Consider the following 64,618-nt stretch of genomic DNA (forward strand, 5'->3'; position numbering starts at 1 on the left):
AAATTTTATTATGTTATCTCCAAAATTGATTGAGCTATAATAATATGCTGATATTTTGGCTTTATAATAGCCTCCAAGATCTTCAGGATGAGGCCTGTTTTCATCACCCCTGTCCCTGAAACTGGGATACACCATATTTCCAAAGATTCTCAGCCCTAGGGCAGATGTCGAGATCCTTTGGTCCTTCATCGGCCCCATCAATCATTGCCAATGGCCAGGGATTATGGGAGAACATCTGCACCAGGGGAAGGGTAGGGAACTTTTATTTCTATTCCAAAGGCCACATTTCATTGTGAGTAACCTCATCCCAGTCAGGCAAGAGCATTTGTGAAGGGGGGGCTGATGAAGAGTTTAGCCTGGAGAATGCAGAACAACAAGAATGTCTGAAGGGGCCCTAGGCAGCAAAAACAATGCAGGAGGCAGCACTCCAGAGGCGTACTCATTGTCTCTCAAGACCTAACAGCTAACAGTAGTAGTGTAATCCTAACCATTTCCTTAGAAGTCTCACTGAGTTCAATGCACTCTTTGTGTCGTTAAAAGCCTCTTCATTTTCTAACATTTTTCTCTCTATGCAGAGTGAAAATTTCACTCATCCTGCAAACACTGATTTGCACACCTGTGACAAATGAAACAACTGTGTTTTGATTGGCTGAAGTAGAAAGCATCTTATTCTGACAAATGAGAAGTCTTGCCATAAAGAGACGTGCATGACAATTTTGCTCTACACCAATGATTTATTTTTGTTATCTTGGAATGAAATTTGACTTAGAAGGATGCTGGTTAAATTTGGACAGCTGTGTAAAAAAGAGCATCTAAAAACTACAATAAAACCAAGGTATTTGGCAAGAGGACTACCAAGTCCAGGTAGACTCTAGAGCAGCCTTTCTCAACTTGTGGATCCCCAGATGTTGTTGAACTACAACTCCCATCATCCCTAGCTAGCAAGGCCAGAGCTCAGCTCAGGGATGATGGGAGTTGTAGTCCAACAACATCTGGGTTGAGATGGTTGAGAACCGCTGTTCTAGAGGGTCACACCCTTGAGCAAGTACCCAGATTTAAATATCTTGGATTACTGTACTTATCGATGGAAAGTCACCATGGAAACCCCATCTGGAAGCAATTAAGCTAATATCTGGCCGTTCTACTGGGCACCTATATAGGTTCTTCCATTCAAAGGGCAGGCAGTTCATCAACCCAGCTATTAAGATCTTTGTCTCTAAAATCATCGCCAAAACGCTCTACGGAGCTGACATATGAGGAATTGGTGTTAAATCTGAAATAGACACCCCCAAGAATAAATTTATGAGGCAGATTTTAGGGCTTCCTTGCTGTACACCGGCAACCCACCTTAGAGCTGAGTTGGGCCTCCCCTTGCTAGCAGCCAGAATTGATCTAGCCTATCTGAGATACTGACACAGCCTAAATGCCTTCAAGGATCGTACTCTTATTAAGCTCTGCTGGTTAGAGCAACTAAGGACACGGGGTTGGGCACAAAAGTGCCAAGATTAGTTTAGGGCTTATAATCTTCAAATGGAGAACTACTTAGCCCTTAGCCCACATGACCTTAGAAATTGGATTTTTGGTCAGGGTGCCAACCAAGATGGCATGCATCCATTGCCACCAGTTACTCTACTTGGTACCCCCAAATTAAGACCAATCACTCAAGGCCCTGTTACCTTGAGACTCTGACCTTCCCACAACTACGCAGGGCCTTTGTAGAACTAACATTTCAACAGATGTCCTCAGCATATTTAGAGGGGAGATATTGGGGAATTTCTCATGTGGATCACAAATGTATATACGGATGCAATCAGGTAGAGGACACCCCACACTATTTACTGATTTGCCCCCTGTATACAACACCCAGAGGAAAATTTATATCACCAATTCTTAATTGGCTTTCAGGTCAATCCGCACAGGAAGTGACAGTTCAACTCCTAGCAGATAAACATCTATATATTATACACCAGGTAGCCAAATTTGTGCTGGCAACCAAGAAGCTCCGTTCCAGCTATGTGAATGCACTCCAATCTTCAGTTTTAATGTTGTAAATTTCTTTTTCTCTTGTAAACTGCTACAGGTTACATTGTATGATTTTAAGTGAAAGTGTCCTTTTATTATCTGTCGTCCATTGTAAAAACCTTTGGCTATACAGTAAGACTGATTGATTGACTAGGGCGTGAAAGTTTTTGATGCAGCTTTTGTTCTTCAGCTTTGAAGCAAGTTATCAAACAAATGTTGCCAAAACTCTTCTATGTACTCATTGGTAGAGATTTCAAAAGTTTGAAAAGCAGGCCTATAAATGGCGAATATGAAGAGTTTAGTTGACAACAGCAATCCCTCTAAAGACTCCTTATCGATTTAAATAGCAACATGTTATAAAAGTGAAAGGTTGCCTCATTTATTACTCCTGGAATCAAGCCACCAACACCCTGGTTCCACCCATAGCTATTTTGAAGTAACTTATTGGATTCAGTGCTGCTTTTTCCAAACAGATGTGCGTGCACAGACTTGCTGGTATGCAGCACAAACCTAAACAGTGGTGGCTGGTACCCATTGACAGTGGCACACCAGAAGGCGGGGACACCAACAGTAGGTGGAATCAGAGTCACTTGATTCCTCCCTGCTGAGTTCCGCAAGGCCTAAGGAGGGGGAAGATGACCCAGTGCAATCTTCTGGACTGGATGTGAAGAGGGCAAGGCAGTGGGAGCTGGTGGCGGGCCAACTGAGGATGGTGGGGAAGTGCCCCATTTGCCCTAATGGACCAGCCTCGACGAATCCTAAGCATGTTTACTGAGGAACAAGTCCCAATGAATTCAGTGGGATGTCCTGTGAAGTAATCAAGGGTCATACATGTTTTTCGGTTTTAGTTGTTCCAAACACAGAACATTCAAATGGAGCTGTACCTTTTCTCTGCAAAGTGAGCAACCTGAAAACAGGTTAATCATACTTGCTACGGTTCAAAGGAAGGTTGTGTACTATGGAAAGGAACATTAATCTACAGTAGGAAGATTATACTAGGACTAACCCAAATCCTGCTATTAATGGGACTGCTCAAAATAGTTTTTAGAACAAACTAGTGATCTGGTGATCTGTTTTAGAGTATTCACTTTGCTGCTACACATTTTTGCATCCTATTAATAATATAAGGGACATGGGTGGCGCTGTGGGTTAAACCACAGAGCCTAGGACTTGCCGATCAGAAGGTCGGCGGTTCAAATCCCCGCAACAGGGTGAGCTCCTGTTGCTCGGTCCCAGCTCCTGCCCACCTAGCAGTTCAAAAGCACAAAGTGCAAGTAGATAAATAAGTACCGCTCTGACGGGAAGGTAAACGGCATTTCCGTGTGCTGTTCTGGTTCGTCAGAAGCGGCTTAGTCATGCTGGTCACATGACCCAGAAGCTGTACACCGGCTCCCTCGGCCAATAAAGAGAGATGAGTGCCGCAACCCCAGAGTCAGCCACGACTGGACCTAATGGTCAGGGGTCCCTTTACCTTTACTAATAATATATACATAAGTGTGAACTATGCATATTTACTTAGAAGATCTCTGTGAGTTCAAAGGGTTTTACTCCCAAGTCAGTGTGCACTTCTAGGTTGTTTTGTTTGTTTGGAGGCTGCCTGTTATGCAGATGCTGTGCAACTTCAAAGTTATATAGAAGTGTTGGTCATCTCGTCCAACCCCCTGAAAAGCAGTAATCTCAAATGCTTAAAAACTAAAGCATCCATGGCAGACCCAATCTCTATTTAAAAACATCCAAGGAGAGTCTACAATTTTCTGAGAGAATTTGTTCCACCATTGAACAGCTCTTACTGTCAGAGATTTCTTCCTGGAGAAGAGGCTCAAAGCAGACCTGTGGGGGGCAGATGGGTACGCTTGCCTGTGGGCCTTGGAGGGCTAAGCTGGTCAGGGTCCTCCGTCAAGGACCAGCTGCCTTTTTTGTTTGAATTGATAAGTTTATTCTAACAAGACTCTCACCCTGGGCCTCAGATAAGCTCTGCCCTGACCTGGCTCAAAGTCTTCCATACTCCCTTATGCATGGGATGTGGAATAAACAGAGCTTTTTCTCTCAGCCCTAGAATCACTGTTAGTATGAACTTCTGCTATTATCATTGTGCACTGTATTTTCTTAATAAACCAACTATATAGAAATGTAACATATTACACAGGAATATACCCGTAATACAGTAGTTATTAAAATTAAATTCCCATACAAATGGTAGAGCAAACATTGAAGTACTCGGAAAAAGCAGCTCCTAATCTTATATCTAGAGGTAGCCCTGTTATTCTGTTAGCAGTCTCCTGGCACCTGAAAAATCAACAAAGTGGATTGTAGCCCATGGAAGTTTATGCATTATAACTTTATTATAATTGATTCGCCACTCAACCTAATTTCCGTTTTCTATAAAACTGTTCTCTGTGTTTTCCCATAAAGACCTGGACACACTCTCTCACACAAGTGTAATTTATTACAGTTTTGCTTTTCTCACACTAATCCCATTGGCTGTTTTGCCCTCTGCTTTAACTAGAGACTTCGTAATTTGAAAACCGTATGTTAGAATTTTGGAAAGGTTACATTGGAGAATAAAGGTCTCCCTGGATAAGCAGCTTACTTCTCCAAGAACAGTTTACTGCCTATTTTTTTTTTAAAAAAATATTCGAACATCTGACCCAGTGGTATCCATTACTACGGCTGCTGCAATCTGACGCATTCCGGCAGCTTTCAGCCTGACGTTTTCTTTTACAGCTGAGGAGGCTCCTCCCTTCGCACCCTCGGTCACGTGACGGGGAGGGCCCCCCGCTCCCTCTCTGTCGTCCGCGCTGCCATCTTGGAGCGCCGACGGCCTCTGGGCGCCGCCATCTTGTCTTTCTCTCGGCGTGGAGGGCGCCATCTTGTGCCCGCCTGATGAATGAACCTTGCCGCGAGGGAGGGGAGTCTATCCGGTTCGCTCGGCTGCTCAGTCTCTCGGCGTGGCCAGCCATGGAGAGCCGCGCCGCTCGCGTCTCCCTCCTCCTCCTCCTCTGCTTGGGGGGCGCCCTGGCTGCCCCGGAGCTGGTCAACGAAGAAGTGAAGAGGACCGTGGACCTCGGCACTCACCTGGCCAAAGTGACGACCGAGCTGAGCCTGGCCAACCCCGCGGGGGGCTCCGGGTCGGCCGCCTCCTTCCTGCTGGCCCTGGACCCGGGCCTGGAAAGCCACCTGGCCTACCTGGGGGTGCAGGTGAGCGAGCTACTGGCGGGACGCGCAGCCTCCGCGGCCTTCCGCTTCCGAAGCCCTTCCCGCCGCGCCTCATGCCTCGGAGCCCCGTGAGCCTCGCTCGCCCTCTCCCTCCGGCCTCTCGCAGAGACGGCGCCCTCGGCCAGCCCTGGCGCCTCCCCGCTCGCGCTTCTCCTTTTCCTTCTGCGCGCGGGGCAAGTGTTTCTAGGAGTTATGCTTCTGCCTTTCTTTCGCCTTCCCTCGCCGCGCCCAGGCTTCGAAAAGCATCTGCCCCCTCCAACCCACTTTGCCTTCGCCTCTTGGTTTTTCCTGGGCATCTGCCTCCATTCCCTGCAGCTTTTCATTCCCTAATAAGTTCGCTTATTGGTACCGAGCTATTGGCATTTGAGCGGATATAATTTCCAAAACATCTCCTCCCCTCGCCTCAACAACGCTTTAGCATTGCATTTCAGGGGTTTGTCTTTCTTAACTGTACTGGCTGTAGTGTGTTTGGCTCCTTTCCCCGTATACTTAGCAGGGATGGAGGCTAAACTGCAGATTTGGGGTGGCTATCTCCTTTTCGTAGAGGAGGCCGTGCTGCAGAGATATATGGGCCACGAAGAAAACCCTATCAGTTTTTTGTCCACCCGAAATAAAAGCCTGGGATCTTCTGGGCAGCACACATAGTGGATTGTGATCTGGGAATGCAGTGTTAGCAGAATATGTGATCCATGTTGGCGTGGGGGTGGAAATAGAGGTCTTTTCTAAAGTTACACGTAAGCTGCCCTTTGGGGGTTTGCCAGCTTTTTGACCCAGATAATGTCATGGAAAGGGTTGTCACTTTGCAGCAGTGCTCACCACGTATTTGTTTTATTTCTCCTCTTCCTGGCTGCTGACTCCCTTCAGAGCTGCCGCTGTAGTAAATGGCCTGGCATATACTGACACGTAAGCGTAAGTGCTGCAATCCGAGAGCAACCAGTGGCAACCTAGAGGGAAGGAGGCGTGGATCTCAAGGCATGTCTATAAAACCGCATAACGCATGCGTTTGCAAGGCCTGTGGCTAGCTGAACAGCAGGCTGCTGGCATCAGAACATTTAAGTGGCTTATTATTATTCATTGCTGCCTGTGTTTCCTGCCTGCCTGCAGTAATTGGAGGTGTTCGTAAATGTGAGCTTAGGAGAAAGCCTTTCTAGAAGGTGTGTTTTAGCTGCTTCTATCTGTGTGGCAACGTGTTAATGAAAACGGTTAGTTGAAGCTCTGTCCTGAATCATGAATAGCTGCAGATATCATAGTGGAGTGCGCTCTGTTATTAGAAAGTTAGCAGTCACAGCTATTTGGGAAGGACTGTAGCTTGGTGGTAGAGCATCTGATTTGAATATAGAAAGTCCTATGTTCAATCCCTAGTATTCCTAGAGAGGACTAGGAGAAAGCCCAGTCTGAAATCCCGGATAGTGGCTTCCAGTCAGTGAGCTGGATGGACCAGTGGCCTGACTTGATAAAAGGTCGCTTCTTATGTTCCCATTTGCTGCAGAGAATTCATTCCACAAGGCAACTTGATTTTAAGGAATGTAATAGCAGCTAGAAAGCTGAACTAAGCTTATTTTGCCTTTGGAAGAAAGGGTTGTAAGTAAGTACAATAAAGGTAGGTGAAGGCAGTAAGGGTAGTGGACTGAGTCTTTGGCACTGTATCTAATGGCCAAAAGTGAGCTCATTGGAACCTAGGCCCTGCTCCCTATGCAATCACAGTTTCTATAGGGGTCTTCCCCAACCTGGTGCCCTTCAGCTGGTTCCCAGTCAACCTGGGTAGTGGTGTCAAAAACAATGGGAGGACACCAGGTTAGGCAAAGCTACCCCCAAGTATGATTTCTCATGTTATTTACAGTCCCATTCTAAATAATGGAACTTGCTTCCTTGTAACTATATGCATAGGATAACTGCCGTTGTCTTCTATTTCATCATTTTGCAAAATGGGAATACTTGCTGGCCTATGGGATAGTGGATAATGCTGAATATGGATAGGCATTGCACTCTCATACTTTAATTTTTTGATAGTCCTTGGACAATCAAGATAGTCCTTGGACAATCAGATACTGGTTGCAGTATCTGGTAGTTTTGATCCATCTTAGAGTTACAGTGAGAGGCCTGTGAAGCCCTTTGTAGATTAAAAATGGAAGTAATTATTATTTTTGACCTGGGGGTAGGTGTACATATATATTTGGGTCTGAAGATATGAATTATCAGTAAAATAATTCTACATCCTAGCCATGCCTTTACTTTCTAGTGAACCCTTTCCCAAGGACCTGAAAGCATCACATGTATCTTTTTTAATTTTGGCCAGTTTACTCTCAAATTAAGAAGAAAAGTGCTGTCAGGTGCATCATCTGTCCTTGTAACATTGGGGAGGCTGTTGGGGAAAGTAAAATCAGGACTGTTTTCAACAAATCATGTCATCCAACACTTGTCTGTCTAGTTGTGGCTATTCAGTGAGTTCTCACAAAAGACTTCTGGTAGAAGTACAGTAAGTCTTTGATCAGAACTTGCATCCCATAAATCACTATTGTATGTCTCTTGTTCTGAAGCTAACACAGTAACAGGGTTCCAGAACTTGCCTACCTGCTTGCCAGCAGTGTGTGTACTCCCTGTCCAGTAAGCAGAAGAAAAATGTGCTTTGTCTCTGTTGTTTTGGCTTTTGCAGAAAGCACCAGTAGTGCCTCACTGTTGCTTTAGAATCACAGAAGCCAAATTCAGAGGGGAAGGATTTGCCTCTTCAAACTCACCACAGAGAAAAGGGAGGAATGCTTTCTCATAGTTTGAAATTTGCAGGAGACAGCAGCACATTGTTGCTTGCTCCTTCTGCAGGATCCCTTCAGAAGGGCAAACACCCCTCCATTCTCCAGGTTCTTCAAAATGCCGCAGGACTCCAGGAAGGAAGGGGTGAATGACAGCTACAGACAATGGGCTTGGCTAGTAATCTAAGCCAGCATTTACGTGTTCTTGTATAAGAGTCTCAAGGGTTTAACAGACCTCTGTGTACGTTGCTTTTTGATAATGCTTCAGGGTTTGTGGAGTTAGCCAACAACTTGTTCATGATTGGATGGCTAATTATTGGTGTGTGTGTGTGTGTGTGTGTGTGTGTGTGTGTGTGTCAAATTGAAATGTGTCTTTGCTGACTTGCAGACCCCTGGGAGTAGGAATTAGCACTTGTGATGAATTCAGCTGTCTCAGATGGAAACTGTAAATGGTAACAATGACCAATCTTGAATTTAATCTTTTGTTATAGGTGAAAGGCGAGGAAGAAGAAGAGAGTACTCTTGAGTTGAAGGAGACAAAGGTAAAAGGTAAAAGGTGAGTTTTGCCAAGGGAAACTATATCATATCCAGGTTTGCCACAAAATATACCCTGAAGAATTTGCGCCCAGTCTGTATGACGCATATACTTAGCACATTCAGACTTTATATTTTTGTAATTTCCAAAGTGTTTCTTAAAAAATAAATATTGTACTAGGTCAGAGACGTTTGCTTGTAGCCCTGCAGAATCATAGAAAATCTAAGACTTCAGATACTATTTTAATAGTGGCTTTCTTTTTGGTTATTGGATTAAAAAATTAAGAAAAATAACTCTAATCTGACAATTCTGATGACATGCAGTTATCACTTGAAATTGAGAGGCATAGTAATTCACAGAGTTGCATTATAATCTGCTTGCTTCTTAGAAGCCTAAACCTGTCTATTGGAAACAAAAATTATCATTATCATTATTTACCTGCCCGCAGAATGGGTTACAACATTACAACACCATACTAGTAAAACAACTTACAATTACAGAAATAAGGTGGGTTCTATCAATGTAAACCTCAAGTGTCAAAGGCCAGGGCAAAGAGGTGTGTCTTCAGCGTTCACCATAATGAAAGTACCAGATGCACCTCTGTGGGGAGGGAGTTCAGAACTTAGGGGCTGCCACAGAAAATACCCTCTCCTAGGCCACCGCCACGTAAGCTTTTGAATGCAGAAGAACTACCAAGTGTGCCTGCTCTGGCAATCTTAGCACCTAAGAGAGTGGGGTGGGAAATATAGCCTGCATGTATTGAGGAGCTAGGAAGAGCTGTTACAGAGTTGTGAAAAGAATGCTGTTGAAAGAAAGAAAGGATGTATTTGAATATGCTGAAAAGGAATGTGCTGGCCCTGATAGATGAGCTTTTTAGCTTTGTACTGTCTCTCCTGATAAGACTCCAGTTGCTTAGTTACCTGATAAGACCCATGCTATGTATGGTACTTGGGTATTGTGCATGTGTTAGGAGCTTAGAAACCTTATAAAAAACTCAGGTATTCCTAGGGATGCTGGAATTCACCCTGTTGACTCCCCCCAAATATTACATTTGACCAAATAAAGCTGTCTTAAACTTTCCTTGGTGTACTTCTTGAAGAAATCCACAACAAGGGTCTGTAAGGAAGGAGGTGGTCTTTTAGGTATTTGGGGCCTGAGTCGTTTAGGGCTTTGAACATTAATGTGAGTGGCTTGAACTGTGCCCAGAAATGAACTGGCAACCAGTGCAGCTGTTTTAGCACAGGAGGTTATGCGAGATCTGAACTAAACTGCAACCAGTAATCTAGCTGCTGCATTTTGGACCAATCAAAGTTTCCAAGTCATTTTCAAGGGCAGCCTTGTACAGAGTGCATTGCTGTAATCCAGTCTGGAAGTTACCAGATCATGGAGTGGCCAAGTGATCTGTATCCAAAATGGGCTGTAGTTGGCGAACCGGCTGGAACTGAAAAAAGGCATTCCTAGCCACCTGGTCCTCCAGTGACACTTTAAATCCAGGAAAATGCCTTCCCCAGCTACAAACCTGCTCCTCTCACTGGAGTGCAAGGCAGACTGCCTCCCCACCTCCAAGGTGTGAAAATGGGGCACACAACTCCTCTGTCTTCTCAGGATTCAGCTTCAGTTTTATTAGCTCGCATCCAGCCTATCTGTTGTCAGTCGTTACTGACCAGTCTTTAAAAGCTAATGCAATATATCTTTTGACATTTAAATCAAACTGTTAGCTGTTATAACATTAGTCAGTTGAGATCAGGGTTCTCTGAAATAGCAAACGTTCCCAAGAGTCCATGTTCTGATTGCTGACAGCAGTGGGCCACGTTACTGCCACTCTGATTAAACCCAGGCTAGTATAACTGAGCTAGGAATGCAAAGATGGTTTTAGTATCCACAGCATTGAATTTATTATTACATTTATATTTCATTTTTTATGCTCACAACAACCTTGTGAAATAGATTAGGCTGAGAAACTCAGACTAGTCCAAGTGGGGATTTGAACTTTAGTCTACACTCAAACCACTATGTGGCCCAAAACTGCAGCAGACAAATGAAGGTGGAGATGATATATTCTTCAGTGAGAATCTTTGTTGAGCTTCTTTCCATGCTTATGGGTGTCTGTAAAGCCAGCAGAGCCAGATTGATTTTTCTATCTGTTTTTCTCCTTTCCAGTGGCAAATTCTTCACTGTAAAACTGCCATCTCCTTTGGCTCCAGGTGGAAAGATTCGCTTATCTCTTGAAACGGTTTTTACACATGTCCTTCAGCCGTACCCAACTCATATCACCCAAGCAGAGAAACAGTTTGTGGTTTTTGAGGGCAATCATTATTTTTACTCTCCGTATCCAACCAAGACCCAAACTACTCGGATTAAACTGGCCTCAAGGAATGTGGAAAGCTACACCAAACTAGGCAATCCTAGTCGATCAGAGGACATGATTGAATATGGACCCTTCAGGGATGTTCCACCATACAGTGAGGTAAACTCTTAATCCCAGCTAACGTTCCTAGGAGAGAAACTGTTTAAAAGGAATTTGTCACTCATGTAGAATTAAAATACATTCATGCCATTCTGCTGTGTCAAATGATTAATATAAATCCAAAAGCCAGGAATGTAAGGGGCTTAAAAGGAACTAAAGTAAACTAAAGCTGCCTTGTATGTAACAACTCCACCTGTTCATTGTGGGTGGACAAAGAATACCACACAGGTGAGTACATGAGGTTATATGCACGTCAGTGAGTGGACTAGAGAAGGAGAGAGAGATTGCTGTGTTCCTCTGCCTGCCAGCCTTTGGCACAAGACAGTATTTTTGCAGGTCTGCCAAGAGGCTTCTTCTCCTCCCTGGCCAGCACAGAAACATGCTAGTATTTACAAGATTCAGCCAAAGGGCACCAAGCCTTTAATCTTTCAAAACAGACAGGGCACTTTTTGTGTGCGCGCTATTGCAGATTTCTAATGGGCTCAGAAAAAGTAATGCAGCCACTGTCTATGGACATTGCTCACATCATCCCACATGTGGTTTCTCAGCATAGACACCTTCCGACTGGGATAGCTCAGTCAGTAAAGCATGAGACTCTTCATCTCAGGGTCATGAGTTCAAGCCCCACGATAGGCAAAATATTCTGGCATTGCAGAGGGTTGGATGAGATGACCCTCATGGTCCCTTCCATCACTACAGTTCCATGATTCTAAGTGGATATTGGGGGTAGGCAAGAAAATACTGTTTCCTTAATGCCCTGCTTATGAGCTTCTCAGAAGCTTACTTGTGTCGGAGGCTGAATGCTGGACAAGATGGATCCTTGCTAGATCTAGCCAACATTTCTTAATGAGTATTGTGCAATATTTCAGTCAATACACAGATTGTGTAATACCTCAACAAAAATGACCGAGAGTCTGATTTGCAAGTAGGTCTTCTTAATAGGCATTGCTGTGAATGAAATGGCTTTTTCTACAACACACTTGAGGACAGAAAGTCTTCAGTCTCTATTTTGATTTTTCTCCTTAGGATAACCTTAAGGTGCACTATGAAAACAACAGTCCATTCCTGACTATCACTACCATGACACGTGTCATTGAAGTTTCTCACTGGGGCAATATTGCTGTAGAAGAGACTGTTGACTTGAAGCACACAGGAGCTGTGCTCAAAGGGCCTTTCTCCAGATATGACTACCAAAGACAGCCGGACAGTGGAATATCCTCTGTGAAGTCTTTCAAGGTCTGCCCTTGCATATTTCTCTTTGTCTTAAAAGGAGCCTCAGGGGTGTGGGTGTAAGTAAAGAGTTCCTCTCTCCCTTGCCAGAAAGGACCAGGCTTTGTAGGTAGGGAAGGGGACAGCAAGGAAGCATTACTACTGATCTCCTTTTGAGGAGATGGTGCCTTACTGGAAACTTTCTGTCCCTTTTTTATGTTGCTTCTTGTTTCTGATATGGAAGTACAGGCTTAGGGCGCAATCCTAACCCTACTTGTCTGGGAACAAGCCCCATTGAAATCAGTAAGACTTAGGTCTGTTTAAATATGGTTAGGATTGCAGCCTTAGGTTGCTTGCCTTCCCCACCATTCTTCTGTTTTGGAACAAAGCTAAAGGAGGCAGTGGGTGAGAAGATTCCCTTTCTAACTTTTGGAAGAATTGCTCAGACAGCATTTTAAAACTAAAAGGTATTAAATATTAAAATAATTACAGTGATTGACTTAGGAAGCACAGTACAGTGGTACCTCGGGTTACATACGCTTCAGGCTACAGACTCCGCTAACCCAGAAATAATACCTCGGGTTAATAACTTTGCTTCAGGTTGAGAACAGAAATCGTGCGGCGGCAGCAGGAGGCTCCATTAGCTAAAGTGGTGCTTCAGGTTAAGAACAGTTTCAGGTTAAGAACGGACCTCCGGAACGAATTAAGTACTTAACCCGAGGTACCACTGTAATTAAAATAATAATAATAATAATTTATTATTTATACCCCGCCCATCTGGCTGGGCCTCCCCAGCTACTCTGGGCGGCTTCCATAAAAACCAAAAATACAGTAAAATATCACACGTTAAAAACTTCCCTGAACAGGGCTGCCTTAAGATGTCTTCTGAATGTCAGGTAGTTGTTTATCGCTTTGACATCTGCTGGAAGGGCATTCCACAGGGCGGGCGCCACCACCGAGAAGGCCCTCTGCCTGGTTCCCTGTAGCTTTGCTTCTCGCAATGAGGGAACCGCCAGAAGGCCCTCGGCGTTGGACCTCAGCGTCTGGGCAGAATGATGGGGGTGGAGACGCTCCTTCAGGTATACTGGACCGAGGCCGTTTAGGGCTTTAAAGGTCAGCACCAACACTTTGAATTGTGCTCGGAAACGTACTGGGAGCCAATGTAGGTCTTTCAAGACCGGTGTTATATGGTCTCGGGGGCCGCCCCCAGTCACCAGTCTAGCTGCCGCATTCTGGATTAGTTGTAGTTTCAGAGTCACCTTCAAAGGTAGCCCCACGTAGAGCGCATTGCAGTAGTCCAAGCAGGAGATAACCAGAGCATGCACCACTCTGGCGAGACAGTCCGCAGGCAGATAGGGTCTCAGCCTACGTACCAGATGGAGCTGGTAAACAGCTGCCCTGGACACAGATTTGACCTGTGCCTCCATGGACAGCTGTGAGTCCAAAATGACTCCCAGGCTGCACACCTGGTCCTTCAGGGGCACAGTTACCCCATTCAGGACCAGGGAATCCTCCACACCTGCCCGCCTCCTGTCCCCCAAAAACAGTACTTCTGTCTTGTCAGGATTCAACCTCAATCTGTTAGCCGCCATCCATCCTCCAACCGCCTCCAGACACTCACACAGGACCTTCACCGCCCTCACTGGTTCTGATTTAAAAGAGAGGTAGAGCTGGGTATCATCCGCATACTGATGAACACCCAGCCCAAACCTCCTGATGATCTCTCCCAGCGGCTACATGTAAATGTTGAAAAGCATGGGGGAGAGGACAGAACCCTGAGGCACCCCACAAGTGAGAGCCCAGGGGTCTGAACACTCATCCCCCACCACCACTTTCTGAACACGGCCCAGGAGGAAGGAGCGGAACCACTGTATGACAGTGCCTCCAGCTCCCAGCCCCTGAAGACGGTCCAGAAGGATGGTATGGTCGATGGTATCAAACGCCGCTGAGAGATTCAGCAGAACTAGGAAACAGCTCTCACCTTTGTCCCTAGACCGCCGGAGATCATCAACCAGTGCGACCAAGGCAGTTTCAGTCCCAAAAGGTACATACAGTGGTACCTTGGGTTACAAACTTAATCCGTTCTGGAGGTCTGTTCTTTGACCAAAGTGTTCTTAACCTGAGCTGTGTGCTTTCCCTGATGAGGCCTCCCACCGCCGGTGTTCGTCTTCCATTCATCTTCCGGGGCAAAGTGTGCTAACCGGAACACCTACGTCCTGTTTTGCGGAGTCCGTTGTTCAAAGTGTTCGTTAACAGGACTGTTCATTGACCAAGGTAGCATTGTATTGTACTCTTTAGAAATGTAGGCACTATATTTAGAACCTGATGACTTTGAAGGAAAGATCAGGCAAGCATTGGTTTATGATACTTTAGGGCAGAGGGTTGGACTGTATGACCAGAATCTCTTCCAATGTGATTTTTAAAATTCAGTCTGCTGTATATGATTTGCTTATACTGTGGTTGCAACTGCTGTGAGAATGGAGATAACTGCTTGCTTTTAGTGAAAATGCAGTCTTAAAAACAGTGACTAGCAAGTGCCCCAATTATCGGTAGTGGTGAATTTGACATTAAGTGCTTATCTTGCTTTTGCAGACTATCCTTCCTGCTGCTGCTCAAGATGTGTATTACAGAGATGAAATTGGCAACATATCCACCAGTCATCTCCTCATCCTGGATGACTCTGTGGAAATGGAGATCCGCCCTCGCTTCCCCCTATTTGGTGGTTGGAAGACACATTACATCATTGGTTATAACCTGCCTAGCTATGAATACCTCTTTAATCTTGGTAGGTTTCCTTGTTACGGTAGTGGCATCTGGAATATAATGTGAACAACTGGAGTACAAAGCTATTCACTGTCTGCAGTTCTATGCAGAATGGCATATTTGGAATTCCAAAGTTTCTTAGTTTTATTAATTGTGCATGTGTGCTCAGAAACCAGGTGCTGTACTGTCAAAGTGCATCTCAGTACTTCATTATATGAATTTAAATGATGCAGGCATCTCCTGAAAAATGCCATGCATGGTTAGAAGCTCCTTCAGGTTTGCTCTCAGGCACACCTCCCCCCACTTCCTACTCTCCTGACACCTTTCTGTTCCTTTCCCAAAACATACAAAATGATATACAGTGCGGTCAATGGGGGATATCCAGCTAAGCTGTACTAAGCTTTGTGCTCTGCGCAGCTTATGCTTGGTGCATAGTTCAGCGTGTTGTCACAGTAATAGTGTGGATATTGCCTAACTTTACTGCGAGTAAGCAACATGCAGCTAAAACAAGTTGTAGTGGCACTTAATGGGGTTTTTTTAAGCTCACCTTTAAACTTGTTTTACCCAACAGGGCTTTCATAGCTGGTATCCTGATACATTGAAAAAATCATAGTATCCTCTTGGTTTTTGTTTCCCAGGTGATCAGTATGCCCTGAAGATGAGATTTGTTGACCACGTGTTTGATGAGCAAGTTACAGACTCACTAACTGTAAAGATAATCCTTCCAGAAGGTGCCAAGTAAGTAATAATATGGTTGAGATCAAGGCACTTCGTGTCAGCCAAAAAACACAAGGCCTGCTTATGCATTATTCTGCTTATGGTGAAGCAAGAGGGAGCAGCATTTATGTCCCTGTTGCAATTCCACATGCCCCTGCCCTGTATAATGACAGTGTGTGGAGCATGGTTGTCTGCAGAGGAACTCGTATGTTTGAGCAGCTGCTTGTGCATGGGGACACCACTCAATCAGGATACCAACACAGCCAGGCATCCCACTTTCATGCAGCCCCTGTGTGTGAGTGGCAGCTCATGTGTACAGCTTTACTTGCAAATGACCATGCCCAAGCCATGGACATCAGAGGGCAGGGGCTAATCCAGGGCTAATTTCTCCCCCCCCCCCCAAAAAAAACCCCCCAACAACAACCAGGTTAAGTTTTTCCTGGGACAGCTAACAGTATTGTATACACCTCTGCTTGCAGGAATATCCATGTGGATAGTCCATATGACATCAGCCGGGCACCTGATGAACTTCACTACACCTATTTGGACACCTTTGGCCGTCCAGTCATAGTTGCGCACAAGAACAACCTAGTTGAGCAGCACATCCAGGATATTGTGGTAAGCATAAGCCCTTTGCTTAGATAGCATAAATAATGAGAAATACCGCGCTCATCTTTGCAGCCCAGATTGCTCTCTAGCAAGTGACACGGCTTCAGTAGCAACAGACCATGTTCATAGATCAGTGAAAAGATTGAGCTTCACTGTTGAGTTCTGAGCTGCGTCTTAAATGTGCAAGTATCTCATTGTTCTTACGTATAGGAATGTAAGGTGGGTAGCATGTCATCTTGACTAATGGAAGTTTATGCTCTTCTCACTGCTTGCCCTGCTCTTCCTAGGTGCACTATAATTTTAACAAGATCCTGATGCTGCAAGAACCTCTCCTGGTAGTTGGAGCCTTCTACATCCTGTTCTTTACAGTGATCCTCTACGTGAGGCTGGACTTCTCTATCACTAAGGTACTGCAATAGAGGCACGATGAAACAGGGAGGATGCGGCAGGAGGGTTGGTCTCACTGTTTCCTTTGGGAGAGCCCTTTCCTTGGTATTAAATGCCCTTGCACTGACTGCTGGAGTACTGGATTCGCTGCTGTTTTCATGTGAGGTAGCGCTTACTCTTTTTGTAAAATATGGATATTTTGCGAGAGCAAGCTATTACCTTATCTTTATATCAGTGGTGCTCTGAGATTTAGTAGTTTCTTAGCATAGGCAAAGTATACTTGAAATACATTAATTCTTTGAGTCAATAAATGAGCATGTTGTGTTAGGGCTTACCTTTTTCAAAGCACTGCTAAGATCCAAACTGGCCAAAATTCTTCATCTATTAATTTTCACGGAATGAAGGAGTTTTTTAAAATGGCGTTTTGGTCCATGTTTTAATTAATTTTGATTCAGTCAAGATGGCTTGCACAATGGATATCCTTGTTTTGTTATTCCATACAAGTCGAATTGAAGCAAATGGAACTCCTCAGTGTTTCTTGTTTTTGCCACTTTGCTTCAAACAACTATTTTGGTAAAGTCTGTCTGATGAATTTAGCCAGTGTAGTGAATAAGCGACAGAATTGTGAACTAGGAACTCCTTTGGTTTAGATCTTGCCTTCTCCCTTTCGACTCTCTAGATAGATTTTAGGTATGCCAATCTCTCTGCCTCGGTCTTTTATTTCCAAGGTGGAGGTTATGCTGACAGATCTTATAGGGTTGTTGTAAGGACTACCGAGAGAGCACACAAAACACTTTCTGGACACTCAGAATGCACTATATACTGTAACAAGTATTTAAGCCATTGTGCTTTTGCAGGACCCAGCAGCAGAAGCTAGGATGAAAGTTGCCTGCATCACAGAGCAAGTTCTCACCCTGGTGAATAAGAGGCTACGTCTGTACCGCCATTTTGATGAAGCTGTGAATAAGTATAAGCAGTCACGGGATATTTCAAACCTAAACAGTGGCAAAAAATCACTGGAGACTGAACATAAGGCCTTAACCAACGAAATAGCTTCATTGCAGTCCAAGCTGAAGACAGAAGGCTCTGACTTGTGTGACAAAGTAAGAATCCGTTGGCCTCCTTAGTGTGTATTGTTACTGTACTGCCCTTATTCTAAACTGCCTTTTCTCTTGTCATTCCCAAGGCAGATATTTTCCTCACACTTTAAAGAAATTCTTTTTTGTTGCCTTTGTTCTGTGTTGACAGTGTATCATGATGATTCCAGAATAATACTGCTAAAGTTGAGATTTCTAGGTTCCTTGATAGTTTTATTTCCAGGCATTCCTCCATAAGGCTGGAGAGCTTTGGGGGAATTTCCCCCAGTTTTCATTCTGCCATGGCTTTAAATATTGCGCTACCTGTATAGAATATCTAAACCAGGGCTGTCGACTATTCCAGCTTGCTGAGATGCATTGGCCAGGGTCCTCCACCACATTCAGCCAAGCCCTTCTCTCAGTGAGTAGGCCCTGAAGGTAGCAAGATTGCTCCAAATGTTTTAATGCTGTGTGGGGAATACATCAAGCCCCTCTGGCTGCATTAAGTCTTCTGGCTACCACTTACCTAACATGCCTACTGCTTTGAAATGGAATGTTTTTTTGTAAGCTGCTGCTCAACATTGGTGAGCGAAGCTTAAGGCATCCTGACTTCCCGATTTTAAGTTGTATTAATCCTTAGGCACAATTGTGGTCCGCAGGTCATTCTCTTAGCAGACCGCTTCTACTCTGCTTTGAGTGAAACTTTCACCCACAATAGGAGATCCATTCAGTGGATCACCCTGGAACTGTTGGTGAATTATAGCTATCTTGAAGATGGTCACTTTTGCCAGGATGTCAATGCATAACTTGCAACTGAAGGGCTGTTAATGCATTCTGCTCATTAATACTCAGCTGCAGTTAGCTGAAAGCTCCCTTGGTAACTGGGAGGAGGGCTGAATGGAGGGGCTGTGCACACACACGGAAGCTGTTATCTCTACATATTCCTCTGCTGATGTTTTGCTATAAAAGTATGAATGAAATGTAGCATAATCAAGTGCTCTTACGACCATGGAACCAGCCCAGACATGTTTGTTGCAGTGAGTGTCCATATTCAGAACCATTAAATGTAAAGTTTAAATGGGTGTAGCTTCTAACATAACATTGTATAGTTTGTCATATACAGTGGTGCCCCGCAAGACGAATGCCTCGCAAGACGGAAAACCCGCTAGATGAAAGGGTTTTCCGTTTTTGAGTTGCTTCGCAAGACAATTTTCCCTATGGGCTTGCTTCGCAAGATGAAAACGTCTTGCGTGTCTTGTGATTTTTTCCCTGCTTTCCCCCCCTTTTTCTAAGCCGCTAATAGCCTTTTAGCAGCTTAGCCGCTAAGCCTTTAATAGCCGCTAATAGCGCTAATCCGCTTAGCCGCTAATAGGGTTGCTTCGCAAGACGAAAAAACCGCTAGACGAAGAGAATCGCGGAACGGATTCTTTTCGTCTTGCGAGGCACCACTGTACAGTCGTACCTTGGTTTTCGAACAGCTTAGTTCTCGAGCCCTGCAAAAACCCGGAAGTGACCATTCCTGTTTGCAAACTATTTCTGGAAGCCAAACGTCCGACGGGGTTTCTGCGGCTTCCATGCATTGGTTTTCAAACGTTTTGAAAGTTGAATGGACTTCCGGAATGGATTCTGTTCGACTTCAAAAATATGACTGTAATTGTTTGCTTAGACCCTGCAAATCTACTACTTTTAGGGTGACCATAAAAATAAAATGAATGCACCCTGTTACTGTTGCTTTGTATGGCTATGGTGTTGTCCAGTCACCTAATGTTTTGTCCCAAATTTCTTCCAAGGTTAGCGAAATTCAGAAACTTGACAGCCAAGTAAAGGAGCTGGTCCTGAAATCTTCTGTGGAGGCTGAGCGGCTGGTTGTTGGCAAGCTCAAGAAGGATACATACATAGAGAATGAGAAGATGCATTCTAACAAGCGTCAGGAGCTGATCACCAAAATCGACAACATCCTTGATGCGCTATAAGTTAGAAGTAAAAAGTTTGGGAAAGAGCTAAAAGGGGTGGAAGAAGGTTCAATGAGCATACTGAGCCACACCAAGTTGGGGAATTGGGGGGGGGGGGGGAGGTGTGTCTAGGCTACAAAACTGCGGCAAGGAAAAAGTTTTTGGAAATCGCCTCCAAAATGTGGTATTAGTCACTTTTAGGACCTGTTTGCTCTGTGATACACCTACTATACAGAAGAGGTGTATTTATACCATGCCTTGGACTTAACTGAAACCATAGTCCTCAAAGTGTTAGTAGCACGACTTCAAAGTCTGCTGAGAGGCCCCCTAATTTTCAGTAGGGAAGCATGCACACAGGTCCTGTACTGGCACTGAATGTCTCAGTCAGAGAATAAATACAACTGTTTTATTCAAAGGTTTGGTAGCAAATCTTTCCTTCTGTCCTCCACCTTTGAATTTATACTTTTTTATATTTTGGAGATGGGGATACGGATAAGTAACTTGAACAAAAGATTTTTTTAAAACTATTTGTCGCACTAAATGAGATTCTTGTCCCTGAACTTTCTGAGCCTCTTTTGAAATTCAGTGTTGGGATAGAGTCCAGGGAAAGAGAAGGGAGTGGGTGAGGTTCATTTGCTTAGAAGCCTGTGCTTTTCCTCAGACGGTTGGTTTCTTTTAAAAAAAATTGTAGGGAAGATCAAACTGAAATAAAGATGTATGGATCTTCTGCCTCTATTTTCTTCTTCTTATTAGAGTGTCCTGTGCCTTTTGGATTCCTGTAATGAGCACCACATTATGTTTGATCGGCTATCTTTATCTCATGCTCCATCTTGTGTAAGAATTATGAACCTCTAAGCTGTTAAGAGCTTTTAGAATTATTACTGCGGTCAGTAACAAACTGACTTGCATTAATGCTGGTTGTAGCAATAGTTGGATCTTCCTATGAATGTGTGTGATTTTTAGGTGTTGTTTGACCTGGTCAAAACTCTGTAGAATATACTTCAAGATGTAATGCTGAATCACCTAATAATCAACCAGTGCAAAATAGCAGGTCACTAGCGGTTTCTGATGTAGGATTCTATCACTTGGAAGTTTTGTAGGCAGAACCATTTTTGTCAAACTATATGACTCCTTTTCCAGAGAGTTTAACACACATTCCCCTGCTCCTTCTTGCTTTTTAGATGGGGAGGAGAGTGCATTTCCCAGGTAAATTATTTCTGAGGTTCCCCCCCCTTCATTGTGCCTTGAACAGCTTCAGTTTTTATTTCATTTTTTAATATAGCATGTAAGTTGCTGCGGGTGGACAAAAATTTCTAAGATTTCTCTTGCCACTGCACACAACATAGATAAAATCACAGGACAAAACTGGGGGATCTTCTTGTCATTGTAATGCATTGGTTCACAAAAAGTGTGTTATGAGAGGAATGAGCCTTGTGTGAAGAGCCAGTTCCCCCTTGAGGGAGTATCCATTGTTACACTATAAATAGCTTGTGATTTGGTTTGACCTAGTTTACGCACCAGATGGCGCCAAGCTCACTGGAAAGCAAGAAGTCAATATTATGTTAACTTCTTAAGATGAGAAGGTAACTTCCACGACTGATATTTTTAAAATACATGTAGGTAAACACATGTTTATCTTGTAACGTTGATTCCCCTCCCCACATATCTTCATACCATGCAATTAAGCAATCACTTTTAAGTGTCAGCCTCATTCATGTACACTGACTCTTCACACAGTATCTACATTTGCCCTACAATGAGAATTACAGCAGTAGCCACTGAGTTAACATGATAATAGCTACAAGACTCTGCATAGTGAAGTTCTCTCGGGGTTAAAACTGTGGCTGGCAATGTGAAAGGGCTCACAAATAATCTGACTGCCAAATACCTAAACCAGGGGTGAGGATCCTGTGGCAGCACTCCCAAAAGTTGAATTCTAACTCCATGATTGGGGATTGTAGGAGTTGTAGTCCAGCAATATTTGTAGGACTGCAGGTTTCTCATCCCTGACCTAAAGCTTAACATTTAAAAGTGACTTCTGCCTTAAGAACCTTGTTTAGGGAGATACCCTTCTTGCCATCTCTGTGTGACCTTGTAAGTGAATGTGTCCATCATTTGAACTGTAAGGATAAATTGAAATATTTGTCCAGTTTATAGAGGATCTTAAGATCTTAAGTTTCCATTCATGTACCACTTCCATCGAATGACATTTATGAGATAAGGAGCTTGAAAGCAAGGCACTATTTAGCTTTTAAGGTAAGGAAAGGGTACCCTGGGCTGCATTACAAGATAGGCAACTCTTAAGTGCACAGCTGTCCATCTCTGCTTCCTTACTGTTTGCTTTGCCATAAGGGTACCTTAGTTTTTGTAGCTTCTTTACTCTTTCGGTGCCTGAGGTACAGTGCTCTTGTAGTTCTGAATTATCACAGTGCTAATTAGACCCTGCAAACCTACTACCAGAACTGCTCCTGCTACTAGTTAACCCCCCCCCCGACTTTGTACCTCTCTGGATTTTAGGCTTGGGATTACTTACAAATGCAAATATTTTTAATAAAGGCACTTGGTGGGCTATCACTAACACTATTTCAGAAGCATGTCTAAAGCAGTGATTCCCAAATTGGCTTGGAGCACACTAGTGTGTGCCACCGAAGAACCACAATGTGTCTTGAAGACATTCTGTTGGAGGCAAACACTCCTGCATTTCTTTTAGAATGGGGAGGCCTTGGACATCACTCATTCCCTAGCCTGCTCTATATATGGGTCAGGATACCACCCCAAAGGAGTAAGGATGCATTCCCTGTTGCTGCAGCCCAAACTACAGGTCAGGCGTTTCTTTTTGCACAAAGGTTATCTGAGTACTTGCTTGGCCTGGATCTGACAACCTTTGGCAGAAAATACAAGAGCAACTTTTAACCGCTTGCCAGTGCTCAGGAAAAGCATATTAATCTTCTGGAAGTCACTATATAATTCAGAATGCTGCTTCTTATTTCCTGCAATTTAGCGCATCCCCATTAACTTCTGGCTAAGTAGCCCTGGCTACCTCTTTAGAAATAGAGCATCGGAAAGGTCCAGATAATTCAACAAGGCTTTCAGTCCTTTCTGTAGAAATCTGAATGAGGGGTTGAGCTGAAGTAGAATACTTTGGATACATTATTAAGACCCGTTCCCTTTATATGATTCCTTTCCAGATAACTTGCTCACGTGCCCACCGTAAGCCTAAAGAGCAAGCCATGAAACAGGGTGAGGCAAATGTGATGTGTGTCCAAGCTACAAAAGGAAGTTTGTAGCCACTTGCAAAACAAGTTCCCTTGCGGGTGTGTTCTGACCCAAACATGAATTTCACTGTGGAGTATGGAAGAATGGCAGATATAACTCAACACTGCCCACGATCATGAGATGGGAAAGGAAGGGCAGTGACTGAAGAATGTATTGAATGTAGAATCGGGCATTTGTGATTGTTACAAGAGCTGTGGGCAACTTGGTGACTCTGCTCCTATTTATCCTTTGTTTTCAGTGTATTAAGATTCTCCACCACAAAGTAGGACTTTGTCCTGTTTTGAACTTGTTTTTCCCAAGTCAAATCTCAGTAGCAGGTTATTTTCTTTTAACTTATCTCTGTAAAGTCTCCCTGCCGCAAGTCCACATGCACCAGGCATTCTGCTTGTAGGATCGTCTTAAAAGCCGACGGGCCTTGTTTTCATCTCTGCTTTCTTGAAGGAGTACTTCTGATTGGTCCTTTTGTCAACCAGAATGTACCATGTTCCCCAGTAGATGCCGCTGGTCACCCCCGTGTAGCGTCCGTGGTGGTACTTCCCATTGAGGTTGGCTGCCAGGCAGGAGTCGAACCACCAGCCGGCCCCATAGTACGCACCGCAGTTGCCCATGGGGTAGTTGTCGTTGTCGCTGTCCCAAGTTGTGAAGCACTTGTGATCGTGGTTGTAGTTGCGGCTGTAGCTCAGGGCGTTGCCTGCACTGCCTTGATACTCCCGGGCTGTCAGGCGATACTTGTGGGCCTCGCTGGCCACTTTGAATTTGCGGTAAACAGCATGGCGCTTGACGCCATGCCAGTCCTCCAACTCTATGCGCACGACATGCTGGCCCAGGCGAGTTAAACTGTGGAGGTGCTCATTGCCCAGCCAGTGCTCCCCTTGCAGGCTCCCAAATCCCTGCCTGTACTCCTGCCAAGTGCGGTTGAAATCCACAGAGCCATCCTGCCGGCGCTGGAACACGGTCCACCCGCCACCATCCGTGACCATGTCACAGTAAGCCTGGCAATACACAAGACTTAAGGTTAATCGGCAGAAGCACTGGAGCACCTGAAAAAGAGCCCTTGCTCCAGCCCACGGAATCAGGCTGTGACATCATGCTCTCTTAGGAAATTTTCCACTCTGCAGGCAACATCAAGTGCTTAAAGAGGTTTAATGGTCTTTGGCTGCTCTCAGGAACTATTTTCATCAGTGGGGAACAGGGCTAAGGAGCTCCAGAAGTGAATCCTCATTACTCTCACTAAATAACCTTTGAAAACCATGGAGATATGATTAATGGTAAGTGGCAGAAACTCACCGCCTGCCTGTTCATGTGCCATTTTGGAAATTTTATTTTCAGCGGTTTAGATTTACCGTATTTTTCGCTCTATAACATGCACGTAGTTTTTAGAGGAGGAAAATCCATAGGCATGCCACCCGTAGGCATTTCCTCCATAACACGCACAGACATTTCCCCTTACTTTCTAGGAGGAAAAAAGTGAGTGTTATGGTGCAAAAAATACGGTAATTCTTTTTGATTCTGTGGTATCTGTTCTGTGCAGCATTAGTGCAGGAGTGTCCCATCTGGGCATGCATTTATTTTACTAATTACTCAATTGGATAGTAGTTGTTTTTAAGAACCACACACTTAGCGTTATGTTTTCAGTGGCTGCACTTAATCTTTCTTGCCATGGGGAACATATCTAACCAGGTTTTTTTCTTGATAGGGGACTTTGCAAAGTCCAAGTCTAAAAGGAACTTGGGGACACACTTTGCTCATGGGGAGAGAGGCCATAAGTGCAATGTTAAAAAGGATAATTCTTACCTGCTACAGTGGTACATTGGTTCTCGAATGTCTCCATTGACAAATGCCGAAAACCCGGAAGTAAATGCTTCCGTTTTCAAACGTGCCTCGGAAGTCAAACGGCTTCCGCTGTGTGTTTTTCAATTTTCTCAATTGAATTGAGGCTTCTGTATTGAGTTTTCAGTTCTTGAACATTTTTGAATGTGAACGGTCTTCCAGAATGGATTAAGTTTGAGAACCGAGGCACCACTGTACCGCCCTTTCAATATATTTTGATGGGCAGGTGTATGAAGGTTCTAATCTGCATCAATGATGGCAAGGGGGGATATTTACTCCAGATTCATTAATGCAAAGTAAAAGCTGTATGATCTTAATAAGGGAAGCAATCTACACTGAGTGAGTGGGACTTCTGAGTAAGAATACACAGGATTGCATAGCAGATTATCCTTTGCAATAGCAATGCAGAAGAGGATGAATAGAGAATGCCCACTTTAGGAGCAAACCAATGCAAATTTTATGTATGGCTACAACTTTTACATGCAGTAACACATGCCAGTGGAGCAAGGAGCTGAATGCATATTGCAATTGTGCTACCTTTGGCCAAACGGAGACCCAGTTGGCTGCATGCATATCTTATTTACTCCATTAGATAAGACACCTCAAACCTACCTACCTTACCTCAAAGTGTTGACGGAGGGGGATGGGTTGGATGGTGTATATCCCATTGTCTCGGATGCCCTGTTTATGGATCTCTGCACAATCCCGAGGATACATGTGCTCAGATTTTTCAGAGGGTTCCACTGAAAGTACATAGGAACATAGAAAGCTGCCTTAGACTGAATTGGACCATAGTTCCATCTGGAAGGCATTGAAAGGTGTAATAAACCACAGGGGCGTGGCAATGAAAACAACAGGTCCTGGACATATGACCTGTCTTGCAGGGATCTTTCACCTAGAAACTGTTACATGTATGCTAAAAAGGGGACAAAGAGTATCCTGCAATATGAAGGCAGGGGCAAGACGTACATACTTCTATGAGAGTAAACTTAGATGCTTGGTTGGTGAGCAGGATTGCACCTCCAGAGAAATCTTGGGGCACTGCTGCCTGCTTCAACATGCTATTGGATATAGAAATCAAGGGAGGTCTCCCCAAAGAATTAAGAAATTATCATGTTGTTCCGGCCAATGTGTATTGGGCTTCACACACTCAGACTGCCTTCAAACATAATGTACAACAGGTGGGTTCTAGGCAGAGGTGAGGAGTTGCATTTGCACACCTGGAGATCCATGTGTGTAAGGCATCGTTTTCCTCCTGTGACTTGACCAATTTGAAGTGCGAAGCCATCTCCTGGCTTCCCCCAAAGCCCATATTTTCTCCTCCTTGTTTTGGCTTCATTTTAAATTGTAACCTTCTGCACTAAAGCACCATGTATATTGATGGTGTTATATAAAAAACGCATCATCTTAAGGAATGAGAGACATTGTATATTTAATTAATCTTCAGCTGTTGTGGTCTAGCGTAATTTAATTTGGGTTGCAAGTTGTTTATGTTTATGCTGCCTCTGTTGCAAAGAATATATATATATATATATATATATATATATGTGTGTGTGTGTGTGTGTGTGTGTGTGTGTGTGTGTGTATATATATATATATATATATATATATATATATATATATAAAATATCTGTCTTTGATGTTAAATATTAAAAATTAATTATTATATATTATATTTAGAATAGAATAGAATAGAATAGATTCTTTATTGTCATTACACAAGTGCAACATTGCACAAGTGCAACGAAATTGGATGCCATCCCTTAAAAACAACAAAAGCAAAACAACAACAACAACCAAACAAACCACATTCCAGCCACACCCACACCAACACCCATCAAACTCCCAGGTCACACTATCGAGTTACAGCATTCAAAAAGGCCACAGCTCTTGGATAGAAACTGTTTTTCAGTCTATTTGTCCTTGACTTGATGTTTCTATATCTCCTGCCAGAAGGCAGTAGTGCAAACAGACTGTGTCCCGGGTGAGATGAATCCTGCAGGATGTTGTTTGCTTTCCTAAGACAACGGGAACCGTACAGTTCTTCCAAAGATGGGAGAGGATGACCAATAATCCTTTGGGCTGTGGTTATGACCTTCTGGAGCACCTTCCTCTCCCTAGCTGTACAACTGGAGAACCAAGCACAAATACAGTATGTAAGAATGCTCTCTATGGAGCCTCGGTAGAAGGACACCAGCAGTCTCTCACTCAGATTGTTCTTCTTCAAAAGTCTGAGGAAATAAATTCTCTGCTGGGCCTTCTTCACCAGAGCAGTGGTATTTGCGCTCCAAGTCATGCCCTGATCGATAGTTACTCCCAAAAACCTGAATTCCGCCACCCTCTCCACCCGTTCCCCGTTGATATACAAGGGCTGAATGTCCGCCTTTTTTTTCCTGTAATCCACCACCAATTCCTTGGTCTTAGCCGTATTAAGAGCCAGATGGTTCTCTCCACACCAAACACAGAGCCGCTCCACCTCGTCCCGATAGGCGGACTCATCCCCTCCTGAAATGAGCCCTACCACCGTAGTGTCATCAGCAAACTTGATGATTTTGTTGCTGGAATAGATGGCTGTACAGTCATACGTATAGAGAGCATAGAGCAGGGGACTCAACACACAACCCTGTGGTGAGCCGGTGTTAAGGCTAAGGGCTGTGGACATATGTGACCCTACTCTAACCCTCTGAGAACGTTCTGACAAAAAATCCAAAACCCAGAGACAGGTGGAGTTGGAGAGTCCAATCGCCTCTAGCTTGGACACCAGTCAAGTATATTTTGTTTGTAAGCCTCTCAGGGAATGTTTGTTTAGTGGCCATATAAATACTAAAGGCACCGGAGGCGGTGAGGAATATCTAAAGGCTATTTTGCCATATCCCAGCAGGGTGCAAGTGAGGGCATCCCTTTGTCTTTTTTCTTAAAAAAGGTCAGTTGTTTTTTTTTTATTGTATTTCTTTCTCAATAAATGGGATCAATTTACACCAGTTCTTGGGCTGGAGTAAATTTATTCAAAGTTTTGGCAGTTTCTAGGGTACCAGGAAGGATTCAAATCTTTCAGACCTAAGCCTTGCTGTCACACTCCTTTGGGGCAGACACTGCTCTGACACACTCCCTTTGTGGCCCTACTGATGATGGAGTCCCAACATCATCAGGGTCACAAGATTATGGACCATGACTGAGAGAGGGGACGATTGTAGTCTAAGTTACATAATAGATTTATACTAACCTGTAAGTGCTGGTGTCTCCTCAATCTTGTGCTCTTTCCCTATATCTGGGAGATAATTTGGAGTCTGTGAGTGAGATTACTGCAAATCTCTTGAGAAAAGCCACTGCCCACTCTATTCTCAATAGTCTGTGACTGAGCTAGTTCAATGCAGTGTTGTTATACAGATTTGCTAAGTGTTTGGATAACTTCCCCCCAGGCATCAAGGGGGTTCTACATCCCAAGTGGAACATTCAGATTCATTTTTCTCTGTGAGTGCCATTGGCGCATGGCCCCCTGCAACATATGCCATTCTTGTTTTTGTTTCTCTTAGGGTGCCTTGGGACTCCCATTATTTTGTGGGATGGATTCAAGCACATACCAGAACCTGAGGTTTGCACAGTTAAGGTGAACTAAAGGGCTCTGTCACCCTTAGGGCAACAAATCTGAAAGAAAGAAAGAAAGAAAGAAAGAAAGAAAGAAAGAAAGAAAGAAAGAAAGAAAGAAAGAAAGAAAGAAAGAAAGAAAGAAAGAAAGAACCAGACTTCTAGCAGTTTGAAAAGTGGCAGGGAAGTGCACTGAAAAATATGGGACGAACAAACGCCTAACAGGAAACATCCCACAAACAAATCAAGATGAATGCAGGCCCAGTGCTCACAAATGTCATAGATAATCACCCCACAAACCATGCTCAATAAAGACCTGGATATAAGACAGGGATGGGGAACCTGTGGCTTTCTTGGACTCCAACTTCCATCAGTCCCAGCCACCTTGGCCAATGCCCAGGAATGGTGAGAGTTCAAGTCCAATAACACCTGGAGGCCTACAGTAGTTTAAAGTGGGAAACATTGAAAAACACGTTTGTGCATTTCACATCTGAGGACCCGAATGTAAGCCCTAGGCATCTAAGGCTGGGAAGTGGATATTTTCTGTCATCAGCAGCCTTCCCTAAGATTTCATCAGGCCTCCTCCCCTGCCACTAGATAGATCCAGGATCCACAGAGCTTCCTGTGTGCAGGCGACGAGATGCCCTGATTTCACAGCATCTGGTGCTACCACTAGCTCTGCCTTTTTGGCTTCTGGCAGCAAAATAACTTGGGCAGGCATTGTGCCGCCTGCTCCCATAACAGCGTCTTTGCATCGCTGTCCCTCTTGTTCTTCTCTTGCTCTGGTATAATCAGGGAGGATGTGGAGTGGGAGAGGGCACTATCTGAAGGAAATGATGAACAGTGGGGGGATTGTGTCCAACAGAAAGGATTGCATCATCGGTCATCCTGATAGCCATAAATGTCAGCCGCAAACTCTTCAAACATATTGCTCATCAATACAGCATCCATCTGTCCGGAAATTCCTGGCGGGACACGGACTGTTGAGATGTCAGACATCAAAAGAGAAAATGAGTGGAACATCTCAAGCAGAAGAAGGGAGGGGGAAGGAAATAATGAAAAATGGTGGAGGAAAAAGCCAGGCAGAGGCGGAATGAGGACTCTGAGGTTTTGAAGGCTTTGCCTGTCCTCGTTGAACTGAAGTGGGAGACAAGACACATTCACAAGACCACTTGAGTTTATGGTGGCTTTGATTCAGCAGTGTGGAGCTGGTTAGGTGACTGCTTTGGTGCAAAGCAAGCACTGGAACTTTCTCCATGGTTCATTCTGGCCAGCATGTAGGTTCATGACAATGCCAAGCTCAGCTCACTTGGTATGTGTGCTAAGTTGGCCTTGTGAGACTTCAGCATGGGCTTAAATAGGAATATGGCCAAGGGTGGAACAAAGGAGCCACAGGAAAACACCCTGGAAGCAAAATAAATTAAAACAATTCTTTTAGAAGATAGTTAAAAAGACTCTTCTTAAAAACCTAAAAGAATCAAGTCTTCAAAAGAGTTATATGATCTAAGATAGTCTTTAAAAGAATCCTTCCAAAAGAATTTAAAAATTATAATGTAGCACCTTAGAGACCAACTGAGTAGTTTTAGGTATAAGCTTTCGTGTGTGTGCATGGTTTTTAAGAAGAGCCTTTTTAACTATCTTCTAAAAGAATTGTTTTAATTTATTTTGACTATGGCAGACCAGCATGGCTACCTACTTGAACCCTGGAAGCAAATCAAGATGAAGGAAGAATAAATGTTCATTGTCATAATAACCGCCTCATAAACAGAATGAGCATTCAGAATGAATGCTCAGTAAAGACCCGACATGGTCCAGCCACATTGTAAGATTTGCGCAAGGAACCCTGTCTCATTTTGCCTACCTCAACTCCAGGTGCAGCATGACCAAAGCAAGTCAAGAGGGCTGCCTTGACGGGGCCTGGCCTCCTTCCCTCCCTGCTCAGCACTCCAAGCTCTGTGTAGGGGGCTGTATCCCAGCAGACTGCTGTGAACTATTTACAAGGCTTTATTTAGAAATTCATAGAATTGTAGAGTTGGAAGGGACCACGGGGATCATCTGGTCCAACCCCCTGAAATGCAGGAATATTTTCTCCAATGGTGGTGTTCGAACCCACAACCTTGAGATTAAGAGTCTCATGCTCTACCGACTGAGCTATCCCTCCTTTCTCCCAACAAAAAATAGTAAAAACTCAATACAACATCACACACTAAAAACTTCCCTGAACAGGGCTGCCTTCATAGAATCATAGAATCATAGAGTTGGAATAGACCACAAGGGCCATCGAGTCCAACCCCCTGCCAAGCAGGAAACACCATCAGAGCACTCCTGACATATGGTTGTCAAGCCTCTGCTTAAAGACCTCCAAAGAAGGAGACTCCACCACACTCCTTGGCAGCAAATTCCACTGTCGAACAGCTCTTACTGTCAGGAAGTTCTTCCTCATGTTTAGGTGGAATCTTCTTTCTTGTAGTTTGGATCCATTGCTCCGTGTCCGCTTCTCTGGAGCAGCAGAAAACAACCTTTCTCCCTCCTCTATGTGACATCCTTTTATATATTTGAACATGGCTATCATATCACCCCTTAACCTCCTCTTCTCCAGGCTAAACATGCCCAGCTCCCTTAGCCGTTCCTCATAAGGCATCATTTCCAGGCCTTTGACCATTTTGGTTGCCCTCCTCTGGACACGTTCCAGTTTGTCAGTGTCCTTCTTGAACTGTGGTGCCCAGAACTGGACACAGTACTCCAGAGCAGAATACAGTGGCAGATGTCTTAAAAATCACACAGCTGTTTATATGTTTCACATCTGCTGGGAGGGCGTTCCACAGGGTGGGCACCACTACCAAAAAGGCCCTCTGCCTGGTTCCCTGTAACCTCACCTCTCACAATGAGGGAACTACCAGAAGGGCCTCAGAGCTGGATCTTAGTGTCAGGGTGGGACGACGGGCATACATAGGATTCCCAGGAGATCTCCCCTCCAGGCACTTGCCAGACAGATCTGCTTAGCTTCAGCAAGGCTGCTGCACCATGAGCCTTCAGATCATACCCCACCTCAACCCGTTGTTTGTGAAGAGAGAGAAGAGTCTCTCTCTTCGCAGACAGGCTAATGGGAAGTGGATAACGCCCCCCCCCCCCCCCCGCTGTACTCACCAAGAATGGATGCCTTCAGGACTGATTCGCTGCAAGGCAGCTTGCAGCCAGAGAGGATCCCCAGCAGCAGGGCCACCAAAGAGCTGAGCTGCTCCTCTAAGCGGTGCAGATTAAGCCGGCTCTCCTCCTGCAACTTCTGTAGGCCCGATGCCATGGAAACCACTCTGGTTTCCACCAAGCTGAGTCGGTCCATCAGGGTCCTGGTCCTGGAAGAGCTTTGTTTGTTGAGCTCTCCAGCGTGCTTCAGGATCTGCTTGAACTCCATCTGCTGCTCGCCAGCAGGGACATCCTGCACCTCCTCAGGTACTGCCGGCTCCTCAGGCCCCAGGACATGGAGCCTGCAGCTCCCCAACCCATCACAGCCGCCTTCCGGAGAAGGGAGAGGCATGGCCACCAGGGACCCTGCGCATGCTGGGTTGTCATCTCTTTGGCTGCACTCGGGGCTGTCTGAGTTCAGGCTTCCTGACTCTTGCAGAACCATAAAGAGGAAGCCCAGGCAACAAAAGCACTCGCTGAAGCGGGGGAAGAGTTTCATTTCTCTCCTTAATGCCTCGCGAGGGGGTGGGAAAGGCACACGCAACATGCAAGAAGGCACAGGCTGGAAGCTACTGCAACAGAGCTTCTTCTGTCTCCGCAGGCGAGCTGCCTCTCTAGGCCGGGAAGGCCACTCCCAGGCCGGGTCGGGGCAAACTGCCTCGCCGAAGAAAAAGTGTGGAGATTGGGGAGCTGCGAGGGAAAGGAGGAGGGAAAGGAGAGCGGCACACAGATAAAGGAGCATTTGAGACTGTCCAGCAGATTAGCATGTCATGGGCAATTAAAGCTAGGCCCCTTGTGGGAGGCAGCGATTAGCGTCTGGCTTGAGTGAGCTTTGCTCTCCAGCAAGAGGGCTTTGACTTGAAAGGCCTGTAATTTGCCTTGACATTAAAGGCACGAGGAAATCACCCAAATGCTAGCAAGGGAGCTGAGGGAAAGGAGCGGTAATCTCTTGCAGTGCTTGCTGGCCTTTGGCACAGCGTGGCCACCCACCCACCACCCATTAAGCAAGGCATGTGCTCACAGGCCTCTTCACGCTCCAAGGCCAGAAGGCGTCATGTGCACAGCCCTCCCATGCCAGACTTGACAGGCTCACTTCATCACTCCCCAGCTTTCCGCAGTTGCATCGACCAACTCTCCCTCCTTTGGGAGCAGCCTGGACCTCAGATCTCTAAGGCCTCAGATCTTTAGAGCGCTTTGATACCACTTTAAACAGTCATGGCTTTTCTCCAAAGAACTTTGGGTGCTGTGGTTTGTTAAAGTGTAAAGACCCCACTGGGTCTCCACCCTCATCGTTCAGCCCCGTCACTGAGGTCCAACTCCGAGGGCCTTCTGGCAGTTTGCTCATTGCGAGAAGCAAAGTTTCAGGGAAGCAGGCAGAGGGCCTTCTCGGTAGTGGCACCCTCTCTGTGGAACACCCTTCAGATGTCAAGGAGATAAACAATCATACGAATTTTTGCAGACATCTGAAGGCAGCCCTGTTCTGGGAAGCTTTCACTGTTTGGTGTTTTGTTGTGTTCCTTTATACTTTGTTGGATAAACCCAGTCAGATGTGTGGGGTACAAAAAAATAAAAACCACCATCATCCTCACCATTGTGCAGGGGTTCTGGGAAGCAGTTCCAAGCAACCCATCTCCAAAGAAAGTAAGCTACCGCTTTCTGATACCCTCTCATACAATTATCAGTGATATAGTCCATTCTTGGAAGCTACAAAACAATGAGCGGCCCTTCTTCTTGGTTGATGTCTCTTATCGCCTCCCCTTAAGTGGATGACTATGAATCTGAGGACACTAAACAAAAGTAGGATACTGTTTCTCATTTTAATTAGGTTTTAGTGAAATCCTTTACATCTCTACTTAGAAGAAATCCCCTTCAATGGAGCTTATCCCCAGGTAAGAGTTTATATAGGATAACAGCTTTAAAACTCTGATGGTGTCTAAAAGAATTAAGCAAATGACTGGTCCACCCCACTCTTTAAAAACAGAGCAGGAAGAACATACCAGCTGTTGGGATGTAGTCTTAGCATCTTCTTAGTTGTGTACCTTAAGAGCTCTGTACAGTTGCCATATTTCATACAGTGAAAATCTGGACAGAAAAGTTGTTGAGTTTTTTGGGCAAAGTTGTGGAGCTTTCATTGACAAAATCACCATTTTTTGGAGCTATTTTTATGGAAAATCGGCAAAAACGGCACTTCTGGCATGGGCTGCCATATGTCCAGATTTTCCAGTTTCCACCCGGGCTGCAGTATTTAGACTGCAGTATTCTGTATATCCCCTGCAACTCTGCTTTTAGGCTTGTGAATCACATAATCCATCCTCTGAGCTAATGTACAGTCTATGTCCTGACTTCTTGAATAAAGCTTTCGGGTTTCCTCAAGCTGAGAGTCCAAGTACTGTGTCTGAGAGTGGGAGCTAGGACACCTACAAGGAAATGGCTGCAAACAGCATCACTTTTGGGGGTTCGCTTTCTAGCTGCCAAACTAGTGAAGAGAAGTAGTTCTGTGCCATCTAGTGGCCAGAATGCTGCACTGTTCACCCAGTTTATCTTCAACAAGCTGTTTAATGTACAGAGATTGGAACATGGTCCTCATGGACCATTTGGCCCACTTAGCTCTGTGTTGTCTAAACACTCTGGCAGTGGCTGTCCAGGGTTTTGAGACAGGGAAATTCCCAGGTCTACCTGGAGATTGAGCCTGGGACCTTCTGCAGACAAAGCACGTCCTCTATCACTGAGCCACGACCCTTCCCCTGTTTCAAAAAGGAATGGATTGAATTATAATGATTGATTATCATGCTTGATTCTTCCATCCAGCTCTCATGTACAGTCTGGCTTTTACGACAACGCCAGTTTCTTTATCACGCTCCCAACACCAAAGACCATTTCACGTGTCCATTTCCCCCAACCATGTGCAGTTGGGGAAAGTGTGCATTTTCCTGGGAACCATTAAAATGATGAAGTACCTGGTCTTCCCATTGCAGTAAGACACAGGCCTCAGAAAGGAAGGAAATGAGCAGAGACGGCAGCAAGAGGTGCTGCTGTGTGCACAAACTCCCATTTATTCCACATCCAGTGTGCTCCCACCTCTGGGTGTATACACCACATTTACCGTGATCCGTTTCTATTCTGTACCTATCCTGTTGTTTCTTATGAAGTTTGGTGCATTGATATGTTCCCCCCCCAAACCAGCTTTGATCTGAATTGAGTAGAAAAGCAACCCAGCTGTGTTTTAAGCTAGCAACTTGTACACAGCCTACAGCTCCCTGTCAGCCCTGACCCTTGGCTGTGCAGGCTGGGGCTGATTGTTGTCAGAGTGCAATGGCATTGGGAAGTGCCCCTTGCCAGCCACCTCTGACTTAATCCAAACAGGTATGGCAGTGAGAAAGCAGGGACATATTGGTAATAGTCCATCATCTAGTTAGGAAGAAGAGCCTAAGGAAAGGGCATAGGAGGTGCTATGCAACTCATGCAAACATATGCCAAAGACATATATGCCAACTTATAAGCAAACAATCCTTTTTTTTTATTTAGACAAGAATACATTCACCCAGAAAGGTTCGATTCTAGGCTAGACGAAAAGTCCACAGAACAGATCCAAGAAGGGGAGAGGGAAGACCCAAGCTGCAGCTTCTTATTCATTGCTTAAGGAAAAGGATCTAATCCAGTCATTATGCTGGGGGGCTTAAAAATTGCTCTCTTTTTGGGGGGTCTCATTACAGAGGTTTTAGCTTGTTCTTCAAAAATGTTGAGATTCACAAGGTGTAGTGGCTTCAGTTTTACCACTAGGGGGACGCACAAATGTTCCAATATGGTCATACCAAGTTGGGAAAACATCTAGCCCCCTCTTAGCCAACTTGATCAGATTTCTCCCAAATTTCAGCCCTTGACATAAAGCCGCCTGGGGGACTCGTTGCTTCTTTCCTGCACGTACAATAGAAAAACAAGAGTGAATAATGGGCAGTGACAAGGCAGGACATCTTTTTTTTCTCTCTCTCTCCCCACCCCGCCGTCCAATTTGTCTTCGAGGCTGACATAGGAAAAAACCCCAAATTGCCGCTCTCGCCTTGCACAGTTTTACCACAGTATCCTGAGAAGCATCTGGTGTGGAGCTGATAGCACAGGGGGGTTTCAGGCAGGAGCCCCAGCCGGAAGCCGAAGAGTTAGCAGCGGTTGGGGACCCACTGCTTCTGTCAGGACGTCAGACAGGAAACCTTACAATGGCTCTGAAGTGAAGGCTCTCTGGATCCCTGCCACTGTCTGTTCAGAGAGAGGCAGACACGCCAGCCTCCCTGCCAGGGGCAGCAGAAACCACTCAGAACCATTCCCCGAGGGCCATTTTGTGTGGCTCAAGCAGCAAACCATTGGGGCCATAGGAAGGCACTTTGGGTAGGTGGAATAGTAAGAATTACCCACATTATCCCAGCCCATAATCCTTATCCTTATGTGCATAGTGACAGCCATGTGCAAAGAAGCCAGGAGCATCATGTAGCCTCTTCTCCACATGCCTAGGATATGCTCCTAAGCAGCTGCATGCATGCGTAGCTTCCCGGGAGGCCTTCATCCCATTATGAAAGTCTGTTCAAGTGAAACTTTTAGGAAACAGATCATCGAAGCAAGATTGCATTCCCTTGAGTTCACCCACCTGCCTCCACTTATTTCTGAAGACCAAGCTCCAATGTGCATCAGAGCCTTGAACGAGAGCACCAAATATGTGCCAGCAGAGCTCAGTGGGATACCCCTGTGTTGCCCACATATCTGTGTGGAGGAGGAACATTTATAGATAGATAGATAGATAGATAGACAGAAAGAAAGGATCTCTGAATGGTTTCCACTTTTTTAAAAAAATGTTAAGGTGGTGCAGAATCCAAAATATGATGATGATGATGGCAGAGCACCATTGTGATGGATGGAGCCATTGCAATAGTTATTTCAACCTTCAGATCAAAGCACTGCAATGAACATTGTATTCACTTCTATGGAGTGGGGAGAGTGTCTAAAACACTGAGAAGGACTGTTCCTTAAAAAGGCTGAAGGCAGGCATCTTGCTGTAGTGTTGCTTTAAGGCACTTACCTTGAATAAACCATTTCGTCAGAATGTCACCCAGGATTCCTACATGGCAAGCTTGCTGTAGCAGCAGCAGCAGCAGCAGCAAAGCAGACCATATTATGTTGTGAAGTCTAATACTGGAAAATGTATGAATGATCACCATCTCCTAAGTGTCTGCATGCATTTTCATCCATTTCCACCTCTATTTGTCCTCTAGTCTGTAAGCCTGAAGCTCTGTGTCAGGGGGTGTCAATATGGTCCCCTCCAGATGTTGTTGGACTACAGGTGCCATGAGCATACATGACCAACAATCCGGGATAATGGGAGTTGTAACTGAACAACTTCTGGACGGTATCATATTGTCAATCACTGCTCTATATGACAGGGTAGATAGATACAAATCACTAAGAAAACACGGGAAGTCAGTTTTTTAAGAGATACTTTTAACTGGTGCTAATCATGTCAAAAACGTTTCCATTAAAACATGTACAATTAAAAAGAACACATACCCCATTTCAGGATTGTTACTTTTATATCATTTTTAAAGATAACTTTCTTTAAAGTCATTTTAGAAAATGGTTGCATAATTCACAACTTCTTTAATGGCTAATTTTGCTTATTTCCTGTGCATTAGGAATGTTAACTAGAAGTACAACACACAAAAAATGGCACATATATTGTTTGCTTTCTTTTTAAAGACGACTAAGGGTCCAGAACTGCCCAGAAGAAAGAGCTTGGAGTGTCTGGGTAAAATAATGTATTCCAATAAAATTATAAAGAAATGCCCACATCTAGGTTGAAGGTGAATATTCATAATATGACAAAAGCAAATTCATTCTGAATTTTCACAGAAAAGTAGCCTAGTAGTTCTACAGTTAAAGTTCGGCAAGCCCCACTTTCACTGCAAGCAACTGGCTTTAAATTAACCATAGTGGGGCTGCCTCCTAGATTTCAGTGCAACCTATTCCACAACTAACATTAGCTGGGCTGTAGGCAATGTATACAGAGCCATGGTCTCAGTTTGAGAATGTGAATGATAGAATAAACATGCTTTAATTTTAACTAAATTACTTTTCTAAAGAGCCCTGCATTTAAATGCAGAGAGAGAGGGGGGTGGGATCGGTCATGTATCCTGTTCATGTAAAAAATTCAGGAGGCAATCAGAAGTCAGAATCATCATCATTTGAACAGAATAAGTAACATTCATGTAAACAAAGAGTTGCTAGACTAGGCCAACCGTTGTCAACCTTTCTGGGCCTGTGGGCACATTCACAAACTGGAGAAACTGTTGTGAGCACACACATCACAACAACCAAGCACACCGCACAACCTATTCTGTTGACTACAATAAAACGCTTCTTTCAAGCCGAATTTCAGAGGAGGAGACCCTCCTGAAAGGTATCAGGGAAGGCATCTGTGCCACACTGGCAACCCCAGCAGACAGCCCCAAGGGTCCCTCTTCTCCAGGGACAGTCCCGGATTTACAGAATCCATCCTGGTATCTGATTTGATCCTGGAATTTCCCGCTTTTCCTAGGACATCCCTATTTTCATTGGAGAAATGTAGGAGGGTATGGAGTTATGCAACGCCTGAGCCAAGGACATAAGTAACTATACAACCTTTAGAAGACATTTGAAGGCAGCCCTGTTTTTTAAATGTTTAATTATGCTTTTTGGGCAGGGTATTATTAATAATAAGGCATATGATGTCCTAATTTTCATCAGAGATGAACATGTTAGTGTATGCCCCAGGCCTAGGAAGTCCACAACAGTAAAGAAATTCAAAGCTTAGCATCTGAACCCTGCTTCTAGTCCTGCTCTGATTTCAGAGAGCCCTAAAACTACAAGTGCCCACTTGTACCTTCTCACCACAGTCAGGCATCTGTGGTGAAAGAAGCCGAAGGGTCTCTCTCCATTTTCTCAGCCAGTGAACCAACTCTGCAGTTCTATGCACATGTACCTTGGCAGCAAGCCCCATTGGACATGTGGACTTTCAAGGTGAAACCTGGATCCAGGAGGGTTTATTTCAGTTATGGATGCACAGGGCACCTGTCTCTTATCCACATATTCCTCAACTGTCACAAGAAAGCCAAAGTGGGATGGTTACAATGAGAAGCAACCTAAATGTTCTACGAATCTCCATTTCACACATTCTTCCCTTCCCAGCTAATGGGAAGCTGCATTATAGCAGGTCAAACATTTTGTCCACCCACCACAGTATTGTCTGAATGGTCTGGCTTTCCATGGTCTCAGGCATCACCTACTATCTGAGATCCTTTTAGCTGGAGATGCCAGGGATTGAACCCAGGACATTCTGCATGCAAAGCAGGTGTCCTACACTGAGCTATGGCCCACCCTGTGTTTCCTTGTTCCTCTATTCCTCTTGCTCAAGGGATTCCCACTTTTGCTTCTTGTCAACCAACCCTCAACTCTTTAATTCATCTAAACTCACTTTGAGCTTTCTCCCCTTTTTAAAAGACCTTCAGTCTTGACCTGCCATATATATACTACTAATTCAAGGCTGGGAAACTTTTTTTCAGCGCAAAGATTGCATTTCCTTGGGCAACCTTGCGGGCGCCACATGCCAGTGGTTAGCGGGGCCAGAGGCAAAAGTGGGGGAGCACAGAATGTAAATTTTACTTTTGTACGGTAGGCTAATCTCTACACTCTCTCTTTCACCCTTCCATCTCCTCCATCCAGGCAAGCAAGAGGCATTATCAGAATCGAAGGCCACAATCCACTTAGTCAGTGAGAGTGCATAGCAGGGCTGATGAGGGGCGTGGCCTAGGGATAGAGGGTGTGGCTTGGGAAAAGTGTGGCCTGAGGGCCAGACAGAGGCCTGGAGGACTGTATGTCTCCTAAATTATTTTATCCTCCTTGGGCTCTTCTCTTTCTTGGACTTTTGTCTTTCTTTCTTTCCTTTCTTTCTTTCTTTCTTTCTTTCTTTCTTTCTTTCTTTCTTTCTTTCTTTCTTTCTTTCTTTCTCTATCTCCCACTGACATTAAGCAGGCTTCAGCTTTTGTTTTTTTCCAAAGGTGAGTCCCAAAACTAAATTCAGTGTCCTGACTAGTAATGGATCTGTCAGTTTCAATTCTCTCTTAGTTGCTCTTTTTCCCAATCTTAAATTCAGTTCTCCACATTTTGCAGCAATTTGGCATTAAAAAAAATCCCCATGAAAAAGTCAGCAGCATTTTAGTGCAAATTTCTCCCAATAAGCACATTTTTATATGCAATTTTGACTAAAGTACTTTTTTTTTGCAAGGAATTTCCACTAACACAATGCAATTTCAAAATTAATGGCAAGAACTAATGGCAACACAAAATTCAGAAGGATAGCTGTATTTTGGTTTGCATATTATTTTAAAAAGTGTGGATTTGATAGATTCAGCTTTAAATGCATACTGAATGAAAATTCTCTTCCATCCCTAGTCCTGACGTCTCACCTTCTTTGCAAAACACCATCTCAAACTCTCTTTTCTCATGTTTGTTTCCTCTTGGGTGCCCCACAAATATCTCACTCTGAAAATAGTGAAGGCAGAGCTTTTAATTGCCCAAACCTGCCGACTCCACATTCCTGTCACCTTCAGAAACAGAAATTGTTATTTCTCCACAACAAGGAACCTTTGTCAATCTTTCAAGGCTGGAGACATATCTAGAAAACTGATACATTTTATACTTTCAATAATGGGAAAGCAACCATTGTACATTACTTCATTCCAGCATCCTTTGCTGTAACCTGAAACTTCCAGGGTACATAGAACTAGGAGAGGCTTCATAGTTTAATACCAACAAGCCAGCTCCCCCCCCCTCTGTCTCTTCTCACCCTGCTTTGCTTACCATCTAACTTTGGATCCACAAACTTTAGTCTGGGAGCAGAGAGAGGAATGACTGGGTTCTAATGCTGCCCTCATAGCTACAGCATCAAACCGAATTTTTGTACTTCGTTTCTCCCTCGCCTGCTTTGTCCTCAGATCCTTGATGGAGAGTTCTGGAAAACCTGCAAACTAGCAGAAACATCTCACTGAGTGAGGCAGTGGGGAGGCCAGCCTAGTTTGCCACATTTCAGCTTGCATTAAAAAAGGAAGGAAGGAATGTTATCAGCATTTTAGTGTGAATTTTCCATAATATACACATTTTTTTAATGCAGTTTTGCCCAACCAATAGTTGGTTGCAAAGCAATTTTCCTGACTGTAATGCATTTTTGTATGCTACTTTCACTAAAGCATTTTTTTACCCTAGCCTGTGCATTTCTGTACACATAACATGGCTGGAGGACTGCATCGCAAACTTTGGAGAAGTGGGGATCATTTCAGAAAGTGTGGATTTAGTGAAATTGGCTTTAAATGTAAACTGACTCAAATTTATCCCCCACCCCTAAGAGATTTCCTTTCCTTTCCTTTATTGTATTTCTATGCCATTTTTCATTCACGTGAGTCACAAAGCAGCTTACATAAAATAAATAACAACACAGTAGATCATCAATTACAACATAAATCACATAAAATAATTAACAAATCATCAGTAAAACAATGACAAATCTTTAATAAAACAACCACCTTCTAAAAATACACTGTTTTTTTTAAAAAAAACTTTAAAAAGAGTTTAAACAGCACAGCCACAAGAAAAGTCATGTTATAAAATTCACAAAGCACTCATAATCCACAAAAAATATTAACAACATTAATAAGCTAACAACTAAAAACAAACTAACTACAAACTACAAATATGTCTTAAAATATCTGCATTTTTAGTCTGCATGCTAATTTTTATGGAAGTGCGGTTTATCAGTATTTAAATAAACAAAAACATATTCTCTAGGAACTATCTTCATGGAAGGAAAAGAAACCAACCCAATAACAGGAGAAACAAAGCACTAGAACAGTGTTTCCCAACCTTGGGCCTCCAGCTGTTTTTGGACTACAACTCCCATCATCCCTAGCTAGCAAGACCAGTGGTCAGGGATAATGGGAACTGTAGTTCAAAAACAGCTGGAGGCCCAAGGTTGGGAAACACTGCACTAGAAGACATTAATTATCCTGGGTGTCTTGCTGGGACTTCTGGCTTACATGCAGCCCTGGCCGATGGAGCCAAAATGAAATTTACAATGTTTCATGTTAAAAGACACATATTCCGACACCCCCAATTCCCAAATACAGTAAATGTTTCAATACAGTGTGTTCTTACAGAGCCTCATTGTGAAGGAAAGAAGAATCATAGCCAGGATGTGTTAAATACACTTTCAAAAGCACCACCATCCTCTTGCAGAGAGCCTTCACCTGCCCCCATTGCCATTACACCTTCAGTTAAATCTTTCCTTTAGCTCGGCAGCTCTGACTTGTGTTTCCAGCCTACAGTCTAAACCCTTCAGGGTTCTGTAGAACGCTTACTACATCACTGTCACTGCATTTCACCACCTCTATAGTGATAACTAGGGATGGGGAGAAATTGGGTTCAGATTGCATCGAGAAGTGAACCTACCTAATTCATGCATTCCAAAACAATACAAGAGCCAAAAGGCAACACCACCCTTAGACATTCGCACTGCTCTGAATGTTGCAATGTGGCCTTCCAGCCATGTATTGCGTAGATTGGACAAAGCATGCATAAAGATGCATATATTAGTGGAATGATAACTTACACAGATGCACTATTCAGTGAAAATTGCTTTTCAAAAGTGCATCTGTGAATCAAAACTGTATATAAATGTGAAGAGGATTACGAATTCGCACTAAGATGTTGCTGAATTTCTGGGAAGACTTTTTTTATATTAAAAAAATAATAATCACAAACTGATATGGAGCTGTGGAGAACTGAACTGGAGAAAGAGACACTGACAGATCCACCCATCCCTTGTAATGACTTCACAAGGGGGAGCTGCAACAAAATGTTATGGCATGGAGGGCTTCAGGAACATAGGGAGTTGCCATTGGTCAGTACTGTCTACACTGGAAGTGGCTCTTCAGGGTTTCGGACAGAGGACATTCCTAGCCCTGCCTGAAAATGAAAGGGGTTGCATCTGACCTTCTACATGCTAGGCAGATGTTCTGCCACTGAGTTTCCTTTTGGCCAGCCATGCTCTTTTTGTGGATACTCCACCCCCCTCTTTCCCACCCCATGTCAGTTAACATTCCATGCCCCGTGTCCTTATTGGGCTGTTTTGGGTTGTCCTCCTGCCCCAAATGCCTCTTAATCCATTTTCTGGGACTCACAAGCAGGGAAAGGGTTGTTGCTCTAAGGCCCCTCTTGCAGGCTTCCTATAGGTAGCTGGTTTGTCACTCTGAGAAATGGATGTTGAAATAGACATGCCTCTGGCCTGCTCTAGCAGGGCTTTTCTTATGTTCTTATGCCCCCCACAGCCTTAGGGATTATTCTTTCTCCTAAAGTTGGTGTGTGCATGCGCATCTATGCTCCCACACCAAGCCTGCTGATACCTCCCTCTGATGTGTGGATGTTTCTGTTTAGACTCAGGGGACGGGTTTGTTATATCTCCCTTGGATTGTGGTTTGAACTTGGGTATCACACAGATCCTCGCATCTGGATAATTATCAGAATAGTTGCTGATGCTTCGTTTGTTGCATCTGGCGAACCTGGCTCCAGCCTACGAAATCTCATGTTGCAATAAACTCTCTATTCTTTAAGGATAACACCTTGCCCCAAAGCGTGCCTGCCATTTCCCACCAGGTTGGTGTGTCTGCCCTACTCCCAATGTGTCTTACTGCCCACGTGGGGCTGTGGCATTACAATACAGCTTATATGTGTAAAAGGTGGTTGTGAGCATCGCAGTTGCTTGTGGGGTCAACACAAGGCCTGCAGCTCGATGGTAGAGCATCTGCTTTGCACACAGAAGCCCCCAAGTTCACCCCCTGGCATCTCCATCTAGGGCTGGGAAAGAATTCTGCCCTGAAGCCCTGGAGAGCTGGTGCCAGTCAGGGTAGGCAATACTGAAGAAGGTAGATCAATGGTCTGCTTTGGTATCATGGGCGTAGTCAAGGGGGGCAGGAAGGGGCAGCTGTCCCCCTATCAATAAAAATCAATAACAAATACATAGCTAACTGAGGTTGTGCTCCCCCCCAACAAAAGGCCTGCTCCCCCCCAAAAATACTGGTTATGCCCATGCTTGGTATGTCAGCTTCCTATTAAATCCAGTAATTGGCTCTGCAGTTTGGTCCTGTTTCAGTTGGATTTTATGCATGTAGGCTGCATTCCAAGGATACGTCCCTTGCATGGACTTGGAAGCGGCACAAGCATATCAGGTGGGAATGGGAGACAGGTGTTCTCTTGGCCACCTCACATGTACGGGCTGAATCTGGGGAGAGGAATCACCTGATCTGCCTTTAAAAAATGTATGGAATCGATCCTAATGAATACCCTGCTTCCTCCTTCCTCCCCGCCCCCCTGAAAATGCCTTATGGGCAGATGCTTTGTATTAAGTAAATTCTGCCTCACTGTCCTGTTTCTGCGATTTCACTCTCATAAGAAGGCTAGCTTTTGCCGTGAGGCCTGGCAGCCACTAGATGGCCGTCTAAGACAGTCGGTGGGGAAGGCAGAGCTGCACAGAGTTGTCTGTTTCACGCGAACCAGTTGTCTGGTTCACTGGAGTAAAAGTGTGAACGTGCAAGTGATTCAAACTACTGCAAGAAACGTGGGCGGCTCACTAAAATGGATTGGCTGAGAATGGAAAGTGTTTGTTCACCCGCCCCATTCTTAACTTGCAGAACTCCTTGCCGTGGTGGTGATGGCCAATGGCTTAGGCGGCTTCGAAAGGGAATTGGACAATTCAGTGGGGCCTCCATGGTCAGAAGCAGTGTTTCTCTGAATATCAGACGTTGGAAATAACAGAGCCCTGTTTGTAAATGTCGCACCAACTTCAGCTCTGGAAAAGGCAGTTTCTAGATCACAGCTGGCCAAGGAAATTTGATGACACCTAGCATGGCAGCCAGTTGTAAATCTGGTCTCTCCTTGATGCTCCACTGGATCATCAGACTAAGCTGGTACTAGGACTGTACTTATATGCCCTGAACTAGGAGGAGAGAGAGTTTAGAGACAAAATAATCTTCCAGGCAAGTACATGCAGATGGGGAAAAGTGCAGGAGTGCTCCTACTTTTTTTAAAAAAGGGAGGAGGATGAAACCTAACTGTTATCCAAGGACTGCTGCTTATTCTAGAATCGCTCAGCAAGTGTGGATATAGGATGCAGATTTGGAACATGGAACAACAACAACAACAACAAAAAGGCTATATGTAACCGATGTATTAGACACAAATGCTGTTCAGTGTGAAAGCCCACTGGCAATTGATGCTTCCACTGGTTGTGTGAACACTTGAATGATGCAATTGCTGAAGATTTCGCCAACCTAGCACCCTCCAGGCCCCATGGCTGATGGGAGTTGTAGTCTCAAAACATCTGGAGGGTAGCAAGTTAGTGAAGGCTGAGCTATGCCAAGTTAGTGAAGGCTGCCATGACTTTAGGCCTTTCCTTACGAGTTGAAACAGCTCTCCTCTTCTTATTTCATACTCATTTCTGTGAAGATTGAAACGCACCTCACTTTTGTTCTAATTTCCTGCAGGCTTTGAACACATGCTTTATTTTTATGCTGCTGTAACACTGCGTAGTGCCCTTTGTTTGCCTGGAGGCCTCCCACTTCTGCGATTTGTGTTTCCCCGTCTCCTTTGCCCTTACTGTCCTTGGCCTCTCTCACCTACATTGTTTTCCTTTCTTTGTTTGCTTGCTTGCTTGCTTGTGCGTGCCTATGCTGCTGCTGTTTTATCTGATTTGATATTTATTGTATTATTTGATCTCTGCTGTATGGGACTAGGCTAATCGGTGACGAATACATGTAAATAATAGACCATGACATCATGGGAGCAGCATTCTTATTCAATCTTTTCTTAATTAGAAGAGAGGCTGCTGAGCTCTGCATGGTCTTATGTGGGTGGAAAACTTCTCAGCCAGTATCATGGAAGAGGTACAATCAGAAAATTGGCGAGAGAGGCTATCACAAAGCTCAGAACGAGAGCAGTGGGGGGTGGCGGCGGCAGTTGCTGAGATGTATCACTGAAACACCAGCGTTTGGTGGGATTACAGATGAGAAAACCCGTGGAGAGACTTGAGTGAGATTGATCTGGTAGCCAGGGGATCAAAAACGCGCAGAAGCAGATATTTAGCAGGCAAGGAGGGCGGGTGAAGCAAATCTCCCTGAGGAGATTCCAGATTGTTCCACTCTCTTCCTTCAGGCAACTGACGGAGCCCAGGGATACTGTGGAGTTAGATCTGTGGTCTCCGTTGGACGGTTCACATCCTTCTCCAAGTGTCTGTTTGAGTTCCACCACTCCTTTGTTTCCTTCATTTTGTGACACTCCACACACCCCCACACCCCACCACCACTCTCTCCTTTGTTGACAATTTGGACATTAATCTTTCTGGTTCCAGTGTCACGTTCATTTTTATCACAGTTCCGTTAGGGTCAGGTCGCTCCTTCCGGAGCTTCGGAGGCCCTCAGAGCAAAAGCCTCCCCTCGGGTTCCTTGGCAGAGGCCTTTCTCAGCCTCTTTGCTGCCTCTCACAGCCTTGGTTATTCCCCCACCTCAGCCTCCTGCATATGGGCCTGAGCTTTCTTACCACATCAGGATACAGAGCAGTGCATGAATTCCGGCCTCAGACTCTGGTCAACCGCAAGCTCAGTGTATTTCACAAACTGTACCTCCTCGTCGTGGGGGGAGGGCTGGGCCCTCAGCACCGGCACATAACAGACTCTCAGAGGCACTAACTACCAACTGGATTTCCAACCAAAGGAAACAAAACACAGATAGCCAGCCTCCTCCTTCTGCACCAACCCAAACCCACCTGATTTCACCATGGGAAGGGTCTTCCTGATTCTCCTAGCCCAGGGACTCCTGAGGGCTTCTAACAAAAAATGGAGGTGGGTGGGATATAAAATCTCCAGAATCTAACCACATGTTCCTCACCCTGAAGACTTCCTGTGCTCCCAGGTATAGTGTTTGGTACAGCTAGTGAAGCACAGAGGACTGCTTGCCAAATGACAACCAGTGCTTTCCCCCCTAAAAAAATGTTTAGGGGTACTCTCATTTTCCTACTCATATTGAAATACTTCCCCTCAATGAGGCCAAACTTAGACTCACAAAATGTTTAGGGGTGTGTGTACCCCTGCGTCCCCCCCCCAGAAAAAAAGCACTGATGACAACACCTGGCTTTGCCAAGCTATGCTCTTTGTGCAGTGGATTTAATCAAATAAGCACCTGAAAGGAGTTGTGCCTTAGTCCTTCCTGATCTCTTCTGCGGCTCCAGACTCCAGACCACCAGCAGCAGATTGGCTTTGGTGTTTTGCTTTCCTTTTGAAACAAATGCTGGACCACACTGTGCTCCGTCACATCATTTGATATGCCCATAAGCAACAGCCTATACAGTACTTGTAGGCCTGACACAGGAAGCAGTCTGGCCCATCTAACTCAGTATCGACTACACGGGCTGGCAGCAGTTCCCTGGGGCTTCAGAACAGGGTCATTCAGATTCCGGGGTTGGAACCTTGGAACTTCTGGGAGCAAACCAGATGTTCTGCTACTGCTGAGCTATGGCCTTCACATAACCCAGATTAGTTCTGCCTTAACTGTTAAGAGAACCCTTGCATTTAGAATACATTGGTGGGCAACGAGGAGTCTAGTTTTCATTTTTAAAGTGGACCAGGCAAAACTAGAGTCAGCCTGACCCTGTTGTGCAGGAGCCACATAGCACTATTTGGGCTTTAGCTCATCGCAACCTCACTTGTGTATAGATTTTGCTAGGAGACAGAATCAGAACTCTTTTTGGCTTTAAATTGGGTGCTCCCAAGGCAGAATCACATACATATGGCATGTAAATAGTGCCTCTGGATGACCAAGGGAGCAAACAGCCATTTCACCATTTTGCAGGGGATGCTCTAGTCATAACACAAAAGAATGGACAGTGTGATTAACCATAAAGTTGGTGGAATTACCCTTTCTTTTATACCAAATATCTGCATTGTGGATAGATTAAGTCAGTGGTGGGCAGAAGTTAGATCAGGACTGACTGCATAATTTGCAGTAGATCAGCAAAGATATTTTTTATCTCTCGGCTGTTTTACAATAGCAGTAACAATGATAGGTTCTCCGTGCCCTAAATTACACTGATGAAATGAAGGAAGCTTATGGTAGTGGGGTTTTGTAAGGAAGGGCATTGAGCTCCATTCTGTTCTGGTACCAAAACCAATTTCCTGGGCTGAGAATTACTACTACTACTACTACTACTACTACTACTACTACTACTACTACTAATTTATTATTTGTACCCCGCCCATCTGGCTGGGTTTCCCCAGCCACTCTGGGCGGCTCCCATAGAAACCAAAAAACACTAAAATATCATACATTAAAAACTTCCCTGAACAGGGCTGCCTTAAGATGTCTTCTGAATGTCAGATAGTTGTTTATCGTTTTGACATCTGATGGGAGGGCGTTCCACAGGGCGGGCGCCACTACCGAGAAGGCCCTCTGCCAGGTTCCCTGTAGCTTTGCTTCTCGCAATGAGGGAACCGCCAGAAGGCCCTCGGCGCTGGACCTCAGCGTCCGGGCAGAACGATGGGGGTGGAGACGCTCCTTCAGGTATACTGGGCCGATGCCGTTTAGGGCTTTAAAGGTCAACACCAACACTTTGAATTGTGCTCGGAAACGTACTGGGAGCCAATGTAGGTCTTTCAAGATCGGTGTTATGTGGTCTCGGCGGCCACCCCCAGTCACCAGTCTAGCTGCTGCATTCTGGATTAGCTGTAGTTTCCGAGTCACCTTCAAAGGTAGCCCCACGTAGAGCGCATTGCAGTAGTCCAAGCGGGAGATAACTAGAGCATGCACCACTCTGGCGAGACAGTCCGCGGGCAGGTAGGGCTACTTAACTCTAAATGTATTTCTTTCACACCAGGCATTCGTTGCCGTATCTCAGGGTTCTAGCAAAAAATGAAGTAGACCCCCCCCCCCAACAAGCCTGAGGTTTGCCCAGTCCTGGACAGATTGGGCTGCGACTCCAAACAAATGGCTAGGATTGAACACGCCTAGGATCACACTATTAGGATCCTACTGGCAGGCAAGAACTAAAGCACTCAGATTTCATGGAGACCACTTTGCTGCCATTACCGCAAGGCTGTATTCTTCCTCTTCTTCAGTGAGATGCAGATTTTGCAAGTTGAGTAAGAAGAGGCCATGTTTGCACAACTGCTCTCAATGTTATAGCAGCCTGCCATCACAGCGAGTGAACTCTTAACCACTTTGGTGCCCTCAATGACTGTAGCCGCGCCCCAGATGTGCAGCTAAGGATGCACTGCATTTTTTCCATATGGAGGCATGCGCAACTTGGAGCCTGCAAACTTAAGGGAGAAAGGGGGCAAAGAGGTTGATGAAGGAGGCCTCCTCTTCTGGGACACGTCCTGTCTGTCATCGCTGCAGCTTCTCCTCTTTGAGGTTCTACTGTCTCTGTCAGGAGAGCACAATGAAAGGGGCAGGGGAGAGAGACTCCACCTGCCTAATCCGGCCAAGTATTCATCTTCCTAGGATCTTGCAAATGACAATAAAAGCCATTAATCACTTAATCTCCAAAGCTGTGGAGGGGAGACCCTTGCTTTGATATCATTTCCATCTCAGTTCATCAGAGAATCTCTCTGGGAGCCAAGCTAAGAGCCTTCATCTTCCTGTTGTCATGTTCATCCCCTGGGAACCTTTGTCTCTACCCATCTCTCATCTGCAGAGAGTTGTACTGGAGGTTAAATTGCATTTATTTATTTCCACCCCATTTTTAGTGGTCTTTTTGCCTGGTTCCCTAGGATAAGACTTGGACCATGCCCGAGAGTCAGGAAAGATGGTCAGAGAGGCCTGTTCCCAAATCAAAAAATGACTAATGATATAGGTAAGGCTCAGGTCTCATGATGTGTCGCTGCATAATAACTGTGATTCTCTGGAAAGAAGAAAGTGGCTTCAACATGGAAAACAGACCCAGTGCACACACTTCAGGAGTTATGGGTCGTTCATTTCCCCCCTGTGTGTTTGTTTATTACCACATAGATTTATATCCCGCTTTTCAGTTCACAACATTTATAATATGTATGGCTACATGAAAAACCATATCCTTACATCAAACAAAGCCATCTGGGCCATGGGTCCAATGTTAGCTTCACCTGATTCCTTCTTTCTCTCAATTTTCTTCCATAAGGCAGTCAGTGTTAGATGGCAAATTTTCAATATGCTGATTTCCTGATGGACTGAGCCAACGTGTGTTCTCAACATGCCAATAGGATCATTCACCAGTTCTCCCCTGCAACTCTGCACTCCCAGGCCACTCCAATAACCTTGCTGCCCTAGAGGACTTATGCCTGGTCTCTGAATAGTGGAAAGCCATCAGGAAAGAGAGAGGGAGAGAATCAACAGGGAGGAAGAGGGTTAAGCAACCCTTTCTTGCCCACTGATTTTCCTCTGCAAATTCCAACCTGGTTTAGAATTAGCGTTATGAGGTAAACATGGATATGGGAAGCCCACAATTACTTAGCAACACATAGTTCCACCCTCGGAAGGAAACCTTTGAGGCTGGTTATAACAGTAATACTGTATATGATGTTGTAACCTATGTCAGCTCCCCACCCAAAAGTTGGTTAAGGACCCATACATTGCATTGCTAAGAATTTTACACGTAATCTATAGAACCTCAGCTGGATCCTTCTTGGCAATTGTAAGCATGACCCTTCTTCCAACTGCAGTAAGCAGGGAGTCTTCCAGATATCACCCATAGCTTTCGGTATTCCTGGGCAGGTCATCCTCACTGGAGAGAGACTTTTCACTTTGGAATTTGTTTCTCCTTTGGTTTGATGGAGCTCAAATTTGCAGAGTTCAAAGGAATGGAACAACAAGGCTTTTGATGTTTGCACGGAACAAAGCTTTGGGGTGTGGAGGGGAATGATTGTTAGCCTTGGATCATCTTGGTGAATTGACTCCATGTTCAGGAGAACAGGGCATTCTTCTGGGATTGACTTAAACCAGGCTTCATTGTTGCCATTGTCCCCTGGGGGAACAATATCACCCAAAGGACGCCATCCATCTAGAATGCATTTTGGCAAAGTCAAGCAATGAGCCTGACGGCACACGTCTCTCATGTGCAGGCGTTGCATTATTGCACGTCTGACCTGGATCTGTGTGACCTAATAGCAAGGCCATTGTGGAGACAATATTCAGGAGCAAGGAGAGAGAAGCAGGTGGAACAGAACCAACGTTCAACGCCCCTTGATGCTTCCAAGAGAGAAAGCCTGGCAACAGAAGGAACTTCCTCTTCATACACTGCTCTTTTGGTATATAGATTGAGGATGGTGAGAACAATTAAGACAAGGAAACCTCAGTGTCCTAGAAATAGCACCCTTGCATATTATGATGGCATCAAAAGCCTATTTTCCCAGTTCAGTCTATCTGATAACACATTCCTTTCGCACATTAAGCCAGAGGAGAATGCCACTGTGTGCTCTGAAAATATGCGCCTTTATAGCATTTTGAGATTCCTCCTGTCGCTCCATATGTAGTGGTCATGTTATAGGGGAAGGGGGGCAGCTTAGTGAAGCTCCCAAGCCCTGTCCTGTTCTTTCCTCCCAACTTAGCCAAATCATGCCCACCATAAAAAAGGTAAAGGTACCCCTGCCCATACGGGCCAGTCTTGACAGACTCTAGGGTTGTGCGCCCATCTCACTCAAGAGGCCGGGGGCCAGCGCTGTCCGGAGACACTTCCGGGTCACATGGCCAGTGTGACGAAGCTGCTCTGGCGAGCCAGAGCCGCACACGGAAACGCCGTTTACCTTCCCACTAGTAAGCGGTCCCTATTTATCTACTTGCACTCGGAGGTGCTTTCGAACTGCTAGGTTGGCAGGCGCTGGGACCGAGCAACGGGAGCGCACCCCACCGCGGGGATTCGAACCGCCAACCTTTCGATCGGCAAGCCCTAGGCGCTGAGGTTTTACCCACAGCGCCACCCGCGTCCCTATGCCCACCATAGGCATCTTAAAATAACAGCTAGGGGACATTTCAGAAGGTAAGAGGGATGGGTCTCCTTTGCCCCTTGACCCCTAATTTGAGAAGTGCAAAATTGCTCCCACACAAAGTAGAGGGGCATCCAGCAGAGTGAAGAATGAAGAGGTGATGACAACGACAGCAATGATACCAAGATGCCAGAGATCGCCAGATCTGCCCAGAACAGTTTCACAGTTTCATAGCTAAACCACTCAGATTCTCATTAAGCAGGTCTTCAAGGTCACTGAAAAAAGAAGCATTGCTATGGCTATGGGAGCATGTGGGTATTAGCAGTTAGATAAAACAGCTTTTATTATGTGGCAGAGAGAAAGCTAGTTTCACTGGCTCTTAGCGCTTGACACGGTGCATAGCGTGTACTTTTCAGCATAATAGCATGCTAGGAGTCTATTGTAGTGGGTCACACGGCCAGCTTCTAAAGCCTGGAGTCCTCCTTTATTATGGTTCTTGTGCATTTAATTCATGTTTATAGCACTAGTCATGAGAAATGCAAGGTGAAATCTTTTCAAGAAAGCCCAAAATACCTATCCGTTTCCTTAATAAGTTTGCAGTCTCAGAGAAGGATCCGGAAACAACTGGGATTCCAGAAGTAAATAAACAAGATTGACTGAGAACGGGCTTGCACAGTTGAAGTGGAAAGCACTTTTTGAGAACGGTCTTGTCTTTTGCTGGTGCAGACACTGTGATTTACCAGGTGGGGGTGCAATTGCCTAAATTATTTTGGCTTTCTTAGCCGACCAGGCTCATGGACAGATGTTCTTGAATGTTTGTCCTGTTGAAGGGGAGGCAGTGTCGCAAGCAGCTTCCCTCCATCATCTTCACTTCAAAGGCCTTTTAATGAGCACGAAAAAATAAGTGTATTAGGTGATCTCATAAACAGCATGTCTGGGGGATGATCCACAAAGCAGCTCTAAAGTATTTAGATGAAGATAAAGTGGTTTCTGGGACTTTGCTTGGAAGAGATTCCTAGCATCCTTACAACAAAAGTGATCCTCAAAGGGTGGCAGGGAAACATGAAGGGCACTGGTGCAACATGAAGATTCCTTTTAAGCCGTTCCAGGGATGTGTTGATGTGCTCAGCACCAACTGAGCACCACACATGGTTGCATCTCCCACTTAGTGCAACTCAGGAGATGATGGGACCCTGCAGACACCCTTTTTTGAATTATGTGACTCACAAGAATTTGTGCTCATGATATTGGGGTGGTTACGTGTGATTCTGCTTTCAAAACGATTCACACCTTGAGATGCTTCAGGACGAACATACTGTTTCAGTGCCAATCAGCGCATGTCCTGTAACTTCCTGCTGAAATCCTGTAGCTTTTCATAACACAAATGTTCTGTGTTACTTTCTGCTCTGCTTTCGTTGCACTCAGGGCCGGATTTAGGTTTGATGAGGCCCTAAGCTACTGAAGGTAATGGGGCCCTTTATATGTCCAGCTGTCCTCTGTCAACAACAAATTGTTGCTGTTTTTTGCGTTGAATATATGCTATATGGTAATTTATGGAGCTAATAGGTATCTAAAGCCATTTGCACATAACAAAATATGTATTTTATCAAAGTAATTGTTGAACTGAAATACAATTAAGAAGAAGTATATTTATAGTGAAATACAATTAAGAAGTATATTAATAGTGAAATAGTTATTACCGTAAGCTCTAAATTAAAATGATTTTTATTCATAACAGACTTAATAATGCAAACACATTGGCATTTGGCAATAACAAAAGTTCCTTTAGAAACACAATTTATAAAGACTCATAATCTAGTCTCTAGAAACTTGCTATAACATGAAATAATAATAGCAAACCAGTGATATTTTAGGGAGCAGGCTAGGAGGCATGGCCCATTACTTACATCATAGGAGCCTACACAAAACAAAACACTGTTGCTGTATGTAGGCTTTATTTGTTTTTTATCTTATATTTTGGAAATGTACATCCAGTTGTTTTTTTCATTTATTTATTTTTTTGGGGGCCCCAAGAGAGTGGGGCCCTAAGCTATAGCTTGTTTAGCTTATACATAAATCTGGCACTGGTTGCACTGTAGTACAAGCTTTTGCCTGCACATGGCAGTAATGCAGCGACACTGGGGAAACATTGCAGAACAGCTAATAATTTGGAATGAGGTGTGGATAGTCCAGTATAAATCCACCACTAATGTCTGACACATGTGGCAGAATACACACACGCACCAGTCTCAAGGGGGCCCTCTATATGCCTTCTTCTGTGTTGACCACCAGTGCTGAGGTTAGTGAGGCAGCCATCTATTTTGTTTGCTTCCATAGACCCCACCAGAAGAAGTGGCTTCACTTTCTTTTTGCTGTGTCACCCGGTGGCCTACGATCACAAGTGAATGTTGTAAGGCCGGTGGTACAGAGAAATAGGGTAGAATGGTACTGGTCTGTACTGATTTCATTCTATATCACTGTGAGGAGAAGGGGACATAGATTTTTTCAAAGAAAACTGAATTATCAGCAAATTAGTCTGGATTATTCCTGTCTGGGCCAGGAGTTGAATGGCTTTAAATGCATCAGCTTTCTTTTTTAAACAAATAAAAAATAAACACTACACTTCACAGCACCATAGCAGGGATTACTGGCGACTCTCCTGGCATTTTAGTGGTTTTTAAAAAGAAATTGTTTGAAATCTAGAGACAAGCATCAGAATGACAGCACTGCAAACTGAACCCAGCTCGCCCTTGTCACCACTTCCAAACAGGAAATCCTGAGAAAAGTTCTTATGTTCCCAAGACCACTACCTAAAAAAACCAAAACACTCTGGGATAAGAAATTTTGCTAGGTGTTAGTTCAGATTTCATGGAGAATTTTCAGCCTGGGTTCCTTGAGAGATCCATTACAAAACAACAAAAAACTGTGTATATGTATGACGATGGTATCTATGTGGTCACAGTGTGCATAATCTACCATAAGACGTAGACAAGCCTTGTCCAACCAGTGCAGTCTTTGGGAAAGCATCCAGGACAGATACTTGTGGTTTATGACAGCTTGCAGGGTCTTGCCCTCTGGATTAGGCTCCCTTGTGATGTCAGGCTTCACCAGCATAAGAACAGTACTGTCTTCCCTCTGTGCTCACTCTGCACTTTCGCCCATGACGGTCCACCCACCCCAGGGTGAAGAACTTTTCCAGTGCCAAAAATGAGGACACCCCCCAGAGGTCTCTGAGGATGCAAAAGCCTCGAGGGCATCCTTGCATTTAATTTCACATTTGCCATCACTAATGTGGGTTCACCATGCCGAACAGAAACATGTGATATTGTGTGAGTTGGGGAAATGCTCACTTTTCTCCCCACCCCCTTTCATACTCATTTACACTGAGGGCTACTTTGGGGAAGGACTGCAGCTTAGATGTAGAGCATTGCATGAAGAAGATCAAACCCTGGCATACCCAGGTAGGGTTGGAAATGCCCCCTGTCATTTTCAGTTTCGCTCAGTTCCTTCCCCCCACCCCAGTCTTAAGTTGCGTTCTCTACGTTTCCACATCGATTTACAATTTTACAAAAAAAAGCTCTCATGGAAATTTGTCATCCTTTTAGTGCAATATTCTCCTAATATACATGCATTTTTGCCTGATATACACATTTTTATAAGCAACTCTCCCTAAGACAATGCATTTTTATATTATTTTCACTAATACATACAGTACAGCTTGATTCAATTTCTTCAGCAATGAAACAATTTTTGTCGGAGAACTACACTGTAAAATTTGCAGAAGTGTGAATTTTGAAGGGTGACTGGATTGACATGCTTATTTATTTATGGTACAGTCAAACCTTGGCTGTCGAACGTAATCTGTTCCAGAAGACTGTTCGACTTCCAAAACGTTCAACAACCGAAAACTGAAAGCGGAAGTCTCATTGCAATAGGGAAACAGAAGCCACATAGCAATTACTTCCGGGTTTTCGACATTCAGGAGCTGAAACATTCCAAAATGGAGGCATTTGGGAACCGAGGTTTGACTGTATGATATACTGCTTAATCATTAGCATTTCCAAGTGGCATACAAAGGACAAAACAAGAAAAAATAACCCCAAAATCAATCAGAAACCTGAACACCACCTTAAAACACCTGCTGGAATAAGAAAGCCTATGCCATCTGTATGAAACTCAGCAAAGGGGCTGCCTGTCTAATCTCAGCTGGGTGGGAGTTATGCCTGGATAGCTCAGTTAGTTAGAGCATGGTGCTGATAATGCCAAGGTTGCAGGTTAGAGCCTCATATGGGACAGCTGCATATTCCTGCATTGGAGGGGGTTGGACTACATGATCCTCAGGGTCCCTTCCAACTCTACAGTTTTATGATTCCATGACTCCACAGGCTTGGGCCCACAGCGCTGAATATTCCTTTGGAGAATACGTACTGAGGATCCAAACATGTATGGAAGTGGCTTCCTTAACTCTAATGGGATTTATTCGTGGAAATAGTCCTTGGGCATGTGATTCCTAAACCCATTCCATTAGCTGGATCTGCACATACGTAGCCCCGGTTAGAAGGTCCTTCAGCTGTTGTGGAATAAGAAAGCCCATCATTCCCAACAATTGGCCATCCTGGTTTGGCTGGATTTAGTCCCTGCCATTCTCCCTTCCTTGCCAAATAGCCGATAGGCACATTCAGCCGCATAAATCCCCAGCTGCATCCAAGCATCATGGAGAGGAGCCTGAACTGGGAATCTCCAAGTTTATAAACAAGGGCTGCAATGTACAGGCCTTTCCTCAATGCAATTTGAAGGGGTGTGTGTGTGTGTGTGTGAGAGAGAGAGAGAGAGAGAGAGAGAGAAGAATGGGATGTGCTTGTGTGTGGATAGACTGAAGGAGGGGCGGTGTGGGGGAAAGGGAAGGGATGGGGGTAGAGAGGGTGGTCTCACCCACTTTTGGTTCTGGCCCAGCCCACAACTGGCATGTGACCCCCTGAGGGAATGTGGCTATTTTGGATGGAGAAAGCTTTCCCACTTCCGGTGTGCGCACACCTACTGCATGTAAATCTCATCAGATATAACAGAACTCACTTCCAAGTATAGGTTTGTGCTGCAGTCGATATGATGACTTGGCCACTGATGAATCTCTAAAAAGCAGGGATGGGGGTTGTAAGGGAAGGAGAAGAGTTAAATATACCATTAACCTTGTAGGAGCGGGGAGTGAATCCTTTCCTTCCCCACATTCATCTTTACAGGCATGGTCCCCCTGGTAGGACCCCATAACTTATCTTCAAAGGGTGGTGATGGAGAATTCAGCTCCCCGTCCTATCCACTCTGCTGTACTTTAAAAGTACACACCCACACCCACACCCACCCACCCACCCAAAAAAACCTTGGTCTTGCCCTGCTGAGTTGCACTGCATGTGCTGAGTGTGGTGTTGTGCTTGGAGTCCTGGACCTGGGGGGACCCATTTTCGAATCCCCACCCCACTGGGTGACTTTGGGTCACTCGCTATCTCCCTCGGCCTACTTCACAGGGTCGTTGTGAGGAGAAAAACAAAAGGCGGCAAAACTTTTGGGTTTGTTGGACTTGTGCTTGAAAGGCTGGACCAATGGAACTTAACGTAGCACTGGCCTCACGCCTCCTGATGCCCTGGCCTGCCTCCATGAGAAGGAAGCATGCCCAGCTCCCGGCCTGCTTGTTTTTGCCCAGTGTTGGGAAAGCGGAGAGCAAAGTGACTGGGCCAATCAAAGAACAAAGCGTCCCGAGCCGGCTTTCAGGCCGGCTATCGTTGCACAAGGGCTTTCAACTGCGTGTCACTGGGAGTCGCCTTTGATGCGACTCAAATAGCCTTCTCTCTCTCTCTCTCTCTGCTCTCCATCCCCCTGTATGCCGTCGCCCCCCGGCCCCTCCCCGATGTCTCTCTGGCACTCACAGCCCTGCAGCACATTTGAGGCAAAGAATGTATCCTGTCACCACGGCTGCTTCCCTTTATTTGAAGTGTCTCACGGAGCTATCTCCCAATGACATGCTTCTTTCAGTGAGAATTATTTCCCCCCTGCTTCTATCTGTCAGTGTGTGTGCGTGTCCCCCCCTCCCCACAACTGTACGCCTTGGGCCTCCATGCTCCCTGGATGTCCGAGCAGGTGTGAAGACAGGCTGGCCCTTTGTGCAGAAGACTCTTCCTCAAATCTCCCCCCCCCCTTCCACTTGACTCCTTCCAAGGCTGTCACTTTTCTCTCTCTCTCGCCTCCGTCTTGTTTTTCAACAGAGCGCGGGGCTCGCTTCTCCTGTCAGCTGGGCCGAGGCTGTGCAGCCGTGTGCTGCCTCTAATCTTGCCTTCCACAAAGGGCATTCCTGTCACTCCAGGGAACTGGAGGCATACCTGAGCCCAGGCCTCGGCAGATAGCGCAGTGCCCTCGGCCGCAGCTAGGGGGACCCTGCCAATAGCCGGGGGAAGAGGCTGGAATTCGGAACCATGTCAAACCCAAGAGGAGTCTCCGGTCTGGGTGGTGGTGGGACATCTTCAGTGAGCGGAGAACTGATACTTTTCTTCCCCCCCCCTTTTTAATCTTTTGCTTCTGATTGCTTTATGAGCCTGTGGGAGGTTTGCAGTTTCTTTTTACAAACACTCTAGGGCTTCAGGAGACGGAATCAGGAAAATAGGCAGTGTATGTACGAACTTGAAGATGGGCCTACAAAATTCAGTCATCTGAATCTATTGGCTTCTGTGCATCTACATACTTTACATGCAGAAGATCGCTGGCTCCACCCTCGGCATCTCCAAGAAGGGCTGTCAAAGGCCCCTATCTGAAACCCTGGAGAGCCGCAGTCAATCGGGGTGCAGACTAGGGGTGGGTGACTCAGTAGAGCTGGTGATAATGCCCGTTTCCCCTTCTCTCACTCTGCTGCATCCTGATAGACCGACTGCTGTGAGGCTGCACTTGAGGGAAAGGAAAATGTACATTGCATAGAGCAGAGTTTCTCAAACTTGGGTCACCAGCTGTTGTTAGACTACAACTCCCATCATCCCTGACCACTGGTCCTGCTAGCTAAGGATGATGGGAGTCAGGGGTGCCAACTTGAATAAAATATTGGGAGATCCCAAGTAAGCCCTACCTGGCATTATCGATCACAAGACACAGCACATGCACACTATTTGAACGGCAATGCCCATCAACTGGGCCCCCCCTCAAATGTTTTATTGAGGGGGCTGAAGGACCTCGGCCCCCCGGGGTTGGTTCCTGTGATGGGAGTTGTAGTCCTAAAACAGCTGGAGACAGTTGTTTGAGAAACAGTGACACAGAGAATATGCAAGCCTTTGAACTACACAGTGTGGTATTCAACTAAGTTTTAATCAGAGTAGACCCCTTGAACATAATGAACATGACTAAGTTAGGGCCATGAATTCCAATAACTTTGTTGACCACCACCCAGAATCCCCTGTGTTCCTCAATGAACAATCCAATATAACTCAGAACTTGCTGTACCATTACCACAACAGAAGTTGGTCCAGTACATCACTTCATATTTATGTTTTATGGATTTATACTCTGCCGCTAAAAAAACAAACAACAACAACAAATCATATATTTTGTATTTCCTCCTGTCTTGGACCAGTGCAGCAAAACAAAGGGTTTTCTTTGCCCATTTCATGTTAAGGCAGAAGAGCTGAAAGGACTAGCTCACCCACACAAACTCTGTTTGTGCCTCCTCTTGAGAACAGGGGATCTATTTGCCAGGTAGAAGACTGGTACCAGACAGCTCTCCCCACTGAGAGCCCTGTCGATGTCAATGAGCTCAGGAAGGAGATTCTCTCAGTTAAAAGGCTGGGATATTGTCAATGGATCCTCTCATTACCTTCAAGTCAGGACCCAGGATGTCCCCTCTAGCAATCTGCTTTTAACAGCCTGCATACTTGGCACAGAAAAAATAACAGGCCAGGAGATGCCAACTGCGAGCGCTAGTGGCATTTTGAGGACAGCTCCTTTATCAGAATTCCCTTTGTGGCTTGTCTTTTCGTCTGCCCAGGATGGGATTATTTGAAAGTGTTGATCTTGCTTGATGAGTTCTTCTGATGTCTCTTCTCCGCTAGTGGTGGTTTCATCCCTCCTTGGCGAAGGCTTCTCACCCGCAACCCTGGCACTGGAGAAGGTTCTCAGTCTGGCAACTTCACTTGCAGGGGCCTAGCCGCTTATATCCTGAAAGGTTAGCTATCTGAGAATGTCACGGATGCAACACAGAAACACGACTCTCAGCTTAAGACTAAGCAACAAAGTGCACACCTGTTGAGAGTAAGGCGGCAACACTTGCAGTAAGTTACCTGAACCAATGAGGGGAGGCAACAGACAGAAAGCATACCCTCCAAGTGCCCCAATTTTACAGGGACAGTCTCAGAATTATGAAAGGCATCCAGGCTTCTGATTTGATCTCAGAATGTCCCAATTTCTCCCCTCCCCTGAGCTCAGGGAGGAGGGTGAGCCGGCACTTGTCCCAAGGAGTGGTGGCAGCAGCGAGGGAGCATCCCATGGCCTCTCCATGGCCACTGCTGCCAGCCTCCTCCCTTGGGCAGCTCATAACAGCTGCTGGAGAAAGGGTGAATAGGAGGAGACTGCTGCCACCAAGGCCCAGCTCTGAGGGGCAGGCAGAGGACCACCCTGGGCAGGAAGAAAGGGGGAGCAGAGCAGAGCACAAGGAGTCTTGATTTTTCTAAAAATGCTTTTTGAGCCCACATCTAACCTTGCCTCTTTGCGCTTTTCTTTTTGCAAATCTACCAAAGAATAAAATAAAATAAAAGGAGTTTTCTCAGGGTGGTGTAAAAGAGGCATAGGCAAACTCGGCACTCCAGATGTTTTGGGACTACAACTCCCATCATCCCTGACCACTGGTCCTGTTAGCTAGGGATTTTTATTACAATTTATTGTTGTCTTTTGTTATTGTAAAAAGAGGCCTATCTCCCTGCTCCTGAGCTATTGCTCATGCAAACGCCACCATTCATCCCTAGCCACTTCTGCTCTGAAGAAGAGCTAACCATACTAGGCCAGCCTTTCTAGGAGGGATGGTCAACCACAACCTCAGTTTCCTGTATGACTTCCAAACACCCATCAGGACGACAGGGACTTGACTCCTCAGCAGCCTGAGAGCTTCCCCTCCTTGACCACTGAATCTTCTTTGCTTCTTTGTCTGTCCCCAATGGCCATTCACCCCCCTCCCCACTTCCACTTTTTGGCCTTTCTGAGTCACTGCAGACCTGCTTCTGGCCAGCAACCTTGCCTCCAGACCCATCAGAGAATTAGAGAGCATCCTTTCCCTTTTTAAAAATGCTGGAAGTGGCTTCCTATTTGCATAGATGGGACTCCTCAGCTGCCAGTGCCTGATTCCCTACACAGGCCCACTTCCTGCCTTCCCGCAGTGCCTCTGAACCCCACCAAGAGATGCTCGCTTGAGGTCCATGCTAGCTTATTAGAGTGCATGTGCGGACACAGTGCGAGAACACTTTGCCAGGTCACAGAGGCTTGGTTCCAGGCTCTTAATGAAACTTCTCACCACAAATGTACAGAACAGTAAGTGCCCCAAAGATGACAAAAAGCCAGATGTTTCCTCTTAAGGGCTTTGGCTTCAGTTTCTCAAAAGGATCATGTACCACTTGGGAGTCTGTCCCCTTGAACCAAAATGGTGGGTTGAAGGAAGAGGTGAAGGAGTGGGTGAAGAGACTGACAGCTTCCGAGCACAATTCAAAGTGTTGGTGCTGACCTTTAAAGCCCTAAATGGCCTTGGCCCTGTATACCTGAAGGAGCATCTCCACCCCCATCGTTAGCCTGGACACTGTGGTCCAGCACTGAGGGCCTTCTGACGGTTCCCTCATTACAAGAAGCGAGGTTACAGGGAACCAGGCAGAGGGCCTTCTTGGTAGTGGCGCCAGCCCTGTGGAACGCTCTTCCGTCAGATGTCAAGGAAATAAACAACTATCTGACTTTTAGAAGACATCTGAAGGCAGCGCTCTTTAGGGAAGTTTTTAATGTTTGATCTTTTGTCGTTTTTTTAATATTCTGTTGGGAGCTGCCCAGAGTGGCTGGGGAAACCCAGCCAGATGGGCGGGGTATAATAATAATAATAATAATAATAATAATAATAATAAGGGCTGTCAGCTGGGTCTCATATTGGCTGCAGTGACAAGAGAAGCCTGAGTAAAGTCCTAAGTGGAAGGAAGAAACAAACAAACAAACAAACACCCCCTAAGCAATTGTCGGCATAAAAACATGCGCTGTCCATTACCATATGCTCAACTCTGAAATGCACTTCACTGGAAAAGGCCAGAAGCTGACCATCCTGGCTGGTAAGTAGAAGTCAGAAGTGCTGCCCCAACCAAAGCTATCTGCCCTGAGATGTGATGAAGAGGGGGCTCCCCAAGCTTTTACAAAATGACTGCTGAACGCTGCCAATCAGCTAATCTGATTCTGTGTGGGGAGGAAATGGAGGCCAGGCAAGTGTCTGCTGAATTGTCTTCCAGCTTCTTGTCTCCCTCTGTATTCTCTGGGAAAATATCTCAGAGCAAATCCACATGACCCAAGCTAGTGCCACTTGATCTGTGCTGGATTTGATGTGCCACTGTTTGTCTTTGGAAGTTGTTTGAAGTGCTTCTGGAAATATCGGTGGAGTCTGTACATCAGGAGCAGGGACACGGGTGGTGCTGTGGTCTAAACCACAGAGCCTAGGGCTTGCCGATCAGAAGGTTGGTGGTTGGAATCCCTACAACAGTGTGAGCCCCCGTTGTTCGGTCCCAGCTCCTGCCCACCTAGCAGTTCGAAAGCAAGTCAAAGTGCAAGTAGATAAATAGGTATTGCTCCGGCGGGAAGGTGAACGGCATTTCCGTGCACTGCTCTGGTTCACCAGAAGCGGCTTAGTCATGCTGGCCACATGACCCGGAAGCTGTCTGCAGACAAATGCCAGCTCCCTCGGCCTATAGAGCAAGATGAGACCGCAACCTCAGAGTCATCCACGACTGGACTTAACGTACCTTTACCTTTTACCTTTAAGGGGAAGGGGAAGACTGTGCCCCCCCCCCAAATAACAGACTCCAACTCTCAGCAGCCCCAGCCAGCTTGCTCAGTGATCAACGATGATGGGAGTTTTCGCCTAGCTCTCCATCCTGCGTCACATGGACACTGAAACTGTTCTGTGATTTCTACCTGTTTCAGATTATGGGTTGGTTTACAGTTAGTTTTTTTGACATTCCCTTCTTTCCAGGCAAATTAAATATTTCTGAGGCCCAGCAAAACTGTGATTGTCATTATAAATATTATAACATTGTTATCAGTTTGAACGCGGGGAAAATCTGACTTTGCAAGTTGCATTCTACAGGCACGCAGATAACAAAGTTGTGAGTCAGGGATGAATCAGCCGTAGTCATTATCATAAAAAGGTTTGATTAGTGAATTAAAATGTATGCTCACTCCGCCCTAAGAAGTCACAACTTCCTTACAAAGAGCCCTAGGAATTGTAGGTCTACATCTTCAGGGAAGCTATGATTGTTAAACCAGTTTGAAAACTTGTTTATATTTGTGCATTACACAATTTTTAAATTGTGGTTTCTGTTTTCAAAAGGAACATTTCCTCTAATTCCCATTCTGTCTCCTCAGATGGTCTGATAGAGAATTGTCTTTCAGTACATGAGGCACACATCCTAACCTCTTATGTATCTAGACAATAACTGCATTCCTTTTAAATATCTTCACAATAGATTCTCCCAAAGCGAAATGAGAGCCCGGGAAGGGTTAGATCAATTTTATGACAAGCAAACTTGTCCACAGGGGGCGCCAGTACCTAAACTGAGGATCTGTAGGAAAGGGGAAATGCCAGGATTTTGCATGCATGGAAGCAGAAGAAAAGGGATGATGTACAATAAATTTACTGAGAGATTTCCTGCATTTTTCATACCGCTAGAGAAAAATGCTCCTTGAGCCACATCTTGGCAAGAGGACAACTGGAGGATTTCTGCAACACCCTTGGGAAATTGTAGATGGTGCACAAGATCCAGGAGGCTAGATGGCGGTTAAAAAATGGGCAGCCATCAGTGGGGAAAAGGTATTCCAGCCTCTCTGTCATGTTCCAATATGGGGATTTCTGAAGACTGAGAAGCGCCATCTCTTTGTGAGGAGAGCTGTAGGCAGGTATTAGCCAACATAGAGTCTCTCGCTCTTGTCTTGGCATCTAAGCCACATTCATTTGAGCTATTCAACTCGATGTAGAAAAAGCACTTCCTGTTCCAGTGACGACAATGGGTAATAAAGTGGGCCAAACCTTTGTAGCCTTCTAACCTTGGATGCTGTATAAAGAGCCTCCTTTCCTGAGGAATGGCATATTTATGGAACTCAGGGAGGGAACTCGCCTGAGCAGCTTGGATTGTCATTGTAGTCTTTAAAACACCAGCCACACACACACCAACATTACATTTATGCTAAGAGGCATAGGATTTGAGGGTCTCTCATTGTCCACAAAGCAATGATGGTGTGTGCTTTGACAGGCCAAGTATTTATTGCACAATACCACCTCTTCTATGAATAATATGGCACTCTGTTGCCAAAGACACCATGGTTATTTTTCTCCTCCACTGGCATCGGCCCCAGATAGTCAAAAATTATTTCATAAGAACTGTTTGCTCAAGAGGTAGCCAAATCGATCTCCAACAGGTGTTTGGTCTACCAAACTTGTGGCCAAACTGATCTTAAACACATTAGCTTTTAAAGTAAATTCAGCCGGTTAAAAGTAAGCCCAGGTAATTCCACTTATGTACACATAATGAACTTAAAACCAAAGTAATCTTGACCAGGCACCATATTTAGGTCAGGTTGATGCTTGCCAGAGGTGTACCCTCAAGAAGGCTATTTGCAGTGCTGGTCATGTATGGATACTCTGAGCACAAGATATTACCAGGGTGCTGATTTACTCTCAAGTAAACCTTCACCATTCATCGTTTTATTTGTACACTGATTT

General features: G+C 45.1%; 2 protein-coding genes across 3 annotated transcripts; one reads left to right on the forward strand and one right to left on the reverse strand.

Moving 5' to 3' along the window:
• The first annotated feature begins 4,851 nt into the window (after positions 1-4,851).
• On the forward strand, positions 4,852-20,435 carry RPN1 (ribophorin I). The gene is made up of 10 exons (XM_028719167.2): positions 4,852-5,220; positions 8,477-8,541; positions 10,681-10,987; positions 12,014-12,223; positions 14,789-14,981; positions 15,598-15,697; positions 16,156-16,294; positions 16,573-16,692; positions 17,530-17,775; positions 19,539-20,435. Exons 1-10 carry the CDS (start codon positions 4,906-4,908, stop codon positions 19,719-19,721), a joined length of 1,878 nt encoding a protein of 625 aa, XP_028575000.2. The 5' UTR covers positions 4,852-4,905; the 3' UTR covers positions 19,722-20,435.
• A 518-nt stretch (positions 20,436-20,953) lies between these two features.
• Positions 20,954-32,441, reverse strand: LOC114591726 (fibroleukin-like). 2 transcript variants are annotated; one of them, XM_028719168.2, is made up of 4 exons: positions 31,539-32,437; positions 28,030-28,074; positions 25,428-25,549; positions 20,954-23,968 (listed from the first exon to the last, which is right to left on the reverse strand). In XM_028719168.2, the coding sequence occupies exons 1-4, from the start codon at positions 32,314-32,316 to the stop codon at positions 23,375-23,377; spliced, it is 1,539 nt and encodes a 512-aa protein (XP_028575001.2). In that variant the 5' UTR covers positions 32,317-32,437; the 3' UTR covers positions 20,954-23,374. The 2 variants fall into 2 exon arrangements, with proteins under 2 accessions (XP_028575001.2, XP_028575002.2); XM_028719169.2 differs by lacking the exon at positions 28,030-28,074 and having other exon boundaries at positions 31,539-32,441.
• Positions 32,442-64,618: the final 32,177 nt, after the last annotated feature.

This window comes from Podarcis muralis, chromosome 2 (genome assembly GCF_964188315.1).
Source record: "Podarcis muralis chromosome 2, rPodMur119.hap1.1, whole genome shotgun sequence".
NCBI lineage: Eukaryota > Metazoa > Chordata > Lepidosauria > Squamata > Lacertidae > Podarcis > Podarcis muralis.

What these genes read in the sequence shown, in the direction of transcription:
- RPN1 (XM_028719167.2), top strand. Translation starts at nt 4,906, where the DNA reads ATGAATGAACCTTGCCGCGAGGGAGGGGAGTCTATCCGGTTCGCTCGG. An exon ending in CCTCTGTGAAGTCTTTCAAG is followed by an intron (nt 12,224 to 14,788) that starts GTCTGCCCTTGC and finishes TTGCTTTTGCAG; the next exon opens with ACTATCCTTCCTGCTGCTGC. An exon ending in TGAATACCTCTTTAATCTTG is followed by an intron (nt 14,982 to 15,597) that starts GTAGGTTTCCTT and finishes TTTGTTTCCCAG; the next exon opens with GTGATCAGTATGCCCTGAAG.
- LOC114591726 (XM_028719168.2), bottom strand. Translation starts at nt 32,316, where the DNA reads ATGCTCCTTTATCTGTGTGCCGCTCTCCTTTCCCTCCTCCTTTCCCTC. An exon ending in CCTGAAGGCATCCATTCTTG is followed by an intron (nt 28,075 to 31,538) that starts GTGAGTACAGCG and finishes ATTATCTCCCAG; the next exon opens with ATATAGGGAAAGAGCACAAG. An exon ending in GGAGACACCAGCACTTACAG is followed by an intron (nt 25,550 to 28,029) that starts GTTAGTATAAAT and finishes ATGTACTTTCAG; the next exon opens with TGGAACCCTCTGAAAAATCT.